Genomic DNA, 72,089 nt, shown 5'->3' on the forward strand with positions numbered 1-72,089 from the left:
ATAAAAGTTTTAATATTAAGTATACTAAGAAGGATACTAAATATGTTGCAGAAGAAGATGTAGTAGTAGGAGAAGGTAATGGAGGATGAGGAAGGGAATGTTTAGTGCATATGATAAAACATACATCCTATTAGGCTATTTAGCCTATTTAACAAGTTAAGTACATAGGTTGACACATGCATCCTATTTAGCCTATTTAGCACCGTTTTCAGCCTATTTAGTCTATTAAACAAGTTAAGTACATTGGTTAAATATACATCCTATTTAGCCTATTTAGCACCATTTCCAGCCTATTTAGCCTATTTAACAAGTTTAGTGTATAAGTTTAAACATGCATCCTATTTAGCCTATTTAGCACCATTTTCAACATATTTAACCTATTAAACAAGTTAAGAACATCGGTTGACACATGCATCCTATTTAGCCTATTTAGCCTATTTTGCACGCTTTTCAGCCTATTAAGCCTATTTAGTAAGTTTAGTTCATAGTTGACACATGCATCCTATTAAGCCTAATTAGCATATTTTGCACCCTTTTCAGCCTATTTAGCCTATTTAGCAAGTTTAGTACATAGTTGATGCATGCATCATATTAAGCACCCTTTTAAGCCTATTTAGCCTATTTAACAAGTAAGTACATAGATTGACACATGCTTCCTATTTAGCCTATTTAGCACCTTTTTATAGCCTATTTAACAAGTTGAGTACATAGATTTACAAATGCATCCTATTTAGCATATTTAGCTGCCTTTTCTGCCTATTTAGCCTCTATTACAAGTTTAGTGCATAGGTTGAAACAAGCATCCTATTTAGCCTATTTTGCACTCTTTTCTGCTTATTTAGCATATCTAACAAGTTATGTACATAGGTTGACACGTGCATCCTATTTAGCATATTAAGCACCCTTTGCAGCATATTTAGCCTATTTAACAAGTTTAGAAAATAGGTTGAAACATGCATCCTATTTAGCAACCTTTTAAGCCTATTTAGCCTATTTAACAAGTTTAGAACATAGGTTGACACATGCATCCTATTTAGCCTATTTAGCGTATTAAGCATCCTTTTCAGTATATAGTCTATTTAACAAATTTATTACAAAGGTTCACACATGCATTCTGTTTAGCCTATTAAGCACCCTGTTCAGCCGTTTTTAGCCTATGTAACAAGTTCAGAACATGGTTGAACAGAGGTTGAAACACGCATCCTATTTAGCCAAGTTAGCTCCCTTTTCTGAACATTTAGTATATTTAAAAAGTTTAGTACATAGTTGACACATGCATCCTATTAAGCCTAATTAGCACCCTTTTCAGTCTATTTAGCCCGTTAAACAAGTTTAGTACATAAAATTACACATGCATCTTATATAGCCTATTTAACATATTATGCAGCCTTTTCTGTCTATTTAGCCTTTTTAGCAAGTTTACTACATAGGTTGAAACAGGCATCCTATTTAGCCTATTAAGCATCATTTTCTGCCTATATAGCATATTTAACAAGTTTAGTACACTGGTTAACACATGCATCCTATTTAGCCTATTCAGCCAATTAAGAACCTTTTTCAGGCTTTTTAGCAAATTTTGCAAGTTTAGTACATATGTTGAAACATGCATTCCATTTAGCTTATTTTACAAATTTAGTACATAGGTTGAAACATCAACCTGCATGCATCTAATTAAGCCTATTAAGCCTATTTTACAAGTTTAGTACAAAGGTTGAAACATGCATCTTATTTAGCCTATTTAGCATCCTTTAAAGCATATCTACCCTATTTAACAAGTTTTGTGAAGGTTGAAACATGCATCCAATTTAGCCTATTTAGCATCCTTTTCAGCGTATTTAGCCTATTTAACAAGTTAGGAACATAGGTTGACACATGCATCCCATTTAGCCTATTTAGCACCATTTTCAGCCTATTTAGCCTATCTAACAAGTTTAGTACATAGGTTGAAACATGCATCATATTTAGCCTATTTCGAACACTTTCCAGCCTATTTAGCCTATTTAACAAGTTTAGAACATAGGTTGAAACATGCATCATATTTAGCCAAGTTAGCTCCCTTTTCTACCTATTTAGCCTATTTAATAAGTTTAGTACATAGTTGACACATGCATCCTATTTAGCCTATTTAGCACCCTTTTCAGCCTGTTAAGCCTATTTAACAAGTTTAGTGCATAGGTTTTCACATGCATCCTATTTAGCCTATTTAGCCGTGTATGCAGCATTTTCTGTATATTTAGCCTATTTAGCTAGTTTTTTACATAGGTTGAAGCAGGCATCATATTTAGCCTTTTAAGAATTCTTTTCTGCCTATATAGCATATTTAACAAGTTTAGTACATAGGTTGACACATGCATCCTACTTAGCCTATTCAGCTTATTTATCACCCTTTTCAGCCTATTTAGCCTATTTTACAAGTCAAGTACATAGGTTGGAACATGCATCCTATTAAGCCTATTTTACAAGTTGTGTACATAGGTTGAAACATTCATCCTATTTAGCCTATTAAGCCTATTTTACAAGTTTAGTACTTAGGTTGAAACATGCATCCCATTTAGCCTATTCAGCACCCTTTGCAGCCTATTAAGCCGTTTTTACAAGGTAAGTACATTGGTTGAAACATGCATCTTATTTAGCCTATTGAGTATCCTTCTCAGGCTATTTAGCCTATTTTACAAGTTATGTCCATAGGCTGAAACATGTATCCTATTTAGCCTATTTAGCACCCTTTTCAGCGTATTTAGCCTATATAACAAATTTAGAACATAAGTTGACACTTGCATCACATTTAACCTATTTAGCATCCTTTTCAGCTTATTTAGCCTATTTAACAAGTTTAGTACATAGGTTGAAACAGGCATCCTATTTAGCCAATTTAGCACCATTTTCAGCCTATTTAGCCTATTTAACAAGTTAAGTATTTAGGTTGGAAAATACATCATACTTAGCATATTTAGCATATTAAGCAACCTTTTTAGCCTTTTTAGCAAGTTTAGTACATTGGCTGAAACATACGTTCTTATTAGCATATTTAGCAGTATTTTCCGCCTATTAAGCATATTTTGCAAGTTTAGTACATATATATTAAAAAATACTTCTTAAGCCTCTTAAGCCTATTAAGCAAGTATATTAAATAGGTTTACATACATCCTATCGAGGCTATTTAGAAAACTATTCAGTATAATTAGCTTTTAAGAACTCTTATTAAATAGGTTGAGACATATATCCTATTAATCAGTTTAAGCCTATTGAGCAGCCTATTCAGCCTATTTAGCAAGTGTATTAAATAGGTTGAAACATTCGTCACTTTATCTTGTTAAGAAGCCTATTCGCATTAGAACGCCTTTTTCAAAAGTTTATTAAATCGGTAAGAACATAAATAATATAAAGCCTTTACATGCTAGATAGCATCATTATTCATGCTCTACCTATTTTGAATTTTTAGCAAAATTTAAAGAGGATAAAATATACAGCCTATTAATCAGGCTATTTAGTATTTACAAGCCATTTTCGTTATTTCCACAATGAGTTTGAATGCACCTTTAAGAGCTCTTTTCGAACAACAAAGAGTTATACCCCGGAAGCGACCAAGTGAACACTGACCTCCCGTCGGCTGCCTGTCGAACTGATCTAGTTTTGGCCCGGGGTTTTAATAAGGGTCGGTGTCACATTCAGCCAATAAGCGTATTATACTCCTGTAAGGGCCCCTTTCGGACAAACAAGAGTTAACCCCCGGAAGCGACATAGTGCACGCTGAACTAACGTCGGCTTCCCATCGGGCTGACCTAGTTTCGGCCCGGGGTTTTAACAAGGGTCGGCGTGACATACAGCCTAGTTAGGGTATAAGGAGCTATTTGCATGGCGAGTGGGTATGCACCTTTAATGGCCACTTTCGGACAAACAAGAGTACTCCCCCGGATGCGACCTAGTGCTAGTTGAACTTCCGTCAGCTGCCTGTCGGGCCAACTTAGTTTCGGCCCGGGGTTTAATTAGAGTTGGCGTCGCATACAGCCTATTTAGCGTATTATGCGCTTATCACATCGCAAGTGGGCATGCACCTTTAAGGACCTCTTTCGGCTTCACATTAATCCTATTTAGCGTATAATGAGCTATTTACATTGCGAGTTGATATGCACCTGTAAGGGCCTCTTTAGGACAAACACGTGTTGTCCCTCGGAAGCGACCTAGTGCACGCTGAACTCCCGACAGCTGCATGTGGGGCCGATGTAGTTTCGGCCGTGGGGTTCATTATGGTCCGCGTCACATACAACCTATTTAGCGTGTTATGCAATTTACTAGTACATGGCGAGAAGATATACACCTTTAAGGGCCGCTTTCGGACAAACAAGAGTTATCCTTCGAAAGCGACCTATTGCTCGCTGAACTCCCGTCGGCTTCCTGTTGGGCTAACCTAGTTTCAGCCCATGGTTTAATTAAGGTGGGCTTCACATACAGCCTAGTTAGCATATTGTACTATTATATTATATTTTGGACACACAAGAGTAATCCCCCTGAAGCGACCTAGTGCTAGTTGAACTTCTGTCAGCTGCCTGTCGGGCTAACTTAGTTTCAGCCCGAGGTTTTAGTAAGGTCGGGCGTCACATTCAGCCTATTTTGTATATTATGCGCAATTAACAGTGCGAGTGGGTATGCACTTTTAAGGGCCGCTTTCGGACAAACAAGAGGTATTCCCCGGAAGCGATCTAGTGCACGCTGAACTCCCGTCGGCTTCCTGTCGGGCTGATCCAGTTTTGGCCCGGGGTTTTAATAAGGGTCGGCGTCACATACAGGCTATATAGCGTAGTATGCGCTAATCACATCGCAAGCGGGTATGCACCTTTTAGGGCCTCTTTCGGACAAACAAGAGTTATCGCTCGGAAGCGACCTAGTGTACGTTGAACTCACGTCGGCTACCTGTCGGGCTGATCCAGTTTTGGCTATGGGTTTCAATAAGGGTCGGCGTCACATACAGGCTATTTAGCCTATAAGACGCTATTTACATGGCGAGTGGGTATGCACCTTTAAGGGCCGCTTTCCGACAAACAAGAGTTATCCCCCGAAGCGACCTAGTGCACGCTGAACTCCCGTCGGCTACCTGTCGGGCTGATCCAGTTTCGGCCCAGGGTTTAAATAAGGATCGGCGTCGCACACAGCCTATTAAGCCTATAACGCGCTATTTGCATAGCGATTGGGTATGCAACTTTAAGGGCCGCTTTCGATCAAACAAGAGTGTGACATACTCTTTGACACACATAATAATAAACATACGCAAAGTCCTTTTCAATGTTCATAACGATTTATTTCAACACAACGTTTCCAATGTTCGTAAAATAATCTAAACTATAAGTTAAACGTAATGGCCTTTTGGCCCCATGACAATAACATATTGTGTGACCGTTATGTTCGGCGGTCTCTCGCTCTCTTACTATTTACCTTTACTGACGAACATTGTATTAATATAGATTGGAACACCCATTGCTAAAGTGTCAATTCCGACGGGTGCTTGTGCAAAACCACATGCCCAAATGTAGCGAAGTAACATGATATGCGAAAGACAAATATGGATGGTAATCCGCTATTTACATGAAATCATTCAACACCCGATTCATGTCTTATTAGCGATATAAGAAGTGAGTAATTAACTTTGTTTGTTCTTCTGTATTATCATTTGGCATCGCTCTCCAAATTGTATCATCAATTAGCTTAGCAATTTCATAATTAGATCGGTATTGATTTAATATTGACACTGCTCCAAAGCAAATGTTGGAATTTTTGCCAATTGAATTTGTTGTTTATAATTTTCCAATGCGTATAATATTTTGTATACTAATATTTAATATAATATTTAATTTGCTACGTCACACATAGTTATCCTCCGTAAGCGACCTAGTGCACGCTGACCTCACCTCGGCTGTCTGTCAGGCTGATCTAGTTTCGGCCCGGTTTTTAATAAAGGTCGGCGTCACATAGAGCCTATTAAGCGTGTAATGCGCTTTTTACAGGACGAGTGGGTATGCACCTTTAAGAGCCACTTTCGGACAGACAAGAGTTATACCTAGAAAGCGACCAAGTGCACGCTCAACTCCCGTCGGCTGCCTGTCGGGCTAAACTAGTTTCGACCCTGGGTTTTAATGAGGATCGGCTTCACATTCAGCCTATTAAGCGTTTAAGGAGCTATTTACATGGCAAGTGGATATGCACATTCAAGGGCCGCTTTCGGACAAACACGTGTTATCCCCCGGAAGCGACCTTGTACACGCTGAACTCCCGACGGCTGCATGTCGGGCCGATGTAGTTTCGGCCGGGAGTTTAATTATAGTCCGCGTCACATACAACCTATTAAGCGTGTTATGCGCGTTTTACTAGTACATGGCGAATGAATATACACATTTCAGGGCCGCTTTCGGACAAACAAGAGTTATCCCCCGGAAGCGACCTATTGCTCGCTGAACTCCCGTCGGCTTCCTGTCGGGCTAACCTGGTTTCAGTCCGTGGTTTAATTAATTGGATCGGCTTCACATTCAGCCTATTTAGCATATTAGGCGCTATTTACATGGCGAGTGAGTATGAACCGTTAAGGGCCTCTTTTGGAAAAACATGAGTTATCCCCCGGAAGTGACCTAGTGCATGCTGATCTCCCGTCTGCTGCCTGTCGGGTTAACCTAGTTTTGGCTTGGGGTTTTAATAAGTTTGGCCTCACCGACAGCTTATTTAGCGTATTATACTATATTTACATTGCGAGTGGGTATGCACCTTATATGACCGCTTTCGGACTAACAAGACTTTATTTTATCCAAAGGGACTAGCAATCGTGATACATCGACTATCTCCGGAATCCTCCGTAAAATTTCAGCAATTAATCGTCTGCTGATCTAGAGTGAAGGACTTGCTTACAGATTGACATTTTGAGAAAAGTCCGAACGCGTGTCACGCATTTGAATTGAACTAAAAAAAACAGTGTAAATAAAGCAGAGTATAAAAAACTTTCGAAAATCAGTAACAGATAAACATGATTATTGTTGTTCTTATTAATCATGACAACACCATATTGATGTTAGACTTTTTAGCATTTAATTGACATTTATCAATATAATTGGTGCCACATGTGGTCCGTATATGGTTACCTTCGTTAAGGGTAACTTATTGACGCTCGATGGTTAATTCTTGGCTCTGGTACTACTTAAATGTACCTCGGGTACTCTTAAATATACTTAAATGTACCTTGGGTACGAAAAATATACTGAAACGTAACCGGGAATTCTAAAGCTAAATTGGCTTCGATCGGTCATTGTCGGCTCGGGTACTACTTACATTTACCCCGGGTACTTTTAAGTATACCTACATGTAACCCGGGTACGGCAAATATACTTGAACGTATCCGGTCAATAATAGACTGTACCCGAGTTCCACCTAAAATGCGATGTCGTAAAACGCGCTACCGATTACCGTCAAACGATATTGTTTATCTTACACAAACTTATCTTTTAAAAAACTGCATCAAGATGCTTTTTTAGTATGAGTTTTGATAATATAGAGGCCATTTAACAGAAAATTGACATAAAACATAATTAATTAAAAAAAAAGCCGACAACGACCGATTTAGCGTTAAAATTCCCGGGTACGTTTTAGTATATTTAACGTACCCGGGGTACACGTAAGTATACTTAAAAGCAACCGGAGTACATGTAAGAAGTACCCGAGCCGAGGCATTTCATCTTCTTTTGGTGAAGAAGGGTCCCCTTCCGGACACGATTTGCTACCGACTCCCCGTGCTCGTACCGGTACACCTCAGCTTTGGCCATGGTGTTGTCCTTCTGTAGCATGAGATGACATTCCACAATTAGGGATTTGCGTGGCCGACGAGATTTCTGAAACCGTTATTCCGGTTTTCACATGCATTATTCGTCCGTACTTCAACATGTTGTGTAGCCTCATGAACGTTACATACCTAAGGCGGGAAGCGCGGCGGCGTGCGCCTGAAGCGGAGGCGAACATCCTTCATAACGCTCCTGAATGCCCCGAACCTTTTTTTCGTCTCTGTATCGATTCTGCAAACCCTCGCTCTAAACGCGAAGCCACGTTGCCTGAGCCAGGTGGTAAAAAATCCCTGTATATGTGTGCGGGAGCAAAGCGATGTCCGCACTGCGTTGTGTATGGCTATCTCGTAGTCACATGACGGGAGCGTTTTTGTCCGGGAGGGTTTTCGTCCGGATACCGACGAGTGAAACCTCTTTTGATTTAGCATTTTTAGTTTTGCTTGTCGTGTTTAATGACTTAAAATTGATCTTAATTACGAACCATCTGATATACACAAATACTAACATACCAAAAACTATAAATGCCGCGGCCGCGGCCGACGCGTATCCCCACGCCGCAATTTTTGACCAAGGTGTCAGATCAAAATTCCAAAGAGTGCACTGTCGCACATATGCTCAAAGCTACCATGTGTTAGAGTTTCAAGGTTCTAGTGCTAATAGGGTAGGAGGAAACTGTGGCCAGGACGGACGGACAGACGGCAGAGATAACCACATAATCACCTCGCTCCAATTCGGAGCGTGGGGATAACACATATTAAATTGGTTATCTTACCACACCTGCTGCAATTGACACCCCCTTCATAGCCCGTGTAAGCTCCCAATGTTTCCAGAACTCCGCAGAAATCCAGATTTCTCGCCCCTCTCTTTGTCGTAATTTCGCCCCGTCTGCTGGTGCATTCGGCGCGGTCGGGAAGCAAACTCCACTAAGTTTGAACTGTCAATCATCGCCATATCGACCGATAACAATACCACGTGATCAATTCTGGGTCACGAACCACCGGTTAACTTATTGCGTCGCTCCATTCTCGTTCATCTTGCCGCCAAAATAATTATCACGTGACATTCGCGCGGGAATTGTAATACATATCCCCATAAACATCGGACTACATCGGATATTTCCGCTGTGTGTCGTTGACCGTTCAATTATACGGAAATCAAAAGCATATTTAACTGACAATTCATTCGTAGATAAGTGGCATTATACAAATGTCCATCTATATGTCATTATAATGGACACAATTTACAGATTTGCGATTAATATAACTTGTATGTAAAATTTTCAGAATCACTTGTATTAAAAGGGAGACAATCGAAAAATAAGTATGCTCCAAATTAACAACACTTGATTCTCTTTGAAACGCATTTCCTTGTTTTTTCGAAGCAGATGCTTTTGTCTGTCCTGTCGCATTCAAATTAAATTAAGTCATGTTATGTTCCATACAAATTAAGTTTAACTTATGCAGAAGTTCATTTTTAACCTATTTTGTTAGCTGGATTGCACCAAAAGGATTATAGAAAGACATCGCGTCCATTTTACTGATGTATTCAGAAATTATTTATAAATTTATATCAACGTATTGAAGTGTAATTTGGCGTATGCTAATTTGCACAAATTTTAAAGAGTGCGCTGAAACATTGCTCATACCACCGACCTCCCCAATAGTCGCATGCACAACAATAAAAACATCATCATCATCATCATCATCATCATCATCATCATCATCATCATCATCATCATCATCATCATCATCATCATCATCATCATCATCATCATCATCATCATCATCATCATCATCATCATCATCATCATCATCATCATCATCATCATCATCATCATCATCATCAACAACATCATCATCATCATCATCATCATCATCATCATCGTCGTCGTCGTCGTCGTCGTCGTCGTCGTCGTCGTCGTCGTCGTCGTCGTCGTCGTCGTCGTCGTCATCGTCGTCATCATCATCATCATCATCATCATCATCATCATCATCATCATCATCATCATCATCATCATCATCATCATCATCATCATCATCATCATCATCATCATCATCATCATCATCATCATCATTATCATCATCGTCCTCGTCGAAGTTGTCGTCGTCGTCGTAATCGTCGTAGTCGTAGAAGTCGTAGTATTCGTAGTAGTCGAAGTCGTCGTTTGCATTGGACAGGGTTTTCGAAAAAAAATATGAGAAAATAATAATAATATTTATTTAAATAAAAACAACATCCGCGATCCTTGATCGCATAGTTCTTACTTATTAACTTTCACGTACACAAACCAATATTAGCGTCTTTTTAAAGAGATATTTCTTTTTTACAATCCTTACAAATTAGTTCCGGATAACTATTCGCGATGCGTGGAAAAAATAGTTGTAGAAAATTCTTATGAAGGGAATAATGCATCATCTACGAAATGTGAAGGTATAAATCTTTAGAAAAAGAATCAAGGCCGGCCGGTATTGCTAACTGTATCTCCAAAGCAGCAGTCAAGACAAATTAACGAAACACAAATGTTAAAAAAAAATCGCGTCTGAAAAACATCTTGCGTGCAAAATACTGCGTTAAAGTCGTTAACCGTAATGCAGTAACATTTTGGAAACTGGTGATGATCATCCATTTAGCAGACGGCAGTTGATGATTCCGTTGGAATAAATCCGCACCTATTACTACGCACATTGTTCTGATATATGTCTAACAATATCGCTGCGTAAATACTGTGGGACTATACTTTTATGATCATAGCTAGTTTCTGTACCTGTTATCGCAGAAATATTGAGATAATTTCATGAAAGGTTGGGGCTGGGCCAAATATTTGAGTGTATGTTTTCTCGGTAAAATGAGTTGATTTCCTTGAAAGTTGGGACCTGGCCAAGTACAGTAACAAGTATATGGAGAAGAATTTAGACAAACATTGCTACATGTGTGATCAATCTGATTGTGGCGGTGTGTTTCATACAGACAACGTCGTGTTTCGTTTAATTGGTATTGTTGGCTATGCAATGAGCCTGTTTAGAATTGCAACATGTATATTGATATAATACAATTTTTTTTTATTACGCCGTTCTTACCCTTCTTGCAACCCAATTACGATAGCTTTAAGTCGACATCTAAATTAGTAACATAATGCGAAATATGCTAACGAGAACACAAACAAAGTTTTAATGATTTACGAGTAACACAGTTTTAATGATATACGTGTAACAAAGTTATAATGATATACGTGTGACACAGTTTTAATAATATACGTGTAACACAGTTATAATGATATACGTGTAACACAGTTATAATGATATACGTGTAACAAAGTTATAATGATATACGTATAACACAGTTATAATGATAAACGTGTAACACAATTATAATGATATACGTGTAATACAGTTATAACGATATACGTGTAACACAGTTATACAAAATGATATGCGTGTAACACAGTTTTAATTGTATACGTGTAACACAGTTATAATGATATACGTGTAACACAGTTAAAATGATATACGTGTAACAAAGTTATAATGATATAGGTGTAACAAAGATATAATGATATACGCGTAACACAGTTATAATGATATACGTGTAACACAGTTATAATGATATACAGGTAGCACAGTTATACTGATATACGTATAATACAGTTATAATGATATACGTGTAGCCCAGTTATACTGTATAACATAGGTATAATGATATACGTGTAACACAGTTATAATAATATACAGTTTAAATGATATACGTGTAACACAGTTTCAATGATATGAGTTTAACACAGTTATAATGATATACGTGTAACCAAGTTATAATGTTATACGTGTAACAAAGTTATAATGATATACGTGTAATAAAATTATAATGATATACGTGTAACACAGTTTTAATGATATACGTGTAACAGAGTTTTAATGATATACTTGTAACAAAGTTGTAATGATATACGTGTAACAAAGTTTTAATGATATACGTGTAACACAGTTTTAATGATATACGTGTAACAACGTTATAATGATATACGTGTAACAAAGTTATAATGATAAACGTGTAACACAGTTTTAATGATATACGTGTAATAAAGTTTTAATGATATATGTGTAACAGAGTTTTAATGATATACGTGTAACTTAGTGAAAATGATATACGTGTAACACAGTTTAAATGATATACGTGCACATACAACTAAGTCATTGGTCCAAATGTAATATCAATATAATGCTAATGTTATATAAACACCCTTGTCAGTTATTTTACCTTAATATCCATACAGTTTTGTTTTCACATTAGCTCAACTTCTTTTCATATCTTTTGAAACATATGGTGTAATAAGAATATGTTGTGTATTTAATTATTATAATCATATTTTATAATATTAATGTGATAACGTGTATTGGTTACTTTGTAATGCGTGATATATTAAACTCCGTATTTTTGAGATATGATTTAACAGAACATGTTTGTGTAGTCATTTAACGGATTGATTTAATCCTTATTGTCATTAGCATTTGTTTATGCGAATGAATTGTATCATAATGTAATCCAATAGTGAATTATCGTCGTTGATAAGGACTTTGTAACAGTCAGTTTTTTTAGGTGCATGCCTAACAAACTGTGATCACATTCAATCATTCATATATAATTGGTCTTTAGAAACGAGTTTATAAGGTGCAAACATTTTATTAAATTATGAAACTTAGTAAAAACAAAAACTTCTGCAACATGTTACATGCAGGACTGGTGCCTTTATCAGAAACTTTTGCATTATCTTAACCGATAATTATCGATGTATTAAATTCCATTTTAATAGTTATTTTCTTTATGTATTAAGCAATATAATTTTGCTTGACGTCTACAAATTTTTATGCAACAAGCCACGCGACGAAAAATACTATGATATGCAATTGTAATCAATGCGTAACGTGGTCTTATGCAAATACGTAATCTAAAAAGAGCGCATGACTGTTTCATGTACACTTGTAACTTAAACGTAGAATCATCGTAAGTTTCATGATCGTTTGTTCGAGGTTTAGCAGGATAAAAAACGTGGGTGTCCCCTGTGTTCAAATCCACGATTTATGACCAGTTTTTATTTGACGGGTATTGGAATGCTTTTTCTGCGTTTATAAGAATTGTATACGATTTTCGTGTGATGCTTTTGTTGATGTTGATGACTTATGTTGGCAAGTGAATGCACATTCGTACGGAGACTGCGGTTGCTTCATGGTTATAAAAAAAGTTGAACCGTATTATGATTTTCCGTATGGAGAATTGTTGAGGCCGACTTGATTCCGTGTGGAGAAATTTTCTGCAAGGTTATCACAGTACATTCCTGTGATACGCGAGCAGACAACGTTCGGGGCTACATATAATATATTTACCGGCTCTACTTGCTAACGATGTTATAACATAAATATAAATAACAAACTATCCGAGTCTTATGTACCCGTTTAAACCGTTAGATCTTATTATAAAATAGCAAGGCTTCTTAAGATTAAAACGCTTCTGTAAAAACTTAAATACATGCATGATATGAGTATTGACTGCTGTGAAATTTGGTCATGTGAATAAAAAAATTTGCCTTTCACATTAACGCACATTTTACGCTATGCTGTTATCGAATCAAGCTGAAATGCATATAAAGTAACATTAATTGAGGATACTGTTACAAATACAGAGCATTGTTTCAGTCACAAAGTATGATTCAAATCAATATTTGCATATTTAAATATACATGTTATAATAGTTTATGGCAAAAATACAGATTTCCAGTTTTTAAATGATGTTATCGGTGAATAAAAGTAACTATAATCTGCATACATGTTAATCTGATCTGCTTTAAAACACGGTTTACGATATCGCTTTTAGGTCAATTTTGTGAATTAAATAACACGTTCTATTAAGGCACGTACGTTCTGAAGTAATCAAACGATGACATTAAGGGGCAGTTATGGCCGTATTGTAGCTTCCAGATGAAGGCCCCTTATATGTAAACAAAATTTCTAGCGAGGATCGTAGCCATACTTTGTTGTTTTGAATAACAATATTAGCAAGGATTTATCACAAACCAATAGGACTGCCGGGGTTAGCACGATTGACTGAAACAAATAGATACATTTGTATGGATGAAGGACAAAATACATCTCTTGTTTTAAGAAAGTATGCTGAGATATTCATTTTCAATATTTTAGATTGAAAGATTTACAAGTCTGCATCAGTATAAGATGTTTCATGAAAATCACGCTTATCGATACAACAAACGTTTCCGTAACGTTGAGTGTTCAGTATTTAGATACAAAATGTTTTATAGAAAAACTAACTATAATACGTGCAATAATATTTTGTTTTTACAAAGCAAAACTATTTGTGTTTATATCAGACGCGTTAGCTGCAGTCGTGATTTGGAAATGACTACGACGTAACAAAAGAAACGCCAATCTCTGTAAGCCAAACACATCATGTTGTGCTTATACGTTTACCTTTAACTTTGTATTGCGCAATATAATGCTTAGCAACATTTAATGCATGATACAGCGTTCAAGTAATTTGATATGAACGACCAAGTGTTTGAATTACATGTTTATTCGCTGCTGGCTAGGCTAAAAGGTAAAATGTGAAAGTGGCGTATCGGTAGTAAGTCGACTACAAAATGTGCAATACAATAAAAAAGGGGCGTAGCGCGGCCATATAACGGTTACTCGAAGTATAAAAAATAGTAATGATTATTGAACAGTAATTTTGTAAAAGAAATACATTCCAGACAATTAATGTCGTTTCTATGAGGACAAAAACAAAGCGCGTAGCACAACGGCCATACATTATTTTAGTATTAAGTGACAATATTAAAATAGTTGTTCTCAGTTTTGTTAAATCGTTTATCCCAAATGTAGTATTTAAGACATTATATCCGCATTGTTTTTGCAACGATATAAAACGTCGAAACTAAGTGCAAAGCGCAAATTTCAACAATCTTTCTATTTAAGTTGGAAACTTAATACTGTTTGAGAAATGTGTTCAAATAAGGTGGATAGAACAAGCCTCCATATTGTTTGAATCTTATAAAATTATAACTCATGTACAACTCATAGAGGGCAATCAAAGAATGTGCAGACTTCAAAGTGCATTACTACTTTATCTTCAATATTTTTAGATATAGTGTCCTAAGTTATCTTTATATGTGCGAACATAATTTCGCGATTACTTATAGAATTCATATTCAAGGTAAAATTGAATAAATAAAGTTATTGTTGGTTTTTGTTTGTTTTTAATATGTAGATCATAACTAAGCCGTATTAAAAAGCTTCAAATAATATATCATATTACATGTGTTCATAACGCTATATGTCGTGAAGAGTAAATCTTAAAATATATTTTTTGTCGGGAAAATTCTTTTCCTGTAAACAGTATCGCCAAGAGTTAAGCTTTAGATAAGGCCTAGATCTACGGTCAATGTATACATTTCATGACCTCTCTCTTGGCTCGCATTCAAAGGCTGACAACCGATATTTTGCGCGGTACACGAAGCGACACACGATATTTTGCGCGATACACGAAGCGACACACGATATTTTGCGCAATACACGAAGCGACACACGATATTTTACGCGATACACGAAGCGACACACGATATTTTGCGCGATACACGAAGCGACACACGATATTTTACGCGATACACGAAGCGACACACGATATTTTACGCGATAATCGAAGCGACACACGATGTTTTACGCGATACACGAAGCGACACACGATTTTGTGCGCGATACTCAACTCGACGAACGATATTTTGCGCGATACACGAAGCGACACACAATATATTGCGCGATACTCAACGCGACGCACGATATTTTGCGCGACGCACGAAGCGTAGCGCGATATTTTCCGCGATACACGAAGCGACACGCGATTTATACCACGATATATCGCCTTTGGGCTACCTACACAAGGGCTATATTTCGTGGTACATTCTCGAGCGTTGCTTCGTGTGTCGCGCAAAATATAGTGCGTCGTTTTGAGTATAGTGCAAAATATCGTGCGTCGCTTTGAGTATCGCGCAAAATATCGTGTATCGCTTCGTGTGTCGTGTGTCGCCATTGATGAGAGAAGAGCGAGATTATAGATGGCATTACCCGGATTCCGTAAATAATAGCAATTAAAATATTTATAGCATCAATAAATAGTAATGTGATTGTTGAAAACGAACAACGCCATTGTTTATATTTACACATGTGTTTGTAATTAGGTTATACATAGATTCCCAAGGTGTCGCACTTGACTATGCATTTCAGATAGAAGATAAAATCGGTTATCAGAGTGCCCAATTTGAAAAAAGTCTCTGTTATTCGAAGTATCCTTTATCGGGAATCAAATTGTCTGCAACTTCATGAATAACATCTATTAAAACATGCTCTATCTTCGTTTATATATCATTGAATACTATCAAAATTTGTGTTGAAATGTTTACTATTCATCAAGTTTATGCTGTTTTCCGACCGAATTTTCTTTTTGTGCGTGCAAAAATCTACCATTTTTTCCGTGAAATACTTTCTTTCCAATACAAAAGGATACACCATTTATCAACTTGACCACGTGCCTTGTTTAAAAAACTAATTCTTGGGATATAACTTAAATAGACTGAGGAACTTACCTCTTGCGAGTGGATTTTGTTTTTCTCCGTTATCGAAGTGCCATCAGGTATCGAAGTATCCACATTACCAGCGTGATTTTAATGATATACAAAATATGTTTGGGACCTTAATACAGGATAAATAATGCATCCCATTTTAGACACAAACAAGAGCTGTGTTTGTGAAACACAGTGCCCCCTACTGCGCTTTGAAGCCATATATTTGACCTTTGACCTTGAAGGATGACATTGACCTTGACCTTTCACCACTCAAAATTGCGCAGCTCCATGAGATACCCATGCATGCAAAATATCAAGCTGCTATATTCAATATTGCAAAAGTTATGACCAAGGTTAAAGTTTTGGGACAAAGTGACAGAAGACAGAAGACATACAGACAGACAGACAGACAGACAGACAGACAGACAGACAGACAGACAGACAGACAGACAGACAGACAGACAGACAGATAGACAGGACAGACAGACAGACAGACAGACAGACAGACAGACAGACAGACAGACAGACAGACAGACAGACAGACAGACAGACAGACAGACAGACAGACAGACAGACAGACAGACAGACAGACAGACAGACAGACAGACAGACAGACAGACAGACAGACAGACAGACAGACAGACAGACAGACAGACAGACAGACAGACAGACAGACAGACAGGCCAAACAAAATATACCCCCGATCATTCGATCCGGGGGGCATACCAACTAATGCATTTAAATTACATACTATATTGTATGTGAAAACAAGTCATGATTTGTTAATTATTTTAACGGTGATAATTCATATATTTTTTTACAGTTTTCTTATATAATCAGTATAGCAATTCAGTATAATGGGTTCGTATATTGGAGGAAGTGAAGTGATTTTCATTGCGAAAGGAACACGCCAAAAAAGAATCAACATACAATGCACATTCTAAAACGTCGACGTCAACGTTTGACGTTATTGATTGTTCTGTATATTAAATCAGGTATTTTATTATGACAAGTGATGATATATCAGTATTGTTATGTGTGACATGTCAGTGGTTTTATGTATGACATGTCAATGTTGTTATGTATGACATGTATTTGTTGTCATGTATGACAAGTCAGTGATGTCATGCTTAACATGTCATTGTTGTTATGTGTGACATATCTGTGTTGTCATGTTTGACATGTCAGTATTGTCATGTATGACCTGTCAGTGTTGTCATGTATCACATATCAGTTTTGTCAATTGGCATGTACGTGTTGTTCTGTGTGACAAATGGGGTATTTTATTAGGAAATTTAAGTGTTGTCATGTATGACATGTCAGTGTTGTCATGTGTAAAAAGTCAGTGCTTAAGGTTCGTTAATACATTGGTACATAGGATTCTCGATGATTTCAATGTCAGATCATATTTGTTTGCATGATTTAAGCATATTATATGCAGGGAAATCATGTTGATCTATCAGTTTCCTTTTACAACCGATGTAATTAATAAGTTAATTCATTCATGTTATTTTCAAGCATTTTATTCGCACTTATGAATTCTTTGAGTTTTACAAGTTGATGCTCTTTAAAAGTCTACAAACTATTAAATAACTCCACAATACCCCGGTGTGAATTAAAAATGGTTATTTTCCTGAGGGAGCGAACGAGTTTTATTTCACTAATTATTTCAACTTTCATAACAAAACATGTTAAGTTAAACATGAACGAACCTAAATGCTTTTACGTGCAATTTAATCTATGTAAATAAAGATAGACACATGCCAAAACTCGTGAATGTAATTTTATAATCGCCAGCAAGCCAGCCAGATCTTATCATTTCTCAAGCAGACTTTTCAAGTTCCAGGAAAACACGTGAGTAAACAGCTGCCGTTTCGATAAGAAATGAAGAAACCTTTCATTATGTAATGTTCTCTGTTCGGTGGCTAAACGTTCTAGGAATACTTGGAAATGTGGAAAGCAGCGCAATTGATTGTGTTTGTAAGTATCGTGATTGTACAAAATATAAAATCCTTTTGAATAACGAAAACAAAATACGAAAACAGAAAAGTATTCAATTTAAAAATACATATTATTCGTTGATACTTAAATAATTTAAATTGTATGGCTTTTCTTTTCTGAAATAAGATTTGAAAACAATATGAGAGAAAACAACAACTAACTATTTGTATGAATTTTTCGTTAACATCAACGTCTCGCTTTTGTTTTTCGTGAACCTTTTAAATAACTGCTGAATAAAGCTGTAAATGACATTGGATGCTTTATATATGGCTGATAAATATCATGCTGTGCATGTCACCATATAGAGGGTTCTGTTGAAAAACATGGTGATCAATTTACTCTATTTTTTATTATTTTAATAATTATTATAATATACAGTTAATTTATTTGAACAGTTCGCAAATGACATAATAGTTATTATCCACACCAATACGCCACACAATTGAAAACACGTATTCAATTAGTTCAAAGATATAGTTCAGCGACATTAATGCTTATAGTAAAGAATCACATAACAGCAGTAATTGACTGCTATGATATCAATACGACGTTATTTTGTTACGCTATGTTTAAGAAGTAGACGTTTTACATGCATTAAGTGTTTTATCATACCACCGCATTGATATCTGCTTGATATAACTTTGCCTGATATATAGAGAAAACTAGGTCGCCGAAAAAAGCGAAGTTTATTTTGGGAGGCTTAGAAAATCTGACCAACCAGCCTTGGCGAGTGGTTCAGATTTTCCGGCCGAGCTAAATAAACTTCGCATTATTCGGCACCGACTTAGTTTTTGATTTATCCCAGCAAATTTCTTTACTCGTCAATTATTTCTTTAAAAATATAATAGGAAAATAGAGCTACACGGAAAATCCCAACGTTATATTAAGCAAACATTGTTTTATTATTGTATTTGTGCCGAGCCTGATATATTACAGAAAGATGAGGCACTAACCTGTGTTTCAGTTTATCATACCTCTACGTCCCCGATTTTAAAGAAATAATAAAAAAACTACTTAACAAACTGAAGCTTTAGCTGGAAAGAATATGACTTTTGTCGTTTGATGTGTATTTAATGACGTCATGAGCACGCGCACTTACAATTTGTAAAAATGTTTTTGCTGTTTCTGTTGCATTTTGTGTTTAAAATATATTACATGTAGGTATCCAATTGTTTGTCTTGTTGAATCTGATTCGATTTCACTAAAAATAATTACTTTATAGTTAATTCCGAGTAATATTACCATCCTCCACACATGACTGATATATGTTTTACAAATATGAAACGCGCGTGCTCATGACGTCATTATAAACACGTCAAACGACAAAAGTCATATGCTTGACCGGTAAAACTTCAGTATATTTTTGAAAGTACTAGTCGCATTATTACTGTTGCTTAAGCTTTTTTTACGATAATTATCACACAAGTAATCAAAAGGAGTACTGTGTTTCAGGCTCTGATATTATATCAGGGACAATCAGCAATTGACGATGTGTTCGGACAAGTAAAGGAAAAAAATTACGGTAAAATATATGCAGGTACACACGTATATAAATTGTTTACACAAACATATTGTTCATGTAAGTAGTATTGGAAAGTTTGTTAATAATTCACATGATGTTTATTGACTTTGAACTGCGATCAAATGAACTATTTCCTTTCAAATTTATCTACTATTTCCTGTCATATCAACTTTTTGTATATGAATACTTAATATCATTATGTTCTTGAAATTTGTTAAATAAATACTATTGATAAATGTTCACTTTATATCAATATGTTAATAATGCGACTGCCATACCAAGACCCGATAGCAACATATTTTGTGATAATACAGCGTTATTACGACACGATGATTGATACCACAAATATACTCTTCACAGTTTCTGTAAAATCCAATAATACATAACGATTTATGTGAAAATGAAAACAAAAATGAATGGGAACAATACATCATTAAAATACACAAATATTATCTCGAATCCTTGTAAATAATAAATATTTTTTTTAATGAAGCAGTGTATGTTCTAATGCGCTTATAAATGAAATGTATGGCTGGAGTTTATTACCGATGCACTTCATTCAGTGCTTGGCCAATCTTTTTGAAAATGTGCACAGATGGTCGTTGAGCGGTTGTCTACCAAACGAGTGAATACCGTTAAGCATAATATTGATGCAATAGATGAAAACAGACATATGTTTTGAATCAATTTCTTTCTAAACAAATATTTAAAAATTTCGTAAGATAATCCCTGGCAAAAATACCTCACAAATTCTGCCTTCTGCACATAATTACAGCTTAAAGTCACACACCTTATTTGGCATAGTAAATTTAAGTGTAAATAAGAAACATATTTTATCTATGCCAATTAGAATATTTATGCTGGTTACAAGGTAAAAAATTTTGCGCTTTAAAACATAAAAATAATCTCGTTTGTCGAAATGGACGTATACGTCTAGAAATCCTACTTTCAGTTTTAAAAGCGGTACTGTTTGAAAAATAATAAATTACTTGCTAACTAGGCTATAGATTTAATTTTATCTATGCCAATTAGAATATATCTACTGGTAGAAATCCCTCTTTTTGCGCTTAAAAACTTATAAATAATCGCGTTTGTGAAAATGGACGTTTACGTTTAGAAATCCTACTTTCGGTTTTAAAATATAAAAATAATAATAAATTACTTGCTAACTATACTATAGATTTAATTTTATATATGCCAATTAGAATTTATGTGGTGGTTACAAGGTAAAAATCCGTTTTTTTTTGCGCTTGAAAACTTAAAAAGAATCGTGTTTGTCAAAATTGACGTATTCGTATAGAAATCCTACTTTCGGTTTTAAAATATTAAAAATACTTGCTAACAAGGCTATAGATTTAATGACAATTTTGCACACTTTTAAATTGCATCTATATGTTTTGATTAACATGTATTTCATTTCAATGTGTGTGGCTTTAAGCTAAAACGAAGTAGGGTAACACATTATTTTCTGCATAAGTGGCTTACTATTCAAATAATTGTACACATATGTTCATTGTGTGATCTTCTGCAAACAAATTGGTTCTTCTGAACAACATGATTGTATAAGCTTAAAACACTATTCGTTTCTTTCATAAACTGAATATCAAACTCCTATTCTGTATTCTGATTAGAAACATACACATCCGGCTTTAATTCGATTTCCTTATTGTTCTGTTTTTGTTAAGTTACCTTAAGTCTGAAATCGTTTTTAATAGATCTTTAGACATTTGCTTGTGTGTCGTTAAAAAATATGCCATGTTTTGCTACATCAGCCTAGCTGGTTATAGAAGCGATACGAATTAATATTTCGTTGCAAAAAATATTTTAACATGGTACTATATATTGACAGACAAGATGAAGAGTGTATCATCTAGTAGTCCATATCATCAAGCATATCGTCGTCCAGGTGTACCGCATTCAGGTAACACGATATAAAAAAAGGATTTTCCCTTTTTTATTGCCCCGTAACGATATATTTTAAAGTTTTCCGACACATAACGAGAATAGCGAGTATTTGATTAATCGAACGGCTTTAAGCAATCTTACTTGTTCTGTTTGCATACATGTAATACTTATGTTTGTGATTAATGATCGAATCAGTGTGCGATTCTGATAGCCTGTAAACCTTTAAACACCGCGTGTTGCGCATTCGCCGTTTCAAAAGCAATGACTCCAGCTTTATCATCTTTATATTTCGTGTTGTGTTTCACACATGTATATTGTCGTGTATTGTTTAGACGATAACCATTTTGCCGTAAACAAAACACTATAGTGATATAACAATACTTTCTCTTCTGATTATGTTTCCGGACTTTTCTTATTTGAATACATTTTATGGTTGTTTAAGCGAATTTTCATTTAAGACTGGTGTCGGTATAAAATGAAGGGCAGCAACAGAACGCTGGTAAAGCTGCATTACGATATGGTGATAGACGAGAGAACATTCAAGGATGGTTTCAGGTAACCTATAGTGTTTTCTAGTAGAAAACAGAAACATTGTGTTTGATAAATGCACTTTTAAGCAAGTCATTATTTAATTATTGTTTTTGGTCGTTTCACTTTTTTTTAGAAAAGATTTCAAGCACAAGAGTGTTTCCTGCGAGACACATAGCGTTGTTAGTCAGACTGCAAATCGTCGAAGAAGAATCGCATCAAAAATCGAGGCGAACCGCTGGCCCCTCGAAATACCGTATCAGATAGACAAGGGATTTGGCAAGTTCTTATTGAATGATATCGAAGTTATTACATAATAATGCAATGTTTTATACGTTTACTTTAATTAACACCTATTTATTTAAGTTCGATTGCATCGAACGTCTAAGGCTTATTATAAAGCTGTCGTGTCCGTTTCCTGTGTAGAAGCAATGCCTGATGTCTTTCGTGGAGATCTAAACTGGCAGATATGCCCAGAACAACATTCCACGAAATGAACGTTATTGTTTATGTTGTAATGGTACTGATTTAGAAGACGAGTGTCATTTCATATGTTCATTCCGATGTTACACTTATTTAACAAAACAAAGTATTAGCAGTACATTTTATATTAACCCATTTGAGTATAAATTCCACAAATTATAAGTTTCTTGTGATAGATTAGTAATTTCCAATGTATTCACATATATAAAAGAAGCTCTAGTTATACGAAGTACGATCCTAAATAATACTGTTTAATATATTTCACCACCCCATCGATAGAACTGACGTGTTCTTACCATATATTATGTTTATTTGCATTTGTATTTGAATTGACTTTATGTTATATAATGTTATGTTATTATTCGCCTTCACGTGACAGAATATGATGTGTTTTTTTAGTATGAAGGCGATGTACTTTTTTATAAGTCTGAATAAACTGCGTCTGTCTGTCTCTGTCTAAAGAACGACCCCACAGCGCAGATCAAACCCGTGACCTCTCGGTCGCTATGTGGGCACTATATCGACAATACCTATGTGACCTGTCATACGTTAAAATAAATATTTTAACACGTCATTTAATTAACAATACTAGCGCCAACACGATGTTTACAAATAAAACTATTGCTCGCAATGTTAATGAGTAATATTTTTGCAGGACATTTTAGTATATATGTTGCCATTCTCATGGTCTTTTGCAATCATTTGGGCTCACGCACTCTCGCGCTTTGGTACTAAAACGCGTTTTATTAACAGAAAGAAATCACGAACAAAATGGAGTTGTTGAAAAAGATATCATACGACATAAACTATTTGGGCTGCACTATATTGCTGATATAGAATAATAGTAATATATTCAATAATGAAATACAGAACAGATTTTTAAAACATTGACCCTCATAGGGCTTATTTCCACGATATTTTAATTTACTTGAGTGCTTAATGAGTGCTTCATTATTGCAGATTTCAAGGCAATCCTGACCATTAGGACAGCTATGGATCACTGGAACAGACACACGTGCTTACACTTCGTAGAACGGACAGACCAATACGACCATATCAGATTCAGCCCTGACATAGGGTAATTGTATTGCACGATGTTGTAAATCATATCCTAATTATTCATGCTATTGTTTTGATGTAAGAATTTGATTTACAATTACTATTTGTTTCTTTAAACAAATAAAATTTACCTTAACCTTTTAAGTGAGTATTTGTGTCGGTATAATTTTGAAAACACAAACAAAAACAACTAATCGACATAAATGTTGTTTGATCAACAGAGACATAAAAAATGATAAATTGTATCTCGCCTGAATATATCAGAGATCTTGTCAAAACCAAGTCATCCTCATATAATCTTAGGTATGAAAACACACTTGTAGTACCATCAGTGAGGACAGTTGCACATGGGAAGAACTCATTTAGGTTTGAGGCTGTCCGGGTTTGGAATAGTTTGCCAAATCATATAAGGACCGCCGGTGAATATAAAGAATTCACGAGGCTGATCCGCACCTGGACGGGCCCCAGATGTGGATGTGCCATGTGTGACTGACCTCTACTTTGTGCTTTTGTTGTTGTTTGTTTGCCTTATGTTCCTTACTATGATTTAAATTAGTCAGTTCTATGTGCCTTAATGTCTCGTCTCTCGTGTACTTTAAATGTTTTAAGTATATACAGTCCACTCTCGTTATCTCGAAGTCGGCGGGAACAAGAAAAAATATCGAGATAACGAGAGTTCGAGATATCCGATTAAGCGTTTTTAAAGAAATATGAGACGAAAATTTACCTTGTTTTTAACATCTAAATACCAGCTAAGAGGTCTAATTAAAGCCGTCACCGTGTGGAATAATACTCTCTACCTTATATATACGCGTTCTTACGAGGCACGATTATTTTTGCTATTTAAATGCTTAAAATGACGTTTTAAGTATAACATAATTGCATGAACACATGCGGTTATAATGTTTCTAAACTGTCGTAAAACATCCGGTAATGTTGCTATTTAAAGTTATGATGCAATTGACGTCCAATCAAGACGAGGGTTTTCCATCTGATCATGCGTAAATCACGTTCCGGAATACTGAACTGTACATGTACATTTTGAAGTTTGAAATGCAAAGTTCAATCGATTATTAGTAAAACTATAACTCAATGCATTTTGGAATATTGTTTGTAAAAACAATTAGTATTTCGGCCTTTCGGCAGGCTGTGTATTAATTGCAGTTAATTGATGTTAAAGTGACAGTTAAAGTGACAGACCTTACTCAAGTGTCAATGGCTAACGACATTACACACGTGTGATTATTGATGCAATTAACGGATCAATTTCCTACCGCACAGTATCGGAAGCAGCCGGGCGAAGCGGAACGGTGAAGTATGAAAGAAAAAATTTCTCACCTTTTGCTGACACTGGAACAGTTATTCGCACTTCGAGATAAACCACTGTAAATACATGTAAAATCGGGACTCGGGACAAAATTTTATATCGAGATATCGAATTATTCGACATAACGAAAATCGACATTTGCGATGTTTATTTATATAGATAAAGAAGGAAACAAGTTGGGACATTGAGCTTACTTCGACATATCGAGAATATCGAGATATACGATGTCGAGATAACGAGAGTGGACTGTATATATATATATATATATATATATATATATATATATATATATATATATATATATATATATATATATATATATATATATATATATATATATATATATATATATATATGCTAATATATATATATGCTACGTAGCTATTATTCATGTGCTTTATGCTTTTAATCATGTATTTATGTGCTATTCTTGCTTTTATATCTTAAATTTATGACAGGTCTGCTATGCTTTGTTTTAATTGTTTAAATGTGTATATTATATGTTTTAATACTAAACCATGTAATATAACTTAAATGTAGTTTTAGGTATCTTAACCTTGTCTTATATGTATGTGTTTGTAACATGCAAAATATTTCGCTCTTAATGTACACTTGTACTTTATTTGTGTTTTATGTGTTTTAACTAAGTAGTGTACTTTATATGCTTATATAATATGCTTAATCTTTCTTTTAACTAATTTATACTTGTTATACTATATACATTTGTTTGTCGGGAAATAGCTCATGAGCTAATGTTTATTGTTGTTCATATCCGACGTAAAATAAAGATTCTTGTATCTTGTATCTTGTAACAGGTTAAAAACTAAAGAAAACAAATAAACTGCCGATTTCTTGTATGCGGTACAATAACAAGTAAACAATATGGCCTTGTTCTAAGAAAACTGGGCTTAACGCATGTGTGTAAAGTCCTAGATTAGCCTTTGCCTTTCGCTGTTTTCTAATATTTCATTTAAAGGAAGTCTCTTTAAGCGAACAGTTTGCACAGGCTATTCTAGGACGACACTTTACGCACATACATTAAGCCCAGTTTTCCCAGAGCGAGGATAATTTATGTTTATAACTTCGCCTATTTTGTCCACCAAGCCGCTGCGAGTCGTTTGTAGGGAGACTAACAGGGCCCCAATACATCTCCCTGGATCCGCAAATTTGTATGACGGTAAATATCGATTTAATTGGCGTCACTATTGCAGTAATGTGCATATTGTAAGTCAGGTACCTGATCTAGTGGTCGAATCCTACCAATATTTCTTCCATCAAAATGAGTTGTCTGCCTTGGGACACATTCAAGTTAAACATTGAATGTATTAATTCATTTTTGTAGCTTTCGTTTATTTACTGATCTCAATATCGGAAATACACGTCTAACGGCACCGAAAACGATAAATTCATGATTTTTGTATACTTTATGTGTATGGTGAATGGCAACTGAATCGGCAACCGTGTCGTAAATTTGTATGCCGTTGCAAATAATTCAATCATATATATTTATACTGCGTGTGTGTTGTCCCCACTACATACAGTTTTGCTAGTATTTAATACGATATATGAATATGTATTGAACTAAATATGTATAAGGAAATCATATTTAACACTCAGTTGTTCATTTTTGTCACGACATTGACGTATTTATTGCATTTGCATTCATCATCATGTTTTTGAGTGCAGTTTCACATTAGTTTTCCATATATCTGCATCATCTATGTCCACTATGAGACTCACGCTAATCTATGAACACCGTATTTGCTATTTTAAATAAATACGTCAGTTTCAGATTGCGTCATCCTATAATGCTCTAAGACATTTGATAAGCAAATGGACTCAATTATTTTCTCATTTATGAGCTGACATTTCACATTGCAGGTGCCGATCATTTTACACGAGATTGGGCACGCCATTGGTCTATACCATGAGCACATGCGGGAAGACCGTGACAATTATCTCACTGTAAATTATAAAAACATTAGCCAGGAATACTACGACCAATTTATTACGTTATCCGCGGACCAATATCTCGATTTTAACAAGCCGTATGACTATCACAGCATAATGCATTACGGCAAACGTGTAAGTATCGACTTCAGATAGAAAATCAATTGTTACTTCTTGTTTAGTTTAAACCTATTTATTTTAGCTCGATTGCATCGAAAGCCTCCTATTGAAACGCTCTCGAGTCCGTTTTCTGGGCCTTGAACCAGTAGTTGGTGTCTTTGGGGGAGATCTAAAGAACGCTCCGACGGTGGGGTCGAACCTGTGATCTCCCTGTCGCTAGGCGAACAGCATGACTATTTCACCTTGGCGACCTTACTTCTTTTTTCGTCCTACGTGTTCAAGTGTGAGCTTATCCGGTCTTTAAATGTTTATCGAATGTCGTTTTCCTTACAATTTATTTAAAGAACATCTTCTCTGAAATATTTGCCATACTTTAAACAAAACCAGCACGAATTGACATTTAAGGTAGCGCACCCATAAAGTTTTCCTCGATTTCTTCCAAGATTGAAGAGTCTGTGTAAAGTTGCCGTGGCCGAGTGGTTAAGGCGATAGACTTGAAATCTCTTGGGATTTTTCGCGCCGGTTCGAAACCTGCCGACAACGCATACTTTTTGGGACGCGTTTTATTTCTTTTCTAACGTAATTTGATTTAATTTAGCATATAAGCTATGTTTATTTTTTAAATATGTTGCAATTTTATGCACATTTTTCAATTTTTAAGTTAAAACAATGTTATGGCTACAGTGGGTGATTTACTGCTGAAAATAAATCATGCATGTTTCATTTTTATTTTTATTTGCAAAAGTAAACGGTAAATCTATTTCTTGTTATTGTTGCTGAACATAGCGTACCTATAAAAACAAAGTTCAAAATATTACTTAAATTATACTATTTTGAATTTTATGACACTTTTTTTTAAACAATTTCTACTTGGCTGAAACCACTTCCATTTCATGGCGCTCTTCCATAAGTAAGAAGTTATAAAAAGTAAATGTCTGTAAAAGAATACTTATTTCATCTTATTTAAACGTAAAACATCTTTATTGCATCTGTACACACCAACTGCATGCCCATATTAGGAAATCTGGATGAATAATAGAACTTGGATATACCCCAGGGGTGCAAATAAACAGGACAAAAGCCGAGCGTGGGGTGGCTTTGGCAAAATCGGTTTATAGTTTTTAAAAGCACGTAAAGCCGACCTAAAATTTGCATGTGTTCAGAGAAATGATTCTGATTAAGAAAATAATACATTCGATTATATAAAGGTGCCCATTATGGGTGCGCTACCTTAACAAATATCCTCCGATAATTTGAATATCACAGGAACATTATAAACATCGTCGTAGCATGAACCAATTGCTATGTTTTAAAATATTTTCAGACCAATTTACATTGAATGAACAACGTACAGTTGTTTTAACATTAATGAGCAGGAATATTCTGTCGATGATTCTCGGTGATTTCATGAAGAAAATAATAAAATATAACATATTATCAGATCTTTGACGACAGCTTATTCATGAAATATATAAACAGCAGATCTATTTTTTCAGTTTTTCGCTAACCCAAGCGATGCTATTTCAATTGAACCGACTGACAAAACGTACTTGGATATTATTGGAGAAGCACAACACCTCAGCTTCCATGATGTACAAATTGTGAACGCCATGTATAAATGCTCAGGTTGGACTTAATTAGTTTATCGAGGAAATTAAGTATTTCCAATGAAGTCGTGTTGGTAACCATTATTCATGACCCTACTTGGATAAATGTTTTTATAAAGGTCAATTGTCAAGTACAAACGAAACTCTGAACTTCAAATAGACGTTTAAATGATCGGTTCATATAATAAATATTGACAAAGAGGTTACAACAATTTAAAAATTGCATTTTAAGTAAATATGCTTACCTTTCCGTATCGGAAGTCTTTTGAATGAGTTCTAGAACATCGATCGGCATCAACACTTCACACAAATCAAGTCTTGTTCAATGTGCCGTTGTTGGTATGTTTTTGTGTACAAGTATGTCAACATCTTGATATAGGAAGAATAACCATTTAAGGTTTAAATTTGAGAAACAAATACAGTGATAGTGTCTAAACCAGCCATTTTCTTAAAATTAAGCTTCTTGGTAATTTTTATGCACGTAATCCGTGTTTAAAAACAATTTGTTTTTAGTTTAAAACGAAAAAACAACTATATTTGATAATACAGAGTGCATGTTACACATAAATTATAATTATTGAAAGCAAAAATAGGAACTCCATAATTTAATATTTCATTCATTTCGTATTATAATAATACTTTATGAATAATGTTATCATCGTGTATTTAACCAATGGGACGTCGAACAACGTTGTATGAACTTTCCAGACATTCTGTGTATATCTTCTATTTTAGAAAAGTGTGCTAACGTAGAATGCCCGAAGGGTGCATTTGTGGGGAAAAACTGCGAATGCTTCTGTCAAGGACCTCTAAAAGAACCTGTCCGACGATGCAATGACGGTAGGGGCTTACCAGTCGAACAAATATAAATGATCTGACAAAAATTGCAGTTAACAACCTTATTTGACAAATATTTTGATTTTCAAAGATTGTGAGTTACTGTTGAAGAAATTTCAAATTTTCTCCATTCCCATCAGTAAATACATAACTATCAAAGAAATCTGTAAATATTAGTAAATGGCTTCGATTTACATTTGTTCGTTTGCCAATATTTCCCTAGCTGTAGATTTGCTAGTGTGTTAAACGGTTAAGTTTAAGTACAAGTGTGCATGTTAACTGCGAGACAGATGTGTGTTGTTGGCAGCAACACTTACATTTAAATATTGAGCAAGTGTAGATAATCCAAACCTCACATACCTATTAGAAAACAATTCGACACATAGCCACAAAGTGAGTGTTTAATTGAAATTTTCTTTAAAGATTATTAATATAAATAACATAGCTTACAAAATATTGTTTCCAGGATGCTCACATTCTAGCTATACTCTTTCATAAATTGTGTAATGGTGTACACACGTGTTGTTTTTATCTTAAAAACGACACGTTTGCAGCCTTTGATCACATGTAAATATGTCACGGTGTAAATATTTGATTTTTTTTCTGTTAGAAATGCCATCAGTGTTCTGTGAAGCCCCGGATATCGACTTATCCAAAAACGGGGTTTACTCAATCGAATATGTAGAACTGAAGGTTTTGTCTGGTATTCGGTACCGGGACGGAACTGTTCTCATAGTGGAGAATCCCCGTTGCTCCGAAAATGAGACCGGCACATATACCTGTCAAAGCGGCCACTGGGTTGTGGATGTTAACTGCAAACCAGGTAATACCCGATTAAGAGAATCCTCTCGCTGAATACTGCACAGGTTAACAACCAAAATAAATAGTAATTACAAAATCTGATATGGGAAGAATAATTATATGTAAATAACCGTAGCAGGCCGTCGTTCATACTATATTAGGTGAAGGTAAAAGTATGTTAGACAGGCACATTACTTTAGGTTACGATGGCATATATGGGCTAATTTATTGAAAAGCACTTTTATCATTAGGAAATAATGTATGACGATAAGATGAAACGAACTATGTGCAGTACTGGGGCTCCCGCACTGTATTCGCACGAGCGTGTAGTCAAGTTTTTCTGCCGACTTGCTTAAGTATCAATGTGTGTAAATAAGCACAAGTTCTGTTTCTATCTAGATCGCTGTGTGTACAACACGTCCCGATATGACTTCAAACCGAACATTACTGCGAACGGAAAATACCAAACCACGGATTACGTAAACTCGGGAACATTCGTAAGCGTTACGTCGGTGTTCGAGTTTTCACGAAACCTCATTGAGTACCTGTGATTCAGTACCTACGCAATTTTCCAAACAGATTTGGTTGAGTACCACTGTTTGGATTCCGACATAATCTAATTTATTTTAGTTATTTAAACATTTCTATACGCAATATAATTATCATTCATTATATGAAATAAATATCAATAGTCATTTCGACAATAAATGTAATATCTGAATGTTAATTGTGATAATCTCTCAAATAAAATGAAAGGCTCGACTTTAATATACCATAATAAGATGATTAAATGCTATCACAGAATTTTCTCCATTTCTATTTCTCTTTTTTTAGACAGAATACTTGCTACTCGAAGCAAACTCGCACATTGATAGAAATATTTTAGCCGCGTTTCATGGCCGCAACAAGTCATGCTTGTTTGCGTCCCTAGCAAAATGCTTGCGGACATATATGTATGTATATATATATATATATATATATATATATATATATATATATATATATATATATATATATATATATATATATATATACATATCCTTATATCCTTTAATAGAGGAACTTACTTTCTGTGTAACGTTATTGCTTCAAATGCAACTGAGACAGGCTTAACAAATATTACGTGTCATACATACTTGCGTTAAGACCTATTTATTTAGTGAACAGAAATCACCTAATCACCTTTTTATTTTCCTTTCCTAGGTACATGCAGAGTGCATCGAACCAAAAGGTATCCAAGGTTATGATTCTACTTGCACAGATTCCATTTGGGTTCCGGAATTGCCGAATTGCGATGCAGGTAAAGAAATGAAGTCATTTTGATTGACCAAAAATATTTCAGTAACAATATAAAGCAATATGGATGTATTTTCAATAATCGTTCCGCCACAAGTTCACTATAGGTTGTAGATTGTAGAATAGCAAATACCAACAAAAAATAAGTAAAACCTTAAACGATAGATTTGTACAATTCAACAATAAAGAGTGCCAACAGAAAATATCATGCCTATTCAATCCAAACTTTTTTCAGCTTTGGATTGAAGCCAACCAAAAGTATTCCCCTTATTATTTGCCTGTTGAATCCATACCTTTTTCAGCAGAAGATTGAACGTTTGAGAAGTGACTAAAAAGATACATAATAGCTATTATATGCAAGGACCAAATCTTTTTTTACAGCGGAAGATTTAATAATGCCCAAACAAAAACAAACAGCTATATGACTGAAATCTTAATCTCCAATGTTGTGGTATTTTGGACGATTGAGATATTCTTATTCTATGTAAAAAGCTCTACAGTATTAACCTTTAAGTTAGATTGAGAACTTGCCACAACATGGACAATCTTTTCAAAGCAAGGGTTAACACAGACGGTGATGATGTCAAAAATGATCTGGCATTCAGTATGTTAAAGATATTATTAAATACAATGGACATTTTTTGTCACTGTAAGAGCTACAAATCAACATGAATAAACAAGTAAACGTTCTACAGTATCAAGGCAACACTTTTTTTTACATACTTTAGCCCAGTGAAAAAATGAATAATTAGAAGAGTATAATTACAGAATCAATGTCATCAATCCATTCGTTTATATCGTTAATAATACAATCCTGTTTTTTTTAAATAGACGTTCGTGCTGAGTTGGTTGATGGACCCAATAAATATTCTGGGCGTGTAGAAATAATTATTGGGAAACATCGCGGTACCGTATGTGATGATACGTGGGACAACAAGGATGCATCAGTCATTTGCAGAATGCTTGGATACGGGTAAATATAATATGACAATACAATACACATAGAAGTAGTATAATATCAAGATATCCATTATTCCATCAGTGCATCCATCTTTCTGTCGATTGATCCATATGGTACGCCATACTTTCCCGGCCTTAACAAATTTCTTATCATCTACCCAGAATTATTTTACAGGGGTGGAACAGCATTTATCAAGGCCCACTTCGGTCAAGGCAGTTCGAGTATCCTTTTTGATGACGTGCAGTGTAATGGTACCGAAACATCTATCACGTCGTGTCGCCATTCCGGTGTTGAAAATCATAACTGCGAGCACTCGGAGGATGCCGGAGTTAAATGTATCCCTAAATGTGGTGAGTAGGGACCAATATGCAGACATTAAGAATCATTGCAAAACATCAATCTAGAACCTATGTATAGTGAAAATGCTGGAGTATATGCAGTCTGAAGAGAAAAGTATGTATTGTTATGAGTAATGACCAAAATATAGCCATGATTAATATTTAAAAACATTATTCTAGAACGTAAACAAAGTGAACATGCTGGAGTTATAATTAGCCCCCCCCCCAAGCAAATAATGGAATGTCAGATTGAATTACAGTTTAGGAGTATATTTAGGTATCCGGCCACGTTTTCATGACCAAAGTAAAGGATAAACATGGCCTTCATTATAACCAATACTTCTTGCAGGCAAACATCAATCTACAGGACAATACCCCTGGGAAGTGCGTGTGCAAATACAACGCGAGAAGGCAGTATCGATTTGTGGTGGAACCATCATTGATCAACGTTGGATTCTTAGCACAGCACATTGTTTTGCGTATGTTTGTTCATGGCTGTGACAATTCAATATCCATGTCCGATGTATGCAAAAGCTACATAGCTTCTTAATAAAGATACTGTCGTTTTCAATAAACAATATGGTTTATTTATCCGGCTATGTATGAACACATACCATAATTGAAAAAAACTTGTCAATAGGAGTTCATATGGGGAGTAAGTTTGGGATTTCGAACAGAAAATAAACGGCTCGCTGCTGCAGAGCAATACAATACAGAAAGAACACTCATATATCATTTGTTTGGTTAAACTCAATTCATTTCAGTGATCTAATAAATGAATAAATGTTTGTTTTACTAAAGGCATACATCCGTGTTCACTCTTTATACAGAGACAATGAGACGCTTGGTGCCGTAACAGGCGTCATTGTGCACGTTGGATCTCAAGACTTATTTCGACATTTAAGACCTGATCAGATAATATTCCATCCAAGCTTCAATTGTAAGTGCAGATAATATTTTGATCAAACTGTGTTTGTATAATGAAATGTTAAGATTTTTTTTATGTTTAAAAAAATTGCTTATTATGATTGCATTGGCGGATTGATTTTAAAATTATGTAGTAGATGAAGCAAACATGATTTCAAATCGGCGCACAAAAAAAACCAACAGGAATTGCAAAATTTACATACCCGTCATGGAGAACTGATTTTGGTTCTATTTTGCCTCACCTTATGAAGAATCATTAACACGATTCAAGGTTAATTAAGACGAATTTAATTGGAATAAGTTTCATGTAATTGTGTCGATTCTTTTTGCGGAAATTACAGAAATATATAAAAATGAATGGCATGAAGCTTAACTTTGTGGCATGTGTTATTTTAATCATTAACTAGTTTGTCAAATGTATCAAATAATGTTTGTCCTGGTCTTATAGCAACCAGTTATGATTATGACCTTGCACTCTTGCTGATGAATGATAAAATTGTCAACGAGGAAGTTCAGCCAGCCTGTTTGCCGGATGAAAGTATTCCTTACAATCTTACGGGGCTAAGATGCCACGTCTCTGGATGGGCATTTGACCAAGGTATGTTTCTCTGTGTATTACTATGCGTCAGTTAAAAAATATCGCTGTATATTTGGAAACGCCTCTTACTGATCAGCGGAAATAAGTTAAACATTGTTGCATGTATAGAACTTATTGTAAATATTTCAATCATTATACTTTTTCTTTTAAATTTGACAGGAATTGCGACGGTGCCATTAGGAGCTGATGCAGCCAACATTGAAGCTGCACTATGCGTAAATTTTGACAAATGTGCTGCTGAGTTAGAGCATGGTGTTAACGATTGTAAAAGGGACTCTGCTGGATCACTGGTTTGTAACATCGGAGGCCTATTCTACTTAATAGGGGCTGCTTCATTTGGAAATGGAAATAAATGTGGCGAAAAAGGGCATCCGGGTGTTTATACCAGGGTTACGGCAATGCTTCCTTGGATTACAACGATGCAATCGTAAGCTTAAAATACGAGCGTTTAATGTGAATAAGTCACACGTTTACAAAAATGGGTCATAAAAAAGACCAATACTGCAATAATTATAGTAGCATGCGTTTTATTTACTTTGCAGTAATTTATTCGATAGTTCTTATCCTATTTTGATGATTTGTTTTCGGTAAGATTAGATATTGAATATAAGCTGGTCGTGGACATATTGAATATTTCAATTCTAAGAACAGTTTCATATTCAATACCTAGTTTAAGTATCAGTTATGTCATGGTATGGGTATGATTCTTTGTGACGATGTGATTGTGCTTTAAAAACAATTGTTATTTAACCTATATTTAAACAATATTGTCCAATCTGGTCCTAGAGAACATGTTAGTCGTTAAATAAATCCCTTAGGCTAACTATCATTACTGCCTCTTAGTTAATTCAGTCTGAGAAATATTTTACGTACAACCGATAAGTCATCGAACTCTACACAATTGATTTGAACTACTTATATTGGTATTTCTTAAACAGACAGCTTATATTGTTTAAGGCTTTGTGCCTTAGATTTGTACCAGGAAGGAAAAAGTTTTTGGCATGAATATCTCGATGAACACAAACCAAGAGCATGGTATGGTTCGTGATCGGCTAAGCGTGTGCTGAATGTTATGACGTTGCAACAATAAAATGCTCTCTACCGATCTACTTATCTTTAACAGATGTATGTCACCTGACAAGATTTGTAACGGTGTGAAAGACTGCCCCGGCAATGAAGATGAAAAGGAATGTGGTAAGTTGTCATTTTATTTTTTATAACATAATTATACAAATGCGGTCATAACCGTTTTGGTAAATTACAAATTCATATGGGTAAACAACACTCGAAAAAGGACCAAATGTTTTTATATACAGCGACATTGATTTTTCGAGACTGATCTTAACGATCTCAACAAAAACAGATCGAAAATGGATTCACGAAAATAGATGATCACAATTAATAAAAGAAACACGATTGGACTTCTTTAAATAGCAGGTGCAAGAAATATATATGCGAATTTGATTCAAGATTATATGTATTGACAATAATTCTAGAGTAATTAATTAACACGTTTTTATAACATTCAGATAGACTGCCTCTTTACGAGTTTTGCATTCAAAATATCACCGACTCAATCATTTATCAATGAATCCAGATACTCGCGATGTGCAGTACATCCGTGTCTGCATAATGCGGTTATTTAGTTTGTTATCTGTAACAATTTATGACATTTACTCAGAAAAATAAATTAGAATACTTAAATCAGTACGATAAGTGCACGATTGTTCATATAAGAAACGATTCAATTTAGACTGATGTTCTTTGCACGAAACTCGCAGTCGACGTATTGACTCCAAACCGTTTCTACCACGATGTAACATCATACAAAAATAAAGCATGATTACTTCGAGACCGGATTGTTTTAAAGCAGGTCCTAATTTTAAAATAAGACGTGACAATTACCGTTATTCAGGGGCCAATGTCTCGACAATGACTTCATGGAATATCTTACCGGTATAGCATAAAATTTCGTGTGTACCATTATCTATTTATATTGATTTATCTTGTCTGTGTACACAAACACATTAATGTCGCAGATTTACAATAAACAACTATTTTGAGGGTGTGTGGGCTCAATTATGTTACTTAGTTTTATGTTTTCACTTTCACGAGTTTCACCTACTTGGATTGTTCTTTATAAATAAATGCAAATTTAGTTTACGCCTTAAATATGTTTAGGTTACACAGGTACTCTATGTGTTTGACGCCTTTCGAATAAACCCTTTTTGTTATATTTTAGTTTCAGCACATTTTAGCACGAACTAGTAATGATCACGTTACAACTAAGACAGAGGTTACTAATGCAGAAATGTTATTCGCGGATACAACACCTTCATAATATGTTTTTATGTTATAGGTCATTTTTATTATAAAGTAATTTATGAAGTTTATTAAATAAATAAAACAACACAACACAGTTTTGTTTATTAATTATTTAGAAAATATGAACTTTGGTGAAAGTCTAATTCAATGGGTCAAACTATTCTATACCACCGATATTAACAGTATAATCATTTACAATGGCTTCTTTTCAAACAGTTTTAACATCGAACGAGGGGTTCGACAAGGATGTCCACTCTCATCATCGCTATTTATTATTTGCATCGAGTATCTATCACATCACATCCAATCAAATAAACACATAAAAGGCATATCACTAGAAACTGACGAAGAAATCAAACAATCCCTATTTGCTGACGATGCAACTTATTTTTTAAATAACAATTACGATTCTTTCCATAACCTTATAGAGTCGCTAACCCTTTACGGAATGACATCGGGTCTTAAACTAAACAAAAGTAAATGTACTGTGCTACGAGTAGGTAAATTAAAACAAAGTAATGTTCAATATAAAAAAGAAATGAAATTTAATTGGACATCCGATGAAGCCACAACGTTAGGAATTACATTCACAAATAATGAAAAGGATACAGTTCTTAAAAACATACTACCTAAATTACAGAATTTTAAAAACTGCTTAAAATCATGGCATCATCGTAAACTTACACTAATCGGAAAAAACACAGTATTGAAAACGTTTGCACTTCCTAAATTAATATATGTATTAACAGTTTTCCCAAATCCACCAAATGATGTTATTAACGATATAAAACCAGCAATATTTAATTTCATATGGGACGGTAAGCCTGATAAAATAAAAAGAACTCAGTTAATTCAATCTGTAGAAAATGAAGGTATCAAATTAACGAACATTGACTCATTCTTGAATGCAGTCAAATGCAGCTGGGTTAAACGATACCTAGATAATGCCAATACGAGTAAATGGAAATTATTCTACCAGAAAATCCTAAAAAAAATATGGTGACTCCTTACTCTTTGAATGTAACATCAGCAATACTATCTTACATGAAATTGCAAACGAAAACATATTTCTGTCTGATGTTCTATCAGCGTGGAGTGATGTCACTCATAACTTAGAAACCCAAACCAGCAGTAAAACAATTTTATGGAACAATAAAGGCATAACTTCAAACAATAAGACGTTTTTCTAAAGACTGGTTTGAACGAAGCATTAAATATGTCGACCAATTATATGACTACAGAATTAAGGATTTCTACTCTTTTGATAATATATGCTACATACACGGAATACCATCAAATAATTTTCTGAAGTACTACACACTAATCAAAAGCATACCCATACATATTAAATCTGAAATCAATACAAATAATACATCATGTACTCAAACAACATTTGTAGAAAACATACTTGGAAGAAAAAACAAAACAAATAAAATATTATACACACTACAAATTAAAAACCCTACAGAAAACTCCAAAATCTAAAATAAATGGCAAGTCCTTTTTGGAGAAAATGAGCTTAATTGGAAACACATATTCACCATGCCATATAAAGCAACTATTGAAAGCACACTGAGAAATTTTCAATATAAATACATCCATAGAATTATAGCTACAAATAAATATATCTTTAAATGCAAATTATCTAACTCAAATCTGTGTGACTTCTGCAGTGAAAACATTGAAACTATAGAACACCTTTTTTGGGAGTGCAAACACATCCAGCATATTTGGAATCAATTAATATCCTTTCTTGAACAACATCAACAAAACGTTAAACTATCATTCTTAAATGTAAGTTTCAGAATTAACTCATTGAAATCAATAGACTGTAATAATATTGTGAATTTTATGGTTATATTGATGAAATATTTTATCTTAAACATGAAGTACAAAAAACAAGTACCAAATTTTAATTGTTTTGTCCATAGTCTTAAACTAAAAATACAGATTGAAAAAGAAATAGCCCTCAGTAATGACACATTACAAATCTTTGAACAAAAATGGAATCGGATAAAATTCTCATAATGTTTTGTCCACTTATATACATTTCACTCTAATGTAAGTTTATATCTCTAAAATAGTTTTTTTTCCAATCTGACAAGATCATCGTGAATATACAACAAAACACACAAGTCCAGTATGCTTTCTTCCGACTTTATACAACTCATCATTTTTCATAACTATTCCTCTGTTGTTCTTTTCTTTTCTCTCTAAAAAAATAAATAAATATTAGCATATCTTGTATAGCATGTCTGAACTTTATTGCTTTGTACAATCACTATGTTGTATGATCATATACATGTTTACATTGTATGTATGATATTGAATAAAAAAAAAAAATATTATTTAACAAACTTCATAAATTACTTTATCATAAAAATGACCTATAACACATTTACCTAAAATATAAATTTATTAAAGATATTAAAAATCATTAATATATCAAAGATGTGGAATCTTTGAAAATAAAGCATCGAATTACTATTGCAATCATTCGATGCACGAGATCGACATTGGACCTATTTATGCATGGGAAAAGGGGGAGTGATCTGAGTATTAGTCTAATTATTCACGTACAACTGTATTGATTAGGTGAACTGATCTTATCTTTACATAGAGAAAAACGACTTAAACGACTATATCGAATAAACAACTGACTAAATTTATATTCCCACAGAATACTCGTGATTAACCTTTTAAATAAGTAAATATAAAGACAATGATTAAACAATAAAACAACACAACACTGTTTAGTTTAATATTTATTAAATAAACTTCATAACTTACTTTATAATAAAAAAATGACCTATTACATATTACCTTCCTCCAATTTTGATGTCGTCCTCGACATATGCTTCAATGAAATGGAAAACAAAACTCGCGGAATAATCATTGATAAATTACGAACGAGTGTATTCATCGAAGGAGGATAATGCACATTCGGAGCGTCGAAAATGCAACTCCGATCTCCGAATAACACAGCAACTTGAGACAATAATTCATAATATTGTCAAATAATGATGAGAAATTGGGTGAAATATTTGGGTTTTCTTTATGTACGAAATATTGACAAGTATATCAGTGGCGAGTATGCATGACGGTCAAAAGATTAAATATTTGGATATGATGTATGTTTAACAACAAAAGGGGAACGATGCTGTTGACACAAGCCTTAGGCTGTATTTGCATTATTTATTTGTATCACAACGCTGATTAGCGTGTACATACTTGAATAGTTACTTCATCAGTCCTAGGTTGTAATTCAGCCAATCAGAAATAAACACGCATAGAACACTGACCAATGGGATTCATAACAGAGTTTCACTGGGCAAATGTTAGAGAGAAGAAGGCAGTTAGCGTTTAGACTTGAGGCGTACGGATCGAGAAAGATACGATCATGTAGCAATCACAACGTATTTGTATAACTGAAATATTAGTTAAGTCAGACATTAAATTGGACTTGAAACTGATATATGGTGTTGTTGAATATTTTATCCTATATTATGCAGAGAAATCAACATAATAGAGAGGGACCGACTTGTCCCATGCGTGACACGAGAAAATGGTAGTTAATGCAAATCTCGTCATCTTGGCAATTCGCGCATGACGAGATATCGAATGATAGGCTACACACCGGTAATTTTAGAGTAATGAACATTGCGAGTAATCATGTGTCGTCCAAGAACTATGAACGATTACGTGACAATATGTTTATACTTATATCAAACACATAATGTACAATAGCATATTTAAAAATCAGAAAACATACTGAAATACATCATTCAGCTATTTAAAATACATTCAACTTATTGTCATGATTGACAGGCGATTATTGATTTTTACACAATTTAATCTCCTGTGCGCATCCACACTGGCATTTTTGTAGCGCGCTTTGTTCTGCGCGGTAATTATCATGGCTCTCCCGGCTACCGCTTATGTGGTGGAACATACACCGACCTCGCCGTACTGCTTGATGACGACAGTACCGATTTCGAGGTATAGGACTCTGCATCCGATGTCTCATGCGTGTATGAAATTTCCGTTTCAGACGTTGAAGTGACGTCTAGCGGTAGTTGGCGGACTGGTAACAAATGGTTCCGGTGAATTGTTTTGACGATGGCTTTGTCACCCTCACGCTGGATACGGCCATTGTCGCCGGTTGGTGAAAAGTTCGCGGTCAGTCCGGGACTCGAACCCGGGACACCTCGCTTAGAGGGCGAGTGCTCTCCCGATTGAGCTAACCAGGCCGCCTCACATCTTTTCACCAATCCCTCTTAAGTTCGGTACCGTGACATTTTCCCCTGCCAAGTTGGAATTCGTCCTCGAATTCGAGTCACAGGGAACAGTGAAACCGTGAATTACTGATCCCGACGAACCCACGGGCAGGTTCTATGGAGAACTGCAAGCATTTGCAAGCGCCACGGGCCCCACGTTGGGCGCCAATGTCGCCGGGTGGTGCAAAGTGTGACGCCAGTCCGGGACTCGAACCCGGGACACCTCGCTTACAGGACGAGTGCCGCCACACATCTTTCCACCAATACCGCTTCAGTTCGGTACCGTGACATTTAGCAAATACAGGTTTATAGACAAAACATGAATGTCATAGGTTACATTTATTTGATAAAGTTACCCGACCTTTGGTTACCCGAATTCCCATCTAATTGTTTGTGTTTATTCAATAGGTTAACTTAAATGAAATTAGGGGCGATCGTTTAACTTGACATTCATACAAGTATGGTATAAAATGTTATGTTTTTCAAATTAACAAATTTGTTATGTCCATAAAAGTCACGCTATCATATGTGGCTTTGTTGCGATCATTTACTGTAGTTTGTATTTTACCCTGCTTTTACACATTATCCAATTCATAAAATTAAGTACATTTAACTGTGAAACACTTAGCGAAAATTATTTTGCTTGAAATTTAATAGAACATTTTACCCACTGAAAAATATAATTCATAGTCAAGCAATCCAAACTTTCACCTCGTCACCATCGTTCTCGCTTCGTTTAATCAAGGGAGAAACCACACACACAACTAGATGTCGGAAATATGATAGGGTCTATTAAGATTGACCTAAACTTCCGTGTTGTTATATTTGTTATAGACATATGAAGAACGGATTTGGAGGTTTGAGAAAGACAAAATTTTAATCAAAGCGCGGAGAGATTTAAAAGATGGTCGTCGCAAGAGGAGCTGTAGAAAATTAGTCAAGTTTAATCGGTCAATCATTAACAAAACAAAGAATGTTTCCGACGCGAAGTATGCTATGACAAACAAGCGTATCTGTATGATGTTACATTTAAACAAATACTTCAGCAATCACTGATAGCTAGTTATACCCTACATACTGCGTTGCAGTCAATCGATGCAGATTTTTCACTTTTGACTTTCAAGTATCACCTTTAAGTTGACAGTGTTGTTTGTTTCCGCTATATGTCTTATCCAGTTTAACATTTGTAATAGAATATAAAATTATGTGGGTTAGTTATTGGGATGACAAATTGTTTTTCTAATGCCGGTCAAGATAATAAGTGAATGCCTGCGAATAATTGTTTTGACTTAAATGTGTATTCGTGACCTTTATAGTTTCAGAAAACTGACACATTTTTATTTATTGAAAAACAGTCTTATTCTCCATTTTGCTTTGCACAAGAAAATTTAACGAAGGGTAAGTCCTTAAATAAATGTAAATAATTAATAACATGGTTATTGTACTCCGCACATCCGTTAAAGTCCTATAACATAACATGAAATATCTTTTAATTCCCTTTAATATTTTTGCGATTTGATCTTCATAATAAAAAACACTATGTAGTTGAACTCTGTAAAAGCAATATACCAAAACAATAACTCCAAACAATACAGAAGAGAAAGTTATAGCGCTTGCACTCTGCAGTTACTCAGTATGTTTTATGTAGATTTATAAAGGCATGTCTATTTTAATATTTTCAATTATAATGGCAATACACTATTGAAAGAGTTGTATTTACATTGCATTCTACACTTCTTTATACAACGATTTGTCAATGTAAGACGCTTTGTTGTGTTGCATTAAATACTGTTTGAGTTATACTTTGCAAAAGAAACTTGCAGTAATTAATAACGCAATTACTCAAAAATGGCCAATATCAATACAAGGAATTTAATTTCGATCATTTTATACTTAAATATGTGTTTGCTTTGCAGATAAACCAATCGTAGAGTAGCAACTCCGAAAAATCTGAAGAGCGAGTGTTCGTCCTAAAACTGTTTTTTTTTATCTTGAAGTAATCTACAATTACAGTAGAATCTTAGTAAACCGGACGGTCTCGGGACCGGCCTGATCGTCCGGTTTTCAGAGAGTTCCGGTTTACCAAGAGAATGCATATTGCCGAAATATACATGGTATGCATTGTGTACAGAATCACATAAAAATAAAATAAAAACATATACATTTACATGTACCATGTGATAACTGCACGCAGGTACTCATGATGTTATTTGCATTCTTAAAAAATGTGTTTTTTATCGATTTAAAGCAAACAAAAAATCCATACCGACTTTTTTTTATTAATCCCAAAGTGAGCGTGGTGCTTTATACATGTACGTACGTGGAATTTGTCATATAAGCGAGTGACGACATAAATAATGAAATATGTCAAGCTATACATGTATAGGAGCTTAATTTAATTAATGACATTACTTAAATAAAGGATTATGGTGTTAATTCTTAACTTTAAAACCAAAAAATGTAAAAGAAGCTAGTATTCTTTATGTTAGTGCATTTTGTGAATGTATAAGTGCAATACATTTTTGCATGTTAGGTCGTAACCGATACTTTTTATCGATATTTTTTTTTCTAAAGTCATCTAATGAAGAACATTCTAAAATAAAATGATATTCGTCATCAATTTTTGACAGTGTGTACATTTTCTTTCATTATAAGGAGTAGCAATGGGTTTATGTCAGCGGCCAGATTCAATTATTAAACGATGAGATGATACTCTGAGTTTAGAAAGAGCACTGCGATGGTTTTCATTTGCGATGCTTGTGAGGTACATTTTTAAATAATTGTTTATGTTAGGATGCCTGTCAAACAAGGCTCGAATAGATTCCGTTAATCGTGAATTCATATTTTGATAAAAACAATCATTAATTCTTTGTTTGAATAATGACAAGAAAACTTCTTTTTGTCCTCCCCCTTGGTGTATCCATACTTCTAAAAACCCTAAACTTGACAACAGTTGATGCAACGAACTAACCCAATTTTTTTAGACGGTGTCAATTTAAAATCATGTTTCATTATGTTATATAAGTTTAATATACTTATTGTCTTTGCTTTCTATTATTTTAAACCAGTATCACACTATTTTAAAATATCTTTTTGCCTTTTTAACACCTAAGATATTTTTACAAAATTGAGTATGAATAAGTTCAATATTTTGTGCTTTATGAAAGCCCCATACTTCGCAACCGTAGTTCAAAATTGGTTTAACGAGTTTATCAAAAAATTCTAATTGATGGCTTACTGTTATATTTGTAAATATGTATTTTTTTCATTTAAAAAAATGGCATTTCTTGCTTGCCCTGCTAAGTTTATTTGCGTCTAGTTAAAAGATCCACCACTCGTGAAAACGACTCCAAGATAAGAGAGGGAAAGGGTTATACATGTTAGGTTAGTTGATGCTGATTGAACCACCTTATATCTATTTCCTTTTTATGAAAATGAGAATAAGACAGTCGAGCTTTGTAGCACATAGCTAAAAGTATCGTAAGTTTGAAAAAGATCAAGTTCCTTTGGTTAAAGTCATTGATTATTATCTGTAAATCAAAGTTTGATTCTGGTATTTACATCATACTCTAGGTAACATCGTCTATTCATGTGCAAACATTATAGAAACACGTGAGTGATAGAATTGAAGCGCCAGCTCTTATGACCATAGTGACCGTCAAAATGGGAGCAGTGTTCACAAGAGGCACATCAACTTGGCAAAGGTTTCCTCTCCCTCTCTTTCAATACATAATTCTCTAAATTCTCTATTCTTTGGGCAGGAATATGCTCCACTAAGCTGAATTCCTTCATTATACCCCCACAAACGAAGTTTAGGGGGGTATATAGGAGTAAGCTTGTCTGTTGGTCTGTTGGTCAGTCGGTCGGTCTGTCTGTCGGTCTGTATTAAGTGTCCGCTCTCTAATTCAAGTTGTTTTCATCCGATCTTCACCAAACTTGGTCAGATGTTGTATCAAGATGATGTCTAGGTCAAGTTCGAATATTGGTAATGCCGGGTCAAAAACTAGGTCATGGGGTCAGACAGTGCGTTTTTAACATTGAGCAATGGTGTCCGCTCTCTAATTTCAGTAGTCTTCATCCGAGCTTCACCAAACTTGTTCAGAAGTTATATCTAGATGATGTCTAGGCCAAGTTTGAACATGGGTCATGGCAGGTCTAAAACTAGGTCACGGGTTCACTTAGTGTGTTTTAAAAATTAAGCATGGTGTCCGCTCTCTAATTCAAGTAGTTTTCATCCGATCTTCACCATACTTGGTCAGAAGTTGCATCTTTTCATTTGGTTAGAGTTTTTAGATAGACTATTTAATGAATAGTCCCAGCTATAATGAACGCCTTAATTTGGGGTGGGAGGGGCCAATAATTGGACCCATACAACAAAGCAAAAAAGCCATGCTTTCAACACTCTGTCACATTTTTTACCCAACCAATACCCAATATATATAAAACTTGCACACATCAGTTGTTCAAATGATATCAAGGCTTAGTGCAAAATGGTTTGAGTTCATTTAAAACCATAACCCTTAAAGGGCTAGGCATGCAGTTTTCTTTATATGGCTAAAATTAAACCTTGTGAACAACTTAAAGCAATTTATGCCTAGCGTCTAGGAAAAAGGCCTTTGCAAACAGCGTAGACCCAGATGAGATGCCGCATGATGCGGCATCTCATCAGGGTATGTGCTGTTTGCTTAAAGGAATTTCTGTACGAAATATTCTAAATATAGAAATAAATATACTAGACATCCCTAATTTTGGAAATAAATTGATCCAATTTAGAAGGATTAGAGAGACCACTAGGCATAAATGGAAAAAAACACATTTTTTGCCAATTCATCTAGAGACTTGCTGACAGAGCATTAACGTTGTCTTATATATATTGGCTGTAATTGAAAAAGGGTCCTGTCTGGTAATATACTTGGCAATCGCTTAGCATTTAACCCTTTCAGCGCTGGAACCGTATTTTAAAGGCCTTTGCAAACAGATTATATCCTGATGAGACGCCACAAAAAGGGTTAAATGCCAAGTGGCGTCTCATCAGGATCCAAACTGTTTGCTATTATGAAAGTATTTTTTGAAAAAAGAATGAAGAAAATGCTAATTTTAGAAATTCAGCAGAAGACATTTTAGCAGACGACAAATTTCCCAGCACGCAAAGGGATAAAATTATATTTTGGGATAACACAATAATTAATGACTTACTGTGACCTAAGGAGACTTTTATTAGCACCATGGGATAAGGTAAATTGTAGCAAAGTTTTGAGGAATCTGGCTGAGATAACAGGACCACCATAGGAAGTCAGAAAGGGTAATAGGTGGCAGTATGAAAAAAAATCTGGTTATCACTTAAATTAGGACTTCCGTTATGAATTTATATTATTAGGTAAAAGTGTACATTCATAAAGTGGTGGGTAGAAATTAATCAATTTATGGCAGTATTTTTTATGCATTAAAACTGTTCCTGTGGTGGGATCTTATGATACAAGAGTCGTTATGAATTTACTGTTTATTAATGCCATTTGTCATCATGTCTGGCATCAAAATTGGTGTCAGATAAAAGTAAGTTAGTTGCATTAATCTTGTAATCTCAAAGATAACATTTTGCATCATTTTGATTCAAATGTGCGTGTCATTTTGTGATCTTGAGCTTTGAAATATTGCAGCTATGTTATGCAGATAGATAAATGTTTTTGCGAAATGTTCAAGTGCAAATATGAAAGAAAAAAATGGTCAATGACTTCTTGTAAATGCTTTTAACAAGGCTTATTGGTAGCAGTCAAACAGACACCATGAAATATTAGTGCCCGTCCTCATCTTTCTCCATATACTTTGACAAATTCCATCACTTTTATTTGCTGGATAGAAAATGAACAAACAAATAGGTCCAAATCATGAAAAATAGAATTACCTGAAAATATTTCCAACAAAAACTAGAAACAAAATTGTGTAAACTTTTCCCACCCTGAATTTACCCAGATGTTAAATACATTAGAACCAGTTTTTCCCAAACATTTGCTAAGAGACATTTTTGTGGTATAAAAACCTGTTTTAGCATCTTTTTCTTGTAACATGCTCAATGTACCTATGTGTCATGTCAACCTTACGAATGTAATTGCCTGGCTTGAAATCGTTATTTATATTTTCAATAATTGCATTTTGCTAAACATCTAATGTTTTTATAATTAGAAACATTTTTTTTAAGTTTTCAAACAAGTAGAGATGTATTAAATAGTTAAATGGCAAATAAAAAATAATTATACTGTTTTAAAAGTAAAATTAGTACATTTCGTAAATGTATAGAGACCATTACACTGTAACTCCAATTATGACTTGGATGACGGGGTCCAAACCAAACTTGCGTGATTTTTCAAAAGTCTAACGTGTATATTGAATAAGACAGTGGCTTCATGGGGCACTATTATCAGCGGGTTCTGGTCGGATGATTTTTAACCGAGTAATGGCCCTTTGAAAAAAATTCCATTAACTGTAGATATATTGCAATTCTTTTCCGTGCTATTTCTCAGCAACTAATGACCGGAATTCAATGAAACTTCAATACCAAGAGTAGATGTGCATATTGTCAGTGGGTTCTGGTCGGATGATTTTTCACAGAGTTATGGCCCTTTGAAATTTTCGATTTACTGTACATATTGTGCAATTCTTGTCCGGGCTATTTCTCAGCAACTAATGACCGGAATTCAATGAAACTTTATGGGAAGCTTCACTACCAAGAGGAGATGTGCATATTATTTGCCAGTTCTGGTCGGAAGATTGTTCACAGAGTTATGGTCCTTTGAAATTTTCCATTAACAGTACATATAGTGCAATTCTTGTCCGGGATATTTCTTAGCAACTAATTACCGGAATTCAAGGAAACTTTATGGGAAGTACATTACCAAGAGGAGATGTGCATATTATCAGCTGTTTCTAGTCGGATGATTTTTCATAGAGTTATGGCCCTTTGAAATTTTCCATTGTACATATAGTGCAATTATTGTCCGGGCTGTTTCTCCACAATTACTGACTGGACTTCAATGAAGCTGTATGGGTAGCTTCACTACCGTGAGGAGATGCGCATGTTATTAGTGGGTTCTGGTTAGATGATTTATTTAGAGAGTTATGGCTCTTTGAAATTTTTAAGTTGCTAAACCATCCATCGTATTATTTTGTCCAAAGTTATTCCCCTCAAGACGTGTCCTTTTATCTGAATATATAGTGCAATATGGTGACAAAAAAAATTTGGGGAGCATCACCCGTCTCCGACGGTTTCTTGTTAGGAATAGTTTAGGGTCTCTCAATAATGCTCCCAAGGACTTTTCATTGTTATATGGTCATGTAACTAACATATAAGTCTACTTTGGTCTAATTTACGTTTATAGAGAACATTAAGTTTTGACTGTTAAAAAAACATGTGATGTTTTTTATATATCATTCATATTGAAGGGGGTAGCAAGGTAGAGAGCCTATATTGGTTTAGTATCAAACTTTGGGTATTAATTAGGATTGATATGTTTGGTATTAAATAAAAACATTTTAATAATTTATGACAAATGTTTAAGAATCGATGCATTTACATTACTTCTTAAGTAAATGCAATTTAAAAAACTAACATATTCAATAATCACAGTTAAGATTACATGCCATATTTCTTTCCTCTTCAATTGTCTTTACCACTTCATGTTTTTTTGTATTTTCTAATGTTGTGGGGCCCTGGAAAATAACTGTTGTTATAAAAAATATGCTTATAAATGTTCTTGATACAACCATTTGTGAACAAAAACTTGTCATCTTGGAGGGTCGCTTCATAAGGTCTGACTTGAAATAAGAAAAAATTGAAACATATTTTCTGAAGATATTATTTTACAGTAACCTGATCCACATTATTTATCTTACTCTCTATGAAGTTTATTCTTCTGTTGGACCATGCGAAAAAGGAATGTGACTGCAGTCAATCAGTGTTGACATTGTCCATTTAATTATACTTTGTAAGTAGCCGAGTGCCCGTACTAGGCACCAAGTTAGTTCAGTTAGATCAGGACTCGAGTGTCAACCACCCACTGACTGTTGTTTGCACTTTAGTGATGTTTCAATGATGAAGTGCTCAAATTTAATGATACTCAAATGTTCTGAAATATGGTTGAAGCACAATCTGAGGGCGGTCAACCATACATAAATACAAAAAAATCACCTAATGGTCAAATGAGAAACATACCCTGCAGAGGTTGTAAAAAGATAAACTTCTATATAACATAATGATATTTATCCCATCATCAGACGTGCATTGTCGAAATAAACCACTGTGGAATAAATTTTACTCTATTTCAGCAGTGCTCGGAATCAACTATAAAGTTATCATTTTTGGTAAAATCGAATCAGATTCAACAAAACAAACAATTTGATACCAAGATATAATATATTTTAACACATAATGCAACTCAAAAAGCAAATTAACATTATTTACAAATATTAAGTGCGAGTACTCGTGACGTCATTATTAACACGTCATACGACACAAAGCATGTTGTTTCACGCTAAAGATGCAGTTGTTTAGTGTCTTTTTTTCCATTATTTCTTAAAAATCGGGGACGTAGAGCTATGATAAACAGAAAAACAGGTTTGTTATTGATCTTTTTGTAATGTATTAGGCTCGACAAGATTAAAATAATGAAACAATGTTTGCTTAAAATATCTTTGGAATTTTCCGTCTTGTTCGATTTTCCTATTATATTTTTAAAGAAATATTTTACCACTAAGAAAATTGATGGGATAAATCGAATACTAGGTCGGTGCCGAATAAAGCAAAGTTTATCTTGCTCGCCAAGGCTCGTGGTTCAGATTTTTTAAGCCTCGCAAAATAAACTTTGCTTTTTTCAGCACCGACCTAGTATTCTCTATATATCCAATTTTCTTTACTGGAAGATTTTATTGCTCAAAGTGAACTTTTGTGATCAATTTTGTTCCTTCATTAGTCGTCCCTTGTACGCCTTTCCTGCTTGATGCTGGTCAAAAGTTACATGTAACCTCTCTAGAGGCCACTTTTATTGCCCAAATCATAAAACTTGGTCAGAATATTTGTGACAATAATATCTCGAAATAATTTGAATCTTGGTCACATGGGGTAAAAAACTAGGTCACTTTGTCAACTTAAAAGAAAAAGTTTGTAAACACTAACAATGTGAAAATTGTTTGACCAATAATCATCAAGCTTGCTTTGATTGTTTATTTATAAAACAAGCATTAGGAACAGATCAGAGCATCTAAGTTCCTTTGTGTTTCATGCCAGCCCACTAGGGCCTTTAGCACTGTTGTCATAGTTTCATAAACAACTGTTGGTTAGCATGAATGTGTAGGTATTCACAACATCATAAGTACAAATGAATCTTCCTGTAAATCATTTCCTACTTTATTTTAACACCACTTAAATGGTTTTGAGTTGTTAAGAAGGGAGACTTATCTTGTATCCAGCTCTGTCCCTTGTCAAAACTGTGAGTCCTGTAAGTCAAGACATATTGCAGATAGAAATATAAACTAACCCGGTAATGAACCTGTGAATGAGCATGTCAACTTGATATACATGGTTTTATAGGCGTAGGTTATATCAATGTTTGTTTGGGTTTTGAGTTAAATTTTGTGATGACCATAGCATGTGTACGAGGTTTACAGATCAAGCCTGTGCTGGTACAGCTTTCTAGGAGACAGGAGATTTAACTAGCCTACCCTGTCCTTGATAAACAGCTACCAATGCAACAAATGTAGTGATTTTTTTATATAAAACTAACGATTACACAGATGATTTCAGAGGTCGTTAACCATTTGCCATTTGAATTACCTGTGTGTAATGTACTCCAATGTCTGTTTATGTAAGCAATAAATTCATATGCGTAACCATCTCTAAGGAAAGTGGTCAACAGCATTTTTCAGTCATGAAATTAATTCATATTTCACAGCAATTACCTTATAAATTATGATGTTTCTTGCATACCACTTTTGCCCATCATCACTTTATCTGCTAGTGTGCGTTGGTGTGCGCAGTCATCAAGTGTATTTACCATATTTATTTCGTTATTAAAACCTACTTAGGCTCGTTGAAATTTAGTAACTTAAGGGGGTCGAAATTCAGCTATGTACAAAGGCATATCTGTCAACATATGACATACTTTTTAAGATACCGCTTTAGGCAAGTAATTAGCTCTTTTAAAAGTTGTTTGAACCATTAATGGATATGAGTTATTTCTCTAATACGACATAAATAAAGATTGTTTGTGTATATTGTTTGGTCTTATGATATTGGGAGTCTGTGCTAGCCTTATATTAAACATTCAATAAAGCTAAAGCAAATAGCTTTATTTAAAAATAAACTGAAAGACCCATCTTAAGGGTTATATTGATTTTGTGAAAATGGAACTTGATATTTTAGTTAATAAATCCACAAGGTCCCTTGAGGTATACTCGCTTACCTACACCAGTTTGTTCTATGACTACAGGAGCATGACAGAAACAAGTGGCTTATGGAAATCAAGCAATGTTTTTCTGTCACTTTTGTTACAGTATTCAGCATAAAAGGTATCGTTACAATAATAGGAACCATAGCATCAAATTCTGATGTGTAAATGTAAATACCAATCCTATCTTTTGAGAATGTGTTATGCATATAAAGATTATTCTGACCCTATTGAGTCATTGATAAGAGAAGTGTATACCACAGGATTAAATCATTTCCTATGCATTTCAAACATTTATAGGAAGAAATTAGTAATCTAAACTATTAGTTAAAATCTATGTTGAACTCTTATGACATTAAATTTTTTTACGTTAAAAAGGAAATAACAGTTTATTAGTTAAATATTTTAGTAATGAGTTTGCATGATGTTTTGTTAGATTGCCTTTGTTTGTTGAAGCATTGGTCCAGTGTCAGATAAACTTATTTTTTATAGAGTTTTGGGCGGGAATTAATTATAACTTTGTATTGGCAAAAAAATCTGCACAATTCAAAACAATTCCTGTAGTTTAAGATTTGTATTCATTTGTCTTAGACATAAAAAAACTGTTTACATTGAAAGAAACCGACCCAAATAAAAATTTGCAGACCCAAAAGTTGTGTTTTCTAGGTTGAATTTTCACTCATGTTAAACTGATTGATTCTTTTAATTTAATTAACTTAAACCCATATAGAAAAAAAATTCATTGACTGTTTTTAAGATTTCTGTAAATGACCTTTGATATTGAAAGTGAAAAATACCCTTGCTGGCATAATCTGACCGAGTTCTGAAGGTGACCAAGGATGCAGTAAGATTGCATAGGAAGCCATGGGGCATTCCAAATGCCAAGAACTCAAAGTTAGTGGAACCTAACAGCTACGACTTTTGACATTTTCAAAGAAATGCAAATTTGAATAATGCTAAGTAAAATAAATTTGTCTATGAATGTAATTATGAATTCATAAGTATGAATTCCATATAATAAATTGGCAATGTGAAATCTGGGTTTACATTATATAAATTATATAAAAATAGGTCTTAATGTGGTGAAAAATCTTACAACGTGAGAAACATGGGTGCCTTCAAGTGGCACTTCAACCCTTGCAACTAGACTGCAGACAAACAATTTGAAGATTTTAATTAAGAGAGATTTTCCTCAAGTGGGATTCATCATAAACAAATTACTCAAGTATGAAATATTTATTACATAACATTTTGGAATTGTTTTTTTTAAATACGGGTATTAGCTATTAACTTGTTTGATATTATTTAAGCATAAGAAGATTAAATGTATTCAGAATTAAAAAAAAAGTTGTTGATTCCTTTCTTTAAATTTCGAAATTATGTAATTATTTCGGAATGTAGGACACATTATAAATCTTCTTGAACAAGCTGAAATTAATTTTTTTGTTATGCCCCTATTCGAAGAAGAGGGGATATATTGTTTTGCTCATGTCGGTCGGTCCGTCCACCAGATGGTTTCTGGATGATAACTCAAGAACGCTTACGCCTAGGGTCATGAAACTTCATAGGTACATTGATCATGCTTGGAAGATGACCCCTTTTGACTTTCAGGTCACTAGCTCAAAGGTCAAGGTCACGGTGACATGAACCAGTAAAATGGTTACCGAATGATAACTCAAGAACGCTTACGCCTAGGATCATGAAACTTCATAGGTACATTGATCACGACTTGCAGATGACCCCTATTGATTTTCAGGTCAAAGGTCAAGGTCACAGTGACTCGAACCAGTAAAATGGTTTCCGGATGATAACTCAAGAACGCTTACGCCTTGGATCATGAAACTTCACAGGTACATTGATCATGACTTGCAGATGACCCCTATTGCTTTTCAGGTCACAAGGTCTAAGGTCAAGGTCACGGTGACTCGAACCAGTAAAATGGTTTCCGGATGATAACTCAAGAACGCTTACGCCTAGTTTATTAAGATTTTTGCTTAAAGAAATACTTTAGTTTATTCCCTATGGGTAAAATTTTGCAATATTTCCTGCCTCCTATTATTGATTCAGAAATGCAGCTTGCATTACATTGAGCAAGGTATTTGTGATTCAAAGTTGGCTAGAATATACTAAATTATTTAGAAGCCAATAGGGATTGGTGTATTTTAATGATGTTTTTCTCAAGGTAATTGAGAAGTAAAGCATCATAATTTCTCCGTTACTAGCTTTCTGTTGTTTTCTAATATAATCTTGTTGCAATCAACTTTGTAATAAACCTTCATATATTGCCATCATGGCTCAGGCTATGACCATGTCAATTCAGTAATTTAGTTAGAACTTGACTGTGGAATCTCTGGGTAGAATTGTAAGCCTGTATTTCCTGTTGTTAGATGGAGTAGACTTCTGTTTGACATTAGATCATATAAATAAAAGTGTTGATTCCAAACAAGGAGAAAACACCAAAGTAGTAATATTTTTTGACATGCAAAAAGCAAATGAGTCGCACTCTTGGAAAACAGGGCTTAAATGCATCTTCAAAAAGTGTTGCCCAAGATTAGTCACTGCATTTTGCACTGTTTAATCAGAGCATCGCTTTTCTTTAAATGCAATATTTTGTTTGTTTATAAAAAGTGTCTTCTTAAAGGAAATCCAGTATAGGTGTAAAGTGTCATCCCTGATCAGCCTGTGCGAACTGAGCAAGCTTATCTGAGATGACGATTATCTCTCAATCATAAGCCTTGTTTTCCCAGAGACGGCTCAAGTATTTAATTTATTAAAAATGCAAAAATTGAGCATCACAGGGGTTAAAAAGGTCCTTGGGCTTGTATTAAATGGTTTAAATGGTTTTTTTTGGCATAAAAATGTTTGTTGTTCTATGATACTATTTTGTTATGTGATACTCTCCCATCTTCAGCTTTTTATATATCCTCGTTTACACCAATTCATTTTATAAAAAAAAATACAAAAAAATGCTCGTATGTTATTTTTTTCTGTATCCCAATAAAGGCTCACGTTTTATGTCATAAACTACTGAACAAGATACATTTATTAATGACAAGATAGGTGAGTTATCGACACTGAAATTGTATTGGCTTTAAAATGTATTGTGGTTTCATTGGGGACAAAATGAACAAACTTTGATATGAGTTGTTTTATGTGAATATCGGTCTAATGCCATATACACCCAGCGTACCTCTAGAACAGCCTGCACTATCACACAGTCTGGTCAGGAGCTTAGCTGTCTGCTATAAAACATGCAAGGTTTCCAGGTCTTATTAGTTTACCGAGTAGCTCCGGACTAGACTGCAGGAATGATAAAACATGCAAGGTGTCATGGTCTTATAAGTTGACAGGGTAGCTCCTGACAAGACTGCGGGAAGGAGAAGGCTGGTGTTGAGTCTTTACTGGCTGCATATGGCATTAGACCCTTTTTTCGCATGATGGGGCTAATATACAAGCCTGTGGTTAGTCCTCGACATGGATTTAGGAACAGATGCAAGATATCCTGAGAAAAGGAATATTAAACAAAAGTATACCTGTTGCAATCTTGGTCATTGTATTATGTTATATCTACAGTTCTGAATCTTGCATCTTATTATGTCTATGTTTTTGCAAACATTGTGTTGTGTTCTTTCTACTTTTTTGTAGGGTCTTTTAAAACTTAAGTTATGTTATTAATAAACCTGTGTCACTATAAGTTTCCACATTTCTCAACCAATTAGATTGAGTCAACTACATGTTGAGATCAATGAAGCAATGAAAACTGGTCCGATGTGAATGCTTTAAAAATAATAATATCTAAATCCAATAAGTTTTCCCTTTTATACAAATAGAGAAATACCGTTTAATTCATATGAAACTTGTCAACATACCAACAAACAAACTGTATATCAAAGTCATATGACAGTGACAAACACCTGTAAAAAAATATTTCGGAAAACAATTTATTTAAAAGAGTTCTTTTGAAATGGTTTTCCCAAATCAGTGGGCTTTTCGAGCGAAAAAATAACCACTTCCGAATTTTTCAAACTGAACAGGCCTACTAGTAAGAAAGGTCTTAAATCCAATTTGATTTTCTAAATGACTACATAGGCGTCAAAGTGCGTAAAGAGTCATGTTGTTTGTTGTGTGTTTTAGCTGAACTAGTCTGGTTGAGGCTTAAGGACCGTGCCACGTACATCAGCGGCTCAGCCACCAAGACCGTGGAGTTGGACTGTGATGTGAGGGGCAATCCCGAGCCCAACATCACATGGTATAAGGTGGATAGGGGAAAACGAGCACTCCTGGATCTTACAAGAAGCAAGGTTTGTTACTGCCAGTCGCGTTCTGGGAAAACGGGGCTTTTTGCATGTGTGTAAAGTAAGGTCCCATTTAACACCGTGCTTTCCGCCTAGACTAGATTTTCGTTTAGTACAGAATTTCTCTAAACGTACCTTTCCATAAAAGCCGAAGTTTTACCTTAAACAGACACTTGACACACATTCATTCAGTCCAGTTTTTCAAAACATGGCTTATGCCATAGAACAGACATTATTCTAGAAAGGCAAAATAGCGAGCTGATGGTTTTCACTTACTTCTTCAAACAAATAAGGGTAGTCATGAACAATTAGTGTTGGTAGTGATTGTGGTAATAAACGACAATTTTTGCCCAAAGTGCCAATGCCCAGTGGTCTTGACTAACTTTAATAAAAGTAAAATCTAATCAAATTAAGAACGTCACTTTCTTGTATAATGAAGTTGGTGTTGGTAAATTTTACCGCTGTGATATTACTGAAATACTGTTGAAAATGGAGAAACATGCAACTGAACAAACAAACATTGTGAAAAAAGAAACCACTATTGATAAAGACTTTTCTATAAATAATGTGACTGCATCTTAACACATCAGTCTGTTGTGTTTGTGATCTTTCAAAGGGGTAGTTTCAGTTGTTACTGTCGTAAATACTGACCTGGTCCTAAATGATGTATAATAAACAAATGGCTTAAGTGGTGTGTACACCATGTACATGTTTGTTGTAATGCTAAGGTCCATAAAATCTCTACATCTGTTTTATATTCACTACTCCATGCCTGTCAATATTGTTTCTTCCAGAGTGATATGGAAAGGAAGACAGCTTGGTGTGCGATGGGTGTTTTTACATTACCCACCTTGCGATAATCGGGCTTGATTCGGAAATCAGGACTTCTAGATTCTTTTGCTCTGTCAGAGACTGCTCAGTCTATTATATTTAGGATATATTGGCTTCTAAGCTGTTTAAATCATGTTATTAACTTTGTTGTGATTCGGGGTACACACCGCGCATGATAATTTATAAAAAATGAGTTTACTTTCTGATTGTTATTATGAAGAAAATACCATCTGCAATAGTTAATAATTTATTTCTCAGAATATCTGACAACGTTAGTGCCTAAGAGGTAAAGCCTGTTCAGTCAGCCACAATTTCTATAGCAGATCACATCATGGCTTGGCGGCCATTAAATAGCATAAATATGTTCTACTCGTTCACGGTCTCTAGTGAGGTAAAGAGGTCTGGCAACCTGGGGATGCCCGTTGCTCTGAATATTCTATGATTCTCATCGTGATTTAGCTGTCAGAGAGGGTAGTGGTGGGCTAGAGCCATCAAAGTGTATTTTCGACGGTTTTATGTTTATTCTATCAGGGTACTGGACATTTAATTATATGTTTTTCAAACTCATATTTAACGATTGAGAACAAATAAACATATCAAGAAACAAAATCTAGATATGTGAGTAATAGTTGTAGAAAAAGACTTGAAAAACCGCTATACCGTAGCCATTTCTATTTACCTTAACACCGCTTGACAATTGTCATAACCATCAACCAATACCAAGTACCCATTGTCAGAACAATTAATAACTATTGGCAACACACCGTTTTCATGACCATCCACCCTAACAAATTTTAACCGTTGCCATGACTATTGCGGCTATTGTTTCAGTATGTGCCCAACAATCGGTGGAAGATGAATATAGTTGACCTGGCTCTCGAGGACAAGGGACAGTACATGTGCATCGTCGCCAATACCTATGGTGCCATCAACTGGACCTTTACGGTCGAAGTGCTCCGTAAGTGACACTTGGGCGTGTGTGTTTATGTGCCCACCCACCAAGTCCTGATCTTAGTGATAAGGTTACTGATCTTTCCTAGTCACGAATTGCCAAACATGTCATACAGAATAGTACTATGTGTAAGAAAGTTGATAGACTTGTGTGATTTTCAATGGGTGTGTTGTGAACGTTTGTGACACAATATACATATTTTCATAAATGACGTTATGGTTAAGAGTCAAGTTCTTGTATCTGTTAACCTTTCCATATATCTGTTTTATCAGTATCAATATATTTTAATTGTTAGGTGCTAACATGGGCCCTGATAAATAAAAGGTTTTCGGTATGAATGAAGAGTTGTAGGCTTGCCCGTAGACAATAATTGACCCTCGCTCTGAGAATATAGGGCTAATGCATGTGCTAAGTTTGTCGTCCCATATAAGCCTGTGCATTCCGCGCACGCTTATCAGGAAGAACACTTTTTTTATAGGATTGTCGTTCAGCGGAGACTTCCTTTAAACGAAAAAATCCATAAAAACGGAAAGTGTCGTCCCTGATTGTGTTCTTAAGATATCTGGGCTGAGTTCGAAAATGGTTCACGTCCGTTGAAAACATGGTCGAAAGGGGTTAAAGCGGGTATATACGATTTAGTCAAATATTTATGAATTTATATAAACTATGTAAAAAACTTATTATATATATATTTCAATATAAATTAAAATAAAAGTTAAGAAAAACATGTGTCGAAAAATGCGAAATAAGCCAGATATTTAATTTTGAAATTGAAAACGGCTGTACAGCCGAATTCGCCAGCATGTATACCATACATGTACGATGTGCACCTAAACTTAGTTTAACGGTTTATTTGAAATTCTGCAACGATATCTATTCATACGACACACGAACACTATCTCCGATCCTAATACAAAGACGAATGCTTCGGTTATTGTAGGAAAATATGTACGTCACTATCGGCTCGGGGCGCTAATTTGTCTTTGCTGCATTTTATGAAATTCGGCTTTAATGAATAATTTGTCTTGCCTATTTTGTGTTATTGTAACATATTTTATCAATATATTACAATTAAACACATATAAAAAATCGTATATACCCGCTTTAACAATTTGTCTTTATGTGGCTTAAGTAATATCTTTTTAATTCTCAAGTTGATATTTTTGGTCAAGTTTGACAGTTCAGAACCATCTCTAAGTTGATTAGAGTAGTTCAGCTCCCTGAAGTTACAGGTGAGCGACAGAGGGCCTTTGGAGTGCTGTTTTTTTTGTAACACTGTAGGTGTAAATGTTTTGTATTCAATCAATTTTGCCTACAATGACCTGATCAACTCCTGCCTTCTTGAAAAACATCCCTCACAAGTGTTATTAGCTTTCAACTTTTTTGCACAGAAAAATAGATTCCCACTTGTTTGGTTATGAAGCAACATACCAGAAGGAACATCTACCTTTTTGTTATTGAAACTTGATAACTTTTTTGACAATCTTGCATTGCTCGATGGTTACCTTTCCCTGTTTTCACAGCAATACTATGATTTGTCTCCCTTAATTTTTTTTGCCAATATACATGTTCTTACACCGCACTGTACAGCTTTGATTTGATTGGTGTGTGTCAAACAAAAGTATTTTGCCAGATTAAATGGAGCATTCAAGTACAATTTACAATTACAACTATTTATAATTAATTTTAGGAATTGAATTTGCGTCGAATTGTGCGAACATCATTGTTGATTCGGAGCGATGCGAAGGAATTGAATTAAGGGGGCGTTATTTAACAGTCATTGAAAAATTCATTATGACAAAGCAAGCTTATATTCCTATGCTGTTACTGAAGAATTGCAGGTTGATCAGGTTTTTATGCTGTTAGTATCAAAGCATTGGAAATGAAACCTTCGACACTTGAATATTTTGAGAAAGGTCCTTTGTTAAATTTTATTTTCTAATGCACTTTAAACACGTAATCATAAGTATCAGATTGGTATATGGAAGAGTGCTTGTATGGAAGCTTTAACCCAGTCTTACTCTTTTCCCAGTGAATAAAGGTATTGCCCCTGAGTGGAAGAATTTCTTTGTGTCTCAACGAACGGCCTTGGTCAATGACAACACGAAACTCTTCTGCAAGGTGAAAGGCGTGCCCCGCCCATTCATCGAGTGGTTTAAAAATGGAGAAGCCCTGGCGGATGGCAAGCGGTAAGTTTGTAGCATTGAAGAGGAACTAACTGTTTTCACTGTTAAGACTGTACTGGTATTGTTGATTTGATTGAAATAAACGTTTTATTACACTTGCTAAAATATTATTTTTAGAGCTTTACTGGTCTCTGAAGAGTTGAACATTTGTTAAAATTTAAGATATTAAATGTGTCAAAGGATGCAGCATAATGGAAGCTGAATGCTGCGTGTTGCCCTTTGGCATTAGTTAACATATGTTTGCCTGCTTGAAAAAACATGCATCACTAATGCCTATTACTTCACATTTGTGTCTCATAATAACGATTTTTGAAACCTGTAAATCTGTTGTTATGAGACTGTTTTTTGAAATTTCTGAAGTGAATGTATGCAAGGAGAAATCGGTAAGATTGTGTCACTTTAGGGTACGGATAACTAAGTATGCCTTAGAGTTGATGAACACCCAACTGTCAGACGCGGGAGAGTACGCGTGTAGGGCTGTCAATCAGCATGGCGTGTTGTGGGGAAACTTGACGTTCCGAGTTCTAAAAGAAATGGGTGAGTTCAGCATTCTGAAACAGTTTCAATATTGATTTTTTTTCTTAACCCGTTCCCGCTCAGAAGCTCAGAAGCAAAGTGAAAATGGCTATGTGCAAACAGCATAAAACCAGAACAGCCTGCGAATAAATCACAGTTTGTTCAGGTTTTATGCTGTTTGTTTTCAGTATCTTAGGGCTGGAAATGAAGCCTTTACAACTCTAATCTAGTCAGGCCTATTACTAACATATCTTAGGGTCTGTTAAAAAATCCTTATGTGAAAAAACAGAAAAAACTAATACTTTCATAATGAATATTAGACCTACATTTGTATTTCATTTACATCTAAGAAAGTATATAATCAAAGATTATATGTGTTGTTTTCTTATAATTTGAATTATTTGAAAGAGTCTTGTTGAAATAGTTTTCCTAAATCCAAAATTGAATTGTTTACAAAATGTCCAAGAAAATGTTTGCAAGGAAGAAATCTACTTTAACTCTACTTTGATTTTCGAAGGAATACACATGCGTCAAAGTGAGTATCTGAGCGGGAAAGGGTAAAGTAAAAGATCCACACTGTCGTTTCAGATTGATGTCATGTATCCACTATTAACAGTTAGTTGTAATCATCAATTTTAAAGATTGTTTGTGAGGTTTTGAATTAAAGTAAATGCAAATCAATCAAACAAATTAATCAAGTGTAAATAAAAATAACACTTTCATTTTTATTTATTTTCTAATATCATGGATTATCTGTGTTAAATGTGGTTTATTATCTTTTTTGATTAATTTTCTATATGTAAATGAATTGTACCGATTGTTTGATGTTAAGTTGGATAGCACTCTTACTCTATGTTCATGAAGTCTTTCACAATTGTGTGTTTCTTCTCTTATAGATGATGCCACGCCCCCCTTTGAGTATGACGACAACTTCGACACTGTTGCGTGTAAGTGTTACCGTGGCAACAGTGATCCTTCAGTTCTGTAGCATGTTAGTGTTACCATGACAACATTCATCCTTCTGTTCTGTAGTATGTAAGTGTTACCATGACAGCAGTGATCTTTCAGTTCTGTTGCAGGTTAGTGTTACCATGAACACATTGATCCTTAAGTTCTGTAGCAGGTTAGTGTTACCATGACAACAGTGATCATTCAGTTATGTAGCATGTTAGTGCTACCATGGCAACATTGATCATTCAGTTCTGTAGCATGTACGTGTTAACATGACAAAAGTGATCCTTGAGTTCAGTAGCATGTAAGTGTAACCATGACAACAGCGATCCCTTCAGTTATGTAGCATGTTAGTGTTACCATCAAATATGCACATACCATCCGGTATTGACACCAATTTACTTCGAAAAATGATTATAATTTAATAATGAACAATTTATGAAGACACGAGAAAGTAATGCCTGTAAATCTATTTGTATTTAACATTTTTGTCTGCATAAATAATGACTTTAATTAATGTTGTCCGAAAAGTTTAACATCGTTTATTGACTGTATTCAATTTGCTTAAAATTACGATGAAAGTCTTTTGCTGTGCTAACTTTCTTAGCATGCCTCCCCCAGCTGGCACCTTGCATGTGAAAATGTTATTCACAGTGTGTTAATATATTAACACTAACAAGAGGTCTGCCAGTGAGGGTTTTTGGTGGCCGGGGTGAGGTAAGTTCTGCTTTATTGGTCATGTCTGCATGTATGCAGAGAATTTCGACAGCCTTGATGCCGTGTTTAATATTTAACTGTTTCTATGCTGATATTTGCAAAGAAAATCGAAGTCATAATGTAATGGAAATGTTTAAATTAGGTTATGTTTACCCTTTAATATTCATATATTTTGTATATCACATATTTTGACATTAGAATATGGAGCAGGAACTAATATTATAAGTAAGCTATAACCAAGACTTGTACCATTTCCTATTGCACCGTGCTCTGAGAACCGGGCTTAATACATGTGCGTACAGTTTCATACCTGATTAGCTTCTGCACTCTGCTTTTACGGTATTGTTGTTAACAACAAAAGCTAGTTTGAATGGATAAAGTCGTCCCTGACTAGCCTGTGCTGACTATACACGCTACTCTGGGACGACACATTACGGCACATGCATTAAGCCCCATTTTCACAGAACGAGGCTCAATTGAATTCCAGCCATAGAATATGTTATGGGAATAGTATAAGTATTTGCACCGCACCTTAAAATGGCTAGAAGTTCAAAATTAGTTTAAATGTTTGCCCCAAAAATCTGTTCTAGATGTTACATTCCCTGTGACCGCCTTGGCAGAGTCAAGACTGTCACTTGATCTTGCCCTCAGTGCATAATATAAAAAGTCATGCTGTTTGGTGGGTGTTTCAGCTGAACCAGTCTGGTCGAGGCCTCAGCACCGTACCACGTACATCAGCGGCTCACTCAGCAAGACCGTGGAGTTGGACTGTGATGTGCGAGGCTATCCCAAGCCCAACATTACCTGGTTTAAATTGGACGGGGGGAAACGAGCACTCCTGGATCTGACAAAACGTAAGGTCAGTTTCTGTAGTTTGCGAGTCGCGTTCTGGGAAAACGGGACGTTTTGCATGTACGTAAGGTGTGGTCCCATTTAAGCCTGTGCTTTCCGCCTAGACTGGATTTTTGCTTTGTACAGACTTTCTTTAAACGTACAATTCCATAAAAGCGGAAGTTTCTTTTTATACAGACACTTGACAAACATGTATTTAGCCCAGTTTTCCCAAAACATGGCTTATGCCATAGAAAGGGCATTTGTCTAGAAAGGCAAAAAACAAGCTGATGGTTTCCACTTACTTATTCAAACAAATGAGGATAGTCATGAAAAATTAGTGTTGGTATGTTAAGTGGTGATTAAGACAATTTTTGCCCAAAGTGCCAATACTCATTGGTCTTTATTAACATAAATACAAGTATGATGAGTGATTCACAAAACTCTAATCAATTTAAGAACGTCTTTATTGCTTGTATAATGAAGTGGGAGTTGGTAAACTTGACAGCTGTGATATGACTGAAATACTATAGAAAATGGGGAAAAAATTAAAACTGAACAATAAAACATAATGAGAAAAGAAACCACTATTGAGAAAGAATTTTCTGTGAAAAAAAAACATCAGTCTATTTTGTTTGCGATCTATCAAAGGAGTAGTTATAGTTGTAACTAATGTAAATACTGACTGGTCCTAAATTATGTATACTATACAAATAGCTTAAGTGATGTGAACACGAAGTACATGTCTGTGGTAATGCTAAGGTCCGTACAATCCCCACATCTGTTTTATATTCACCACTCCATGCCTCAATGTTGTTTCTTCCAGAGTGATATGGAAGAAACAGCATGGTGGGCAATTAGTGTTCTTACATCATCCACCTTGCGATAATTGGGCTTGATTTGGAAATCCGGACTTTTAGAGCTTTTTGCTTTGACAGAAGATATATTGTCTACTTAGATGTTCAAATCATTAACTTTGGTGTGAATCTATAACCGGGGTACACACCGCGCATGATTAGTTATAAAAAATTCGTGAGTGTACTTTCTGATTTTTATAACAAATAAAATACCATCTGCCATAGTTAATAATTTATTTCTCAGAAAATCTGAAAACGTGGGTGCCTAAGTGGTAAAGCCTGTTAAAATAACTTAATGAGCCGTTTATACAGTCAGCATCAATTGCTAACGTCACGGCTTGGCGGCCAGTAAATAGCATAAATAAATTCTTCTTGTTCACTGTCATGTGTGAGATAGAGGTCTGGCAACCTGGGGATTGACAACAAATAAACATATTAAAAAAACATTATTGTGAAAAACAGTTCTATAAAACCTTGAAACACCGCTTAACCGTTGTCATAAACGTCACCCAATACCAGGTAACCATCGTCATAACCATCAATCCATATTGGTCCTAGACATTTGTCATTACCATCCACCCTAACGAGCTTGACCGTTGTCATGACTTTTGCGGCTGTTGTTTCAGTATGTGCCCAACAAAAGGTGGAAGTTGAAGATAGATGACCTGGCTCTCGAGGACAAGGGGCAGTACATGTGCGTCGTAGCCAACATCGTTGGTGCCTACAACTGGACATTTAACGTCGAAGTGCTCCGTAAGTGACACTTGGGCTCCTGTGTTTATGTTCCAGGCCACCAAGTCCTGATCTTAGTGATACGGTTACTGATCTTTCCTAGTCACGAATTGCCAAACATGTCATACAGAATAGTACTATGTGTAAGAAAGTTGATAGACTTGTGTGATTTTCAATGGATGTGTTGTAAACGTTTGTGACACAATAAATGACGTTATAGTTAAGAGTCAAGTTCTAGTATCTGTTAACATTTCCATATATCTGTTTTATCAGTATCAATATATTTTAATTGTTAGGTGCTAACATGGGCCCTGATAAATAAAAGGTTTTGTGGTTTCATTGGGGACAAAATGAACAAACTTTGATATGAGTTGTTTTATGTGAATATCGGTCTAATGCCATATACACCCAGCGTACCTCTAGAACAGCCTGCACTATCACACAGTCTGGTCAGGAGCTTAGCTGTCTGCTATAAAACATGCAAGGTTTCCAGGTCTTATTAGTTTACCGAGTAGCTCCGGACTAGACTGCAGGAATGATAAAACATGCAAGGTGTCATGGTCTTATAAGTTGACAGGGTAGCTCCTGACAAGACTGCGGGAAGGAGAAGGCTGGTGTTGAGTCTTTACTGGCTGCATATGGCATTATACCCTTTTTTCGCATGATGGGGCTAATATACAAGCCTGTGGTTAGTCCTCGACATGGATTTAGGAACAGGTGCAAGATATCCTGAGAAAAGGAATATTAAACAAAAGTATACCTGTTGCAATCTTGGTCATTGTATTATGTTATATCTACAGTTCTGAATCTTGCATCTTATTATGTCTATGTTTTTGCAAACATTGTGTTGTGTTCTTTCTACTTTTATGTAGGGTCTTTTAAAACTTAAGTTATGTTATTAATAAACCTGTGTCACTATAAGTTTCCACATTTCTCAACCAATTAGATTGAGTCAACTACATGTTGAGATCAATGAAGCAATGAAAACTGGTCCGATGTGAATGCTTTAAAAATAATAATATCTAAATCCAATAAGTTTTCCCTTTTATACAAATAGAGAAATACCGTTTAATTCATATGAAACTTGTCAACATACCAACAAACAAACTGTATATCAAAGTCATATGACAGTGACAAACACCTGTAAAAAAATATTTCGGAAAACAATTTATTTAAAAGAGTTCTTTTGAAATGGTTTTCCCAAATCAGTGGGCTTTTCGAGCGAAAAAATAACCACTTCCGAATTTTTCAAACTGAACAGGCCTACTAGTAAGAAAGGTCTTAAATCCAATTTGATTTTCTAAATGACTACATAGGCGTCAAAGTGCGTAAAGAGTCATGTTGTTTGTTGTGTGTTTTAGCTGAACTAGTCTGGTTGAGGCTTAAGGACCGTGCCACGTACATCAGCGGCTCAGCCACCAAGACCGTGGAGTTGGACTGTGATGTGAGGGGCAATCCCGAGCCCAACATCACATGGTATAAGGTGGATTGGGGAAAACGAGCACTCCTGGATCTTACAAGAAGCAAGGTTTGTTACTGCCAGTCGCGTTCTGGGAAAACGGGGCTTTTTGCATGTGTGTAAAGTAAGGTCCCATTTAACACCGTGCTTTCCGCCTAGACTAGATTTTCGTTTAGTACAGAATTTCTCTAAACGTACCTTTCCATAAAAGCCGAAGTTTTACCTTAAACAGACACTTGACACACATTCATTCAGTCCAGTTTTTCAAAACATGGCTTATGCCATAGAACAGACATTATTCTAGAAAGGCAAAATAGCGAGCTGATGGTTTTCACTTACTTCTTCAAACAAATAAGGGTAGTCATGAACAATTAGTGTTGGTAGTGATTGTGGTAATAAACGACAATTTTTGCCCAAAGTGCCAATGCCCAGTGGTCTTGACTAACTTAAATAAAAGTAAAATCTAATCAAATTAAGAACGTCACTTTCTTGTATAATGAAGTTGGTGTTGGTAAATTTTACCGCTGTGATATTACTGAAATACTGTTGAAAATGGAGAAACATGCAACTGAACAAACAAACATTGTGAAAAAAGAAACCACTATTGATAAAGACTTTTCTATAAATAATGTGACTGCATCTTAACACATCAGTCTGTTGTGTTTGTGATCTTTCAAAGGGGTAGTTTCAGTTGTTACTGTCGTAAATACTGACCTGGTCCTAAATGATGTATAATAAACAAATGGCTTAAGTGGTGTGTACACCATGTACATGTTTGTTGTAATGCTAAGGTCCATAAAATCTCTACATCTGTTTTATATTCACTACTCCATGCCTGTCAATATTGTTTCTTCCAGAGTGATATGGAAAGGAAGACAGCTTGGTGTGCGATGGGTGTTTTTACATTACCCACCTTGCGATAATCGGGCTTGATTCGGAAATCAGGACTTCTAGATTCTTTTGCTCTGTCAGAGACTGCTCAGTCTATTATATTTAGGATATATTGGCTTCTAAGCTGTTTAAATCATGTTATTAACTTTGTTGTGATTCGGGGTACACACCGCGCATGATAATTTATAAAAAATGAGTTTACTTTCTGATTGTTATTATGAAGAAAATACCATCTGCAATAGTTAATAATTTATTTCTCAGAATATCTGACAACGTTAGTGCCTAAGAGGTAAAGCCTGTTCAGTCAGCCACAATTTCTATAGCAGATCACATCATGGCTTGGCGGCCATTAAATAGCATAAATATGTTCTACTCGTTCACGGTCTCTAGTGAGGTAAAGAGGTCTGGCAACCTGGGGATGCCCGTTGCTCTGAATATTCTATGATTCTCATCGTGATTTAGCTGTCAGAGAGGGTAGTGGTGGGCTAGAGCCATCAAAGTGTATTTTCGACGGTTTTATGTTTATTCTATCAGGGTACTGGACATTTAATTATATGTTTTTCAAACTCATATTTAACGATTGAGAACAAATAAACATATCAAGAAACAAAATCTAGATATGTGAGTAATAGTTGTAGAAAAAGACTTGAAAAAACCGCTATACCGTAGCCATTTCTATTTACCTTAACACCGCTTGACAATTGTCATAACCATCAACCAATACCAAGTACCCATTGTCAGAACAATCAATAACTATTGGCAACACACCGTTTTCATGACCATCCACCCTAACAAATTTTAACCGTTGCCATGACTATTGCGGCTATTGTTTCAGTATGTGCCCAACAATCGGTGGAAGTTGAATATAGTTGACCTGGCTCTCGAGGACAAGGGACAGTACATGTGCATCGTCGCCAATACCTATGGTGCCATCAACTGGACCTTTACGGTCGAAGTGCTCCGTAAGTGACACTTGGGCGTGTGTGTTTATGTGCCCACCCACCAAGTTCTGATCTTAGTGATAAGGTTACTGATCTTTCCTAGTCACGAATTGCCAAACATGTCATACAGAATAGTACTATGTGTAAGAAAGTTGATAGACTTGTGTGATTTTCAATGGGTGTGTTGTGAACGTTTGTGACACAATATACATATTTTCATAAATGACGTTATGGTTAAGAGTCTAGTTCTTGTATCTGTTAACCTTTCCATATATCTGTTTTATCAGTATCAATATATTTTAATTGTTAGGTGCTAACATGGGCCCTGATAAATAAAAGGTTTTCGGTATGAATGAAGAGTTGTAGGCTTGCCCGTAGACAATAATTGACCCTCGCTCTGAGAATATAGGGCTAATGCATGTGCTAAGTTTGTCGTCCCTTATAAGCCTGTGCATTCCGCACACGCTTATCAGGAAGGACACTTTTTTTTATAGGATTGTCGTTCAGCGCAGACTTCCTTTAAACGAAAAAATCCATAAAAACGGAAAGTGTCGTCCCTGATTGTGTTCTTAAGATATCTGGGCTGAGTTCGAAAATGGTTCACGTCCGTTGAAAACATGGTCGAAAGGGGTTAACAATTTGTCTTTATGTGGCTTAAGTAATATCTTTTTAATTCTCAAGTTGATATTTTTGGTCAAGTTTGACAGTTCAGAACCATCTCTAAGTTGATTAGAGCAGTTCAGCTCCCTGAAGTTACAGGTGAGCGACCGAGGGCTTTTGGAGTGCTGTTTTTTTGTAACACTGTAGGTGTAAATGTTTTGTATTCAATCAATGTTGCCTACAATGACCTGATCAACTCCTGCCTTCTTGAAAAACATCCCTCACAAATGTTATTAGCTTTCAACTTTTTTACACAAAAAAATAGATTCCGACTTGTTTGGTTATAGAGCAACATACCAGAAGGAACATCTACCGTTTTGTTATTGAAACTTGATAACTGAAAACTGCTCTCAGCTTTTTTGACAATTTTGCATTGCTCGATGGTTACCATTCCCTGTTTTCACAGCAATACTATGATTTGTCTCCCTTAATATAGTTTGCCTATATACATGTTCTTACATCGCACTGTACAGCTTTGTTACATGTTAGTGATGAGGTTACTGATCTTTAGTAGTCACGGATTGCCAAAAGTGTCATACAGCATAGCATTGTGTGCAGGAAAGGTGATGACGTTTGTGGTTTTTGATGGAAGTGTTGTAAATTAATATAGCACAATAGACATACTGTCATTAAATTTCATAAGAGTTTTGAGTTAAGGTTTTGTATCTTTTAAGATCTCCATATATTTTTATCAGAATCAATATTTTTTTAGTTCGTAAAGGGCTGACATTTACCCTGTTGAAGAAAATGTTTTCGGTATGAACAAAGAGTTGTAGGCTTACGTGTAGAAAATAATTGAGCCTCGCTCTGGGAAAATGGGCTTAATGCATGTGCTAAGAGTGTCGTCCCAGATTAGCCTGAGCAGTACACACAGACTAATAAGGTAGAACATTATCAACCCAGAAAGATGAAACTTCCTTTAAACAAAAAAAATCCATAAAAGCGGAAAGTGTCGTCCTTGATTAGCTTGTGCGGACTCCACAGGCTGATCTTGGAAAACACTTTACGCACATGCTACATTAAGCCCCGTTTTCCCAGTCCGAGGCTCGAAATCATTTTTAGATTAGCATTCTCATTAGCCATTTTATTGTAATTAAACAGAAATCTATGTGTGAAGTTTAATAAAATTGATATGGACTATTAAACCATCAAAGCATCAGAAGATTTTTTTGTCAATAGAATATGCCATTAGCTCTATCTTGTATTATTTTGTATGATAAATTGTCTTTTTAACTAGTTTGCTGCTTCTAAAATCCTGTGGAATAGCAGTGTTGGAGAGTCTTTGATAGCAGTTCGCCTCGTTACTGGTGCGGAGATTGTCAGTGTTTTATGTCTGCCAATTATCCCATATGGGCATGGTGCTAGGTGGCTCTTTCTCTATTCGGAATAAGAGAGAATCTCTTGAAGGCACTATGATAAAGGTTGAGGTTTATTTACCTGAAATACACATATTAACCCAATTGTTTTCCCTTAAAACATCTTATTAAATTCAAGACATTTTAATATCATTAAGATTTAAGTTTTATTTTCAACCCTACGATACTGATGAGCAGCAAACATAATAAACCTGAATAGACTGTGGGTTACTGAATTGCTCGTTACACACAGGCTGTTCTGGTTTTATGCTGGTTGCCTATGGAAATTATCACTTTGCTTCTGACCGGGACATTGGTAACTTGTTACATGGAAGAGAGAGGGCTGTAGGGTATTGGGCTGATAACTGTAGACATGTCTCAAGGGAATATTGGCCCTTTTGTTGTATAAACTGTCGTTTAACAGGTGGTCTTTTATCTGCTGCGGTGCAACGTTTGTAACGTAGGCTTGATTGCAATGTCAGATGCCTTTGGGAAAATGGGGCTTAATGCTAGGCGTAAAATCTTGTCCCAGATTAAAATGTACAGTACGCTCCGTCTAATTAGGGACGACACTTTTGGTTCAACCAAATTGTCCTTTAGAAGAGTCTTCATTTAAGCAAAATTGTATAAAAGCGGAAGGTGTCGTTCCTGATAAGTCTGTGCAGACTGCACAGGATAATCTTAGACGAAAAATTACGGACAGCATTAAGCCCAATTTTTTCAGAGCGCGGCTGATATTTAGGTTTAATATAATATTATAACGTTCCAGAAAGGTTACCCGTAGCGCCAATCTTGGATGAGATAGCGAACCAGACGGCTATAGAGGGTGACAACGTCACGTTTACCTGCACCATAAAACGTAGTGACTCTCAACCCTTAATGCAGTGGTTTCAGCACTACACGATCAATGACTCGTATGTGAATGAGAATGGGAAACCTAATATCAAGTTGTTGCAGTGGGAGGTAGGCGATCAGCGGATGTGCCAATATTATTGTTTGTTAGTGACAATTATTTTAATATTCTTTAAAGTTGCATGTTTAGCCATTTAAGCTGGTATAATGGTGGAAGTATAGTAACATTTGGACTGAAAAAAATTACATGAATATTCTAAATAAGTAAACAAATAAATTGTTTTAAATATATCTCCCTAAAATATGTTTTAAATATAAAAACATTAACTACGTGCTATGGATTTTGAAATATTCATATGTTAGACATGTCCCATCTTTGTATGAGATACATATGTTCTCAAAAGAATATACTGAATGCTGTAATATGGAGTGTCTTTGACTTACAAGATCTTTGGTTGGAAAATGTGCCGAATCCAAGTTAAGTTCATTGCAATAAGGTGATTGTATGATTGGCGAGTCGCTACATAATGTTTATCAGACCTTGTGAAGAAAATTAGTCCATAAAAATGATTATTAACAATTAAGTTGAATGATTTTGTTTATAACGACAAGATTTGAAAGAGAAATATATCTGCCAAGATATATTGAATGGAGGTGTGTTTAGTTTCCGTTATTCCACTGTATACGTCGTTGCGGGTATTAACGCCTAGTAACACTTTAGGAAACTGGCAACTTTAAGTACATCATATCATCATTATAATCATAAAATAAATAGTTAGTGTTCAGTTTGAAGATTAAAATGTATATAATACTGAAACTTAACAGTCGACTTGACAGTCGATAGCTATTAACCGACAGTTAAAATAAGAATAGATATTGTTTAAAAAAATCATGTTGTTAATAAATTGAGAAATATAATCCTTAGTAGTAAATAAGTATTACATCAAACTGTATAAGTTGTGTGAACAAACGAGTTTTATAATATTGATTGGAAAGTAAACACAATAGTGAAACCTCTTTGAAATCTGTGGTTTTGATTGATCAATGTTGGAGAGAAATTTCATGAACTGTTGCAGTTAAAGTGCTGATGATTGACTGATCTGACATATGGTTATTTATTCATTAATGACCTTGAGACTTGTAAATGGGTTAGTTTTTTTTTTAAGTTTTGTATTGTGCAATTACTGTAGGATGGTTTAAATGTTTTCTTATGTAAAACACTTTCTTTGTCCATATTAAGGTGCATACACTTTAAAGATGTATTCATCCCAGCTACCCTTGATGAAAAAAACACCAGTCTGTAAAACATTGATGAAATACACCGGTATTTA

The 72,089-nt window shown here is 35.1% G+C and overlaps 1 protein-coding gene and 1 non-coding gene across 2 annotated transcripts; one reads left to right on the top strand and one right to left on the bottom strand.

Annotated features, from left to right (window-relative positions):
* Positions 1-19,893: 19,893 nt before the first annotated feature.
* On the top strand, positions 19,894-57,344 carry LOC127839660 (uncharacterized). Its single transcript, XM_052368043.1, has 20 exons — positions 19,894-19,972; positions 21,807-21,878; positions 22,321-22,417; positions 22,527-22,669; positions 23,834-23,951; positions 26,364-26,436; positions 27,141-27,344; positions 28,826-28,955; positions 29,672-29,776; positions 30,384-30,596; positions 30,974-31,071; positions 31,778-31,874; positions 32,702-32,843; positions 33,006-33,181; positions 33,519-33,648; positions 34,000-34,109; positions 34,545-34,694; positions 34,854-34,958; positions 55,867-56,033; positions 57,318-57,344. Exons 2-20 carry the CDS (start codon positions 21,812-21,814, stop codon positions 57,342-57,344), a joined length of 2,352 nt encoding a protein of 783 aa, XP_052224003.1. The 5' UTR covers positions 19,894-19,972; positions 21,807-21,811.
* On the bottom strand, positions 41,197-41,270 carry Trnar-ucu (transfer RNA arginine (anticodon UCU)). The gene has a single exon. It is a non-coding gene; the product is annotated as a tRNA-Arg (tRNA).
* Positions 57,345-72,089: the final 14,745 nt, after the last annotated feature.

This window comes from Dreissena polymorpha, chromosome 7 (assembly GCF_020536995.1).
Source record: "Dreissena polymorpha isolate Duluth1 chromosome 7, UMN_Dpol_1.0, whole genome shotgun sequence".
In the NCBI taxonomy this organism is placed as follows: Eukaryota; Metazoa; Mollusca; class Bivalvia; order Myida; family Dreissenidae; genus Dreissena; species Dreissena polymorpha.

Excerpts from the sequence above, each read along its gene's own strand:
- LOC127839660 (XM_052368043.1), top strand. The coding sequence starts at position 21,812 with ATGAAGAGTGTATCATCTAGTAGTCCATATCATCAAGCATATCGTCGT. Across the intron at positions 27,345-28,825 it reads TAATGCATTACGGCAAACGT|TTTTTCGCTAACCCAAGCGA; the intron begins GTAAGTATCGAC and ends CTATTTTTTCAG. Across the intron at positions 28,956-29,671 it reads CGCCATGTATAAATGCTCAG|AAAAGTGTGCTAACGTAGAA; the intron begins GTTGGACTTAAT and ends CTTCTATTTTAG.